The sequence below is a fragment of the Salmo trutta genome, chromosome 1 (assembly GCF_901001165.1).
Source record: "Salmo trutta chromosome 1, fSalTru1.1, whole genome shotgun sequence".
Lineage (NCBI taxonomy): Eukaryota > Metazoa > Chordata > Actinopteri > Salmoniformes > Salmonidae > Salmo > Salmo trutta.
The window spans coordinates 72,966,167-73,027,523 of NC_042957.1; the positions used below are offsets into that span (position 1 = coordinate 72,966,167).

The 61,357-nt window shown below is 40.8% G+C and overlaps 3 protein-coding genes across 4 annotated transcripts; 1 reads left to right on the forward strand and 2 right to left on the reverse strand.

The window, feature by feature from the left end:
- Positions 1–1,296: 1,296 nt before the first annotated feature.
- LOC115207262 (metalloproteinase inhibitor 2) lies at positions 1,297–45,052 on the reverse strand. 2 transcript variants are annotated; one of them, XM_029774250.1, is made up of 5 exons: positions 44,768–45,052; positions 43,467–43,537; positions 42,756–42,858; positions 1,592–1,713; positions 1,297–1,428 (listed from the first exon to the last, which is right to left on the reverse strand). In XM_029774250.1, the coding sequence occupies exons 1-5, from the start codon at positions 44,895–44,897 to the stop codon at positions 1,312–1,314; spliced, it is 543 nt and encodes a 180-aa protein (XP_029630110.1). In that variant the 5' UTR covers positions 44,898–45,052; the 3' UTR covers positions 1,297–1,311. The 2 variants fall into 2 exon arrangements, with proteins under 2 accessions (XP_029630110.1, XP_029630102.1); XM_029774242.1 differs by lacking the exons at positions 1,297–1,428; positions 1,592–1,713 and adding exons at positions 40,110–40,401; positions 40,563–40,684 and having other exon boundaries at positions 44,768–45,051.
- On the reverse strand, positions 10,160–14,931 carry LOC115207243 (metalloproteinase inhibitor 2-like). The gene is made up of 5 exons (XM_029774219.1): positions 14,354–14,931; positions 12,746–12,816; positions 11,310–11,412; positions 10,600–10,724; positions 10,160–10,453 (listed from the first exon to the last, which is right to left on the reverse strand). The coding sequence occupies exons 1-5, from the start codon at positions 14,481–14,483 to the stop codon at positions 10,280–10,282; spliced, it is 603 nt and encodes a 200-aa protein (XP_029630079.1). The 5' UTR covers positions 14,484–14,931; the 3' UTR covers positions 10,160–10,279.
- On the forward strand, positions 31,223–35,008 carry LOC115207252 (metalloproteinase inhibitor 2-like). Its single transcript, XM_029774231.1, has 5 exons — positions 31,223–31,548; positions 33,039–33,109; positions 33,892–33,985; positions 34,387–34,505; positions 34,643–35,008. The coding sequence occupies exons 1-5, from the start codon at positions 31,419–31,421 to the stop codon at positions 34,796–34,798; spliced, it is 570 nt and encodes a 189-aa protein (XP_029630091.1). The 5' UTR covers positions 31,223–31,418; the 3' UTR covers positions 34,799–35,008.
- Positions 45,053–61,357: the final 16,305 nt, after the last annotated feature.

Sequence of the window (61,357 nt, forward strand, 5' to 3'; positions counted from 1 at the left end):
TGTCATTAATGTGATTGGTTAAGCCAGATGCTTTTCCTTAACCTAATTTAGACTCGCCTAAACAAAGGCAGTTAATACTTCACAACTATATTTTATTCATTTGTCTGCATTTTTGGATGGGGATTCCTATTTAAAATCTATTTCAATCCCGGTAACAAAACATGAAAAAAATCCAAGGGGTGGTGAATACACTGAACAGGTTGATGTTTGTCATGAGTCTTGTCCTGGAGGCAGACCTGGGCGATTTCCCCTTAGGACAGCTGCACAGTCACAATTATAATTCATGAAGGAAAAATTGCTTTTTTGTCTTAATTTAAGGTTAGCAGTGTGGTGAAAGTTTAAAATCAGATTTTAGGCCTGTGCCCATCTGCAATGTGGTACAAGATCGACAAAAAATGCTAACCTGCATTGTGAACTAAATCAAGCAGGTTTACCATCTACGCTGCAGAGAAATAGATTTTTTTTGTCCGTAGTAAGATTTGTAAGTCGCTCTGGATAAGAGCGTCTGCTAAATGACTTAAATGTAAATGTAAATAAGCAGATAAGCCATTCAATTGAATAAAGCAGTTATAGTGAATTCAACCCAGTGATGTCAGCCAGTGTGGCACTTTGACCACTCCTGTGCTAATAAAATAATAATCCAACTGGCTGAATATGGCAATTGTATAACAACCAGTTAGCAAGATAACATCAGTTTCCTAATTCCATTAGCACATGAACACAGCATTGTGCATAAGAATTAACAGAATATTCATCCACTGAATATACACCAAGAATAATGCTCTGACTTATAAAGCAAGGAAGAACCGAAGTGGTTTAAATTGGTCAATGTCATTACAGACCCAAACTACTAAAGGGCCATATTCAGTAGACAAATGTAGAATGTTCCAGATAGAAATGCCATTAGAGCCGACATGATTCCTTTCTTCCTGTCAGAGAAGACAATTTGTTCTTCATCTGAACTTTCTACATTGTGCGCTGTTGAACACACCCCAGGATTTAGGATGGCATTTTTCAGGAACTGTTCTATTTCTAAACAACCACATGGGCCAACACCACAGAACCATTTTGGGTTTCAATAACACCTTTTGTTCTTTTAAAATACTAGTAACAAATGAACAGCAGATGAAAATTAATACTTAGAGCGCTATAATTTCATTTGTAGTTTATTTTTATTGCGCTTTTAGAAGGGACCAGTAAGCACTTTTAATTCATTTAAATCATAATATATATATTTTGTAATTATTGCAGGCATCTTTAAATCACAATGCAAATAGCCTGTAAACTAAAAGGTTTGTCAATATCCAGGAACTACTTCCAGGCACAGGAACCATGTCTCTTGATACAGGCAAGGTTTTGGCCGTTGTCAGTCCACAGGCACACATCTGTGGTGCTGATCGGACAGGGGAGGGAAGTGCAGTGGATGATCTGTGGAGCAGAGAGAGAAAGACCAACATCACTGATCATTAACCCAATACTCCAGCGCATGTGTTTTGCCAATGTGACCAGAGTAATATAATCCCTTTTAGAAAATGTGATGTGTAAATATTGGTGTACAGTAATATGACTATAATTCCCATCACACACACACCTTGCAATCGCAGCCACTTTGGTAGCGGTGAGTCAAGCTGTTCTTTTGTGCAGCACTCAAGTCCTCCCAGGGTGGATTATAGCCACACAGTGTTACGTACATCCTTCCAGTCTCCAGCTTACCTACAGACAGAGGAGATAGTGAGTCAATGTGCTGTGGGGAAAACATGGTGGAGTGACATTCGACAATTCTGTGCTTCCATATGTGGCAATAATTTTTGGGGAAGGCCCTTTCCTGTTTCAGCATGACAATGCCCCAGTGCACAAAGTGAGGTCAGTACAGAAACGGTTTGTCTAGATCAGTGTGGTAGAACTTGACCGGCTTGCTCAGCGTCCTGACCACAAACACTTTTGGGATGAATTGGAAGAGCAATTGCAAGCCAGGCCTAGTCACCCAACAACAGATCAAGCCTCCCTAATACTCTTGTGGATGAATGGTAGTCCCCGCAGCAGTGTTCCAACATCTAGTGGAAAGCCTTCCCAGAAGAGTAGAGGCTGTTATAGCAGGGGGGGTGGGGACCAACTCCATATTATTGAGAATGATTTTGGAATGAGATGTTAGACGAGCAGGTGTCCACATAATTGGTCATGTAGTGTACATGCTTTGTAAATGACTGAGTGTTGGAATAATAAAACAGCTGCCGTCTGGTTTGCTTAATATAAAGGAATTTGAAATGGTTTATACGTGATACTTAATTATATTTACTTTTGATACATAAGTACATTTAAAACCAAATCGACTTTTCCTCAAGTAGTATTTTACTGGTGGCTGTCACTAGAGTAAAAGTACAGATAATGGAGTCATGTTCTATTCAGCTTTGACAGTTGGGTACTTTTTCCACCACTGCTAATTAGTAAGGAACGCTCCTCACCTGGTTGTCTAGGTCTTAATTGAAAGGAAAAACCTGCAGAAACTCAGACCTCCGTGGTATGAGTTTAACACCCCTGCTTTAAGGCAACACATGAACACTTTGAAAGAAGGTGTAGACTTTATAAGCATTATAAACCTGTGTAAATTGTTATAAAGTGTAACTCCATGTACAGAGAATGTATTGTTTCTATAACACTTGTACAAGGTGAAGAGAATGGTTTAGAGTGGGCCGTGATACTGGGAGCATTATGTGAAGCAGTTTAACCCAATGAGTCCCAGTTTATGGACTTCTAATCCCTTTTAAAAAGTGTGTTTGAGCTACACACTTCTAGCTTGTAACGTTGGATTAGTCCATGTCTACTGCATCCGTTGGTACCAGCCATTAGTTTGTAAATAACGGGGGCTGAGGTAGAGGGAGGTTTGAGAGAAGGGCAGATCTCGAAGGGGCCAAGTGCAGAGTCATTTACAAAAACGTCTGTAGAGTCTGAATGGGTTAAGGTACTATTAAATGACATTTATGAAAAGCTGACACGTACATCTAATATTTTGCTCTATGACGCTCACAAGCTACACAAGTGTCATTAGAAGGTAAGGGTTCTTCTACATTGAAGACCCTAGGAAATCCAAGGACAGTGTCTTTAGTACTGTAATATGCGCACATAGTAGCTGTCAAACACCAAACAGTTGTCACTGACTAGTTGCATATTCATTTCCCAGTGAGCAAACACTTTCTGTACTTACAGCATTCCTATAAATTCCTTTTTAAATCAGGTTTTTGCTCTGGCAGACCAATTTGTCAATAAGGGCAGGACATGCAGATCAACGAAAAGCAGATTTTTGCTTGGGTCTCAGGACTGATAAGGTTAACCAGTGCTGGCAATGGAACGTGGGTAACGTAGTGAGAACCGCACCTGTGAAGAGATACTCCTTGTTGAGTTCGAGTCACACCACACAAGCTTGAGGGTGCAGTGAAGATGGCGTGGATAACCTGGTCAGGACCTTTGAACATCTAGCCAATCAGAAGGAGAGAAAGAAGGATCTGTCATATACAGTTTGGAACCTCACGGCCTGCAGCTCAGGCACTGTCAGTCTTTCCTAATTCCCCCCCTATACCCCATCCCCTCAGCCCTGACCCTTTGATGTTTGCAAGCATTCAGGTTTTATTTAACTGGGGTCTCTTTTACAGATGAGCCCTGAATTACAAACACGTAGATCAAAACACAAGCAGGGGAAAAAAAGTGTATCAGAAAACCCATTAGGTATTTCAGTCAGCTTTCTGAATTAACCTATAGATGCACCAAACAAAATATTTGAATATTTTGAAGAGTTCCACAAATCTGGTGCAAAAAAATGAAAAAAGAAAACTAATACTGAAAGCTGGTTTACTTAACTCCATAAGGGATTGTTGTCATTACATTCTGGTAGAGAAGGTAATGATGGCTTTAGTGGCAGCTGAGCTCAGAGGATGTCACCATAGTCTAGGACAAAAAAGGAACGTCGACTGAATAAAATCAACTACTTAATGAGAGGCATGTCTATAGAAGTTGCTATCAGCTAGAGACGTCAAAAGCATGAAAATATCACTTAGAAGAATGAACAACCGTTACCCAACCTATCCGTGTGATAAACAGAGCCAACCCCTGAATGAGTGACTACATCTTACAGAACAGTGACATAATAGCTGAGACATGTAGCCTAAGTCCCATTTGCCATGTAGGCCGAGTCATTTTCATGGGTTCTGTAAAATATCAAGTATGTGAAGCATTGGATAATGTCATGTTGAATTGAACATTTGTTTTGAAACAGACAGTAAAACAGTGCTTTGGTTTTAAATGTAAGAAAATATTAGCTTTTATTTTTGTATATACACACAGTAATTTAGCTTTTGGACAAAAGTCTGTAGGAATAGAGCAGGGATGGAGAACTCCAGTCCCCAGGGACATGAGTGGTGTCACATCCTCCTCTCTAGCAAACACAGCTGATTGAACTAATTGCATTCTAAACTGAAGGTCATGATTAGTTGATTGGAGTCAGGTGTGTTAACAGGGAAACATGACAGCAATCAGGCATGAGGACCGGAGTTGTCCATACCTGGCCTAGAGCAAAATAACACTTAGGGTGTAATCATTACCCCAATTCCTTTTACTTCAAACACAAAATGATCAGGTCTTAAAAATGTTAACATTACAACAACCAAAGAGAATTCATAACATGTTTGCATGATGTGCATTGATAGTGTAGTACACAGCCCCATCAACATGTGAAGAAACTCTGGATGTAAGAAACGACGGCTGCTTTGCAAAAACCTTGTTGAGGATGTACAATCATGCAAGTGCAAGCTTCTGTGATGTCATCGACCCGCCAGAGGAACAGAACGACCAAACTAATGAAATAACTACTTACAGACCAAGTCATTATCGAAATGTATAATTTTACTGTCGACTTTACACAAGAAAAAAAACTATTGTGTGGAAGGAAAATGTTCACCCCACAACAATTCACTCCATAACTACGAGAAACCAATTAAGACGTCTAAATACTACAAGGAATCAGCTGCCTTTTATTGCAGGCTGTTAGCTCCTCCCCCAGTCAGAACCAAGCCACTGGTAGGTTGATCATTCTATTAATCCAGAACCACAGCCACTCCCCTGCCTAACGGGACATAAATTGTCCGTCTTTCAATTAAACAATGGGGATGAACCAGAAAGATACATTTTAGGCTACGCCTACTGGAATTCCTTACAGTGTTGTTGCTTTCAGTAAAAAAAATAACCTGGGGTAACTTTACAGCAGAAGAAAAAAAATCTTCACCGTTCTGGGACCTGTGGTGCCACCTGTTTGACCAATCAGATTCACAGAAATTACAGATCGTGCAGGTGGAGCAGAGCGCGCTCTGATTTATATAGACGTGTGCCATCATCTTCCCACCGGTATTATTTTAACAAACAGAAAAATAACTCACTCCCAATAGACAAGCAAAAACTCTTTAGAGAAATGTTGTAGCAGCCTACACCTAAACATTAGTGATCTGACCTGCAGTATCAGTCTGACTAACTGTAGGCCTCTATGGACCCTGTCTCATCTGGCCAGGGGAAACAAAGTGGTAACATTATGTATTTATAGCCTAAGACAATTTATTTGTGTTTGGAGAAAATGTGAACTTGTTCAACTTTGGTTTATATTATATAACTTTGGTTGGCTAGGCTACCAAGGCCCAGAGGTGGAAAAACAAGGCTACCCAATTGTCATTGAGTAAAAGTAAAGATACCTTCAAAGAAAGTGAAAGTAACCAAAGTAAAATACTACTTGAGTAATAGTATAAATACTGTACACTGAAGTAGTACTTCAAAATATTTTACGTAGTAACTTTACACCATTGTCTTAATTAATCCAAAACTCATCAAATCAACAAGTAGTGATGACATAGGCTAGACTGTTTATGGACCTTTAACAGTATAATGGTCATTCTACAGAAGTGGTGCAAATTGGGGGTTGAAAAGAAAGGCTAGTTTGTATCTTATTTTTACCAAACTTTCAGCACACATGTCTTCCAATAGGAAAGAGTATATTATTCACACACCTACTGCAGATTTGAAATATTTACCTGAATTCCCTACAACCTCACTTAATTTGTCACTACTGAAACATAGTGAAAAAGTTGCAATAAAGGAAGAACCATGAACAGTAGAGTTAATGTTGATTAACCTTCTATTACAGATGAATGTAAAAAAATATATATTTACATACCAAATTAACAAAATAGTAAAAACATGATTTTTAACCAGATTTTCAAAACCTTTAAATTTAATTTAGAGAAATATAATCTTTATTGCGTGATTATTGTATGAATCTAAAACTTGTTTATTGATTGAATTACTTATACATCTAGTTATTTATGTTGTTATAAGTTTCAATTATCACTACCTATCTTTATGTTGGCAGAATAACAGGCATTTCGGTGTCAAGTGTCAATCATAGAGATAAATGGAGGATCTAGATGGATATAACTTGTTTTAGGAAAGACATTGCCATTGAGGGCTTCCACCATTTAAAAGTAGTCAACTGGGTGGGGATGCCTATGGGTTGGGAGTAATCAGCCAATGATCAGAAAGAATTGTCTTCTTCAAATTGGGTTGCTTATGGTTTGTAAACCAAAAACTAAGAAAATATCCAGGAGCTAAGACCAAGACTTATACCAGTACATTTGTCCCAAGACCCAGACCCAATAAGTTGAGACCATGACAAGTTAAAGACTGAATTGATGTGGTCTCAAGACCAAGACCACTAGATCAAGAGTCCATGGGCCCTTTCTTCAATTGTAAGAAACTCAAGCACAGTACAGTATAGTAGGGTGTGGTACAGTACAGTACAGTAGGGTACAGTACAGTAGGGTGCAGTAGAGTACATTAATGTAGAGTATAGTACAGTAGGATACAGTACAGTAGGGTACAGTAGGGTACAGTAGAGTACATTAATGTAGAGTACAGTAGAGTACAGTACAGCAGAGTACAGTACAGCAGAGTAGGGTACAGTAGAATATGGTTCAGTACAGTAGAGTAGAGTACAGTACAGTAGGGTACAGTACAGTAGAATAGGGTTCAGTACAGTAGAGTAGTGTACAGTACAGTAGAGTACAGTAGAATAGGGTTCAGAACAGTAGAGTAGGGTACAGTACAGTAGGGTACAGTACAGTACAGTACAGTAGAGTAGGGTACAGTACAGTACAGCAGAGTAGGGTACAGTAGAATAGGGTTCAGTACAACAGAGTAGAGTACAGTACAGTAGGGTTCATTACAGTAGAGTAGTGTTCAATACAGTAGAGTACAGTACAGTAGGGTACAGAACAGTACAGTAGGGTACATTCATGTAGAGTGAAGTACAGTAGGGTACAGTAGAGTACAGTACAGCAGAGTAGAGTACAGTAGAATAGGGTTCAGTACAGCAGTGTAGAGTAAAGTACAGCAGAGTAGAGTACAGTACAGTAGGGTACAGTACAATAGGGTACAGTAGAGTAGGGTACAGTACAGTAGAGTAGGGTACAGTAGGGTACAGTACAGTAGTGTAGGGTACAGTACAGTACAGTAGAGTAGGGTACAGTACAGTACAGTACAGTAGAGTAGGGTACAGTACAGTAGAGTACAGTACTGTAGGGTACAGTACTATAGAGCATGGGTTTATTCCCCAGGGTCTGCCTTTTCACATATTGAGATAGCCTATATTAAAAGCAACACCAGAATGATTTTGTTGAATTTGAGGAACCTAGGAAAATGTTGTTTTGAAGCTCATTTCCAGCAAATCTACATAGTTTAACAAGACTCCTAACATATTTTAGATAGGCTATTTAAGAATAATAATAATGATGGATAAGGGAAAATAAATTCCTGACCCGATTTCCCCAAATATGTTTTATTATGATCATTTATTTGAATCGTACATACTCTATTTTTTTAGACAGAAAGTGAACAGATCAATTGATAGCAGCATAGTAACACATTGTATAAGATTGATGCCGTGTTCACATGCTAGTCAGAACTAGGAAACTCTGAAATTTTTTACTTGCTAACTGGTTGTATTTAATCACGTGCCGCGTTCAACGAATTAGCAAGTTGAATATTTCAGATTGTGCTACTTCCGACTAGAATGTTAATGTGGCATACTTCCCAAGCAAAGTCCAATTTCTTTGATTCTTCGACTTCAGGTCATAGCTCAGCTTCTGAATGTCAGAGACAAACCAAAGATATTCCCATGTGCATCAGAGTTGCAGTACGCAAAAGTACAGTACACTAAAGTAGAGCACAGTACAGTACAGTATATTCCAGTACTGTATGGCACGTTGTAGATTTCTATGTTTTGGCCAAATACATTTCAATGTTTGGGCTCTTGGAGGGTTGGAATCCCCCCTGCTGCCTATGCATCTCAATACTCTACACGGGGTATGGTAGTAGGTGCCAGGCGCACCGGTTTGTGTCAAGAACTGCACACTCCTGGGTTTTTAATGCTCAACAGTTTCCCGTGTGCATCAAGAATGGTCCACCACCCAAAAGACATCAGCCAACTTGACACAACTGTGGGAAGCATTGGAGTCAACATGGGCCAGCATCCCTGTGGAACACTTTGGACACCCTGTAGATTCCATGCCCACATGAATTTAGGCTGTTCTGAGGGCAAAAAAAGGGGGTGCAAATCAATTTTAATTTTGATTTGCACCCCCTTTTGTATAGTGAAAGATAGCCAGCAATATGTTAAGTCAAAATTGTCCAAACCGAATTGGTCACAACTGCAACAACAATTGTTGCAGTTGTGACCGTTTCGGTTTGGACAATTTTGACTTAACATAAAGCTGGCTATCTTTCATTTGGACAGATGTACAGTACCAGTCAAAAGATTGGACACACCTACTAATTCCAGGATTTTTCTTTATTTTTACTATTTTCTACATTGTAGAATAATAGTGAAGACAAAACTATGAAATAGCACATATGGAATCATATAGTAACCAAAAAAAGCATTTAACAAATATATTTTATATTTGAGATTCTTCAATGTAGCCACCCTTTGCCTTGATGACAGCGTTGCACACTTGACATTCTCTCAACCAGCTTCTTGAGGTAGTCACCTGGAATGCATTTCAATTAACAGGTGTGCCTTAAAACAATGTTGAATTTATTTCCATCTTAATGCGTTTGAGCCAATCAGGTGTGTTGTGACAAGGTAGGGGTGGTATACAGAAAACAGCTCTATTCGGTAAAAGACCAAGTCCTTATTATTGCAAGAACAGCTCAAAGAAAAGTGAAACGATAGTCCATTACTTTTAGACACCGTCAGTCAATCCAGAACAGTATTTTTAATTCAATAGTCTAAACCAGTTTACTATTAAATACATTCCAAACCTTATATATACACACACACAATTGAATATTTGCATATTACCAACTGGTGCTGAAAAGGAGACAAATATGCATGTAGTCGGGCACCCGAGTGGCGCAGCGGTCTAAAGGCACTGCATCTGTGCTAAAGGCTTCACTACAGACCATGGTTTGATTCCAGGCTGAATCACAACTGGCCGTGATTGGGTGGCGCACAATTGGCCCAGCATTGTCCGGGTTAGGCCATCATTGTAATTAAGAATTTGTTCTTAACTTGCTCACCTAGTTAAATACATTACATAATATTCTGAACGGTTCTCCATATAGTCCACCACTCAGCACATATCAGTTCAACGTCTAGATTTCATTGACATTTGGTTGAGTTGTCAATAAACAATGAGTCAGGTAACAGGTGACTTCTCAAATCCAAAATCAGTTTCACTTTGATGCAACAAAGTGTTTAATTACATGGAAAACATTGCCCAGTGGGTAGTGAGTGAGGGGAAAAAAATAATTGTGCCTTAAATGTTCTGAAACCGCCGACAATCTTGGTCAGCAAGCGTGAGGGTTCTCAGAAATGTAATTAAAATGCATTCAATGTGTGGAAGGGAACCACACCTGCATTTGCTAATGCCTTCATGTATATAACATTCAAACATATTGTGCCCAGCTGAACATGCCCCAGGTTTTAGGATGGTATTTTTCAGGAATACTGTTCTAGTAAGAAACACCCGTGTCAGCCAACACTGAGATCACCCTTTTGGGTTTCAATAACACCTTTGGTTCCAGATTAAAAACAGACAAGCACAAGAAATGAACACTTGGAGCGCTACATTTGAGGAGTACATTTTTATTGCACAAGAAGTGACCAGCTTTTAAATTGCAGGCATCTTTAGTCAGGGAGCAGTGAGAGGAAGGCCTAAAGAGTTTAGGAGTCTTCAATATCCAGGAACTACTTCTTGGATGGAGCCATCCCCCTGTACCAGGCACAGGACCCATCACTCCTCTTGAGACAGGCAGAGTACTTGGCCTGGGGTCCGCTTTGGCCATCGGCCAACAACCAGTCCGTCCAAAGACACTCATCTGGGGCGCTGACGGGACACGGGAGGGAAGAGCAGCGGATGATCTGTAGATCAGAGCAGAGAGAAAAAGATCCAGATCACTGACTGATCATTACCCCAATACCCCAGCTCATGTGTTTAGCCAATGTGACAGTGAAAATTGAACAAAAGTGGTGTAATGTAATTTCACTATAATTCCTGTCACACACACCGTGCAATCGCAGCCGCTTCGGTAGCGTTGAGTCAAGCTCTTCTTTTGTGTGCCATTCAAGTCCTCCCAGTACTGAATAAAGTCACACATGACTATGCGCATCCTGCCATCAGTATTCATCCTGCCTGAAGACAGAGAGAAGACAGTGAATCAACCTGTGTGGTAAAAGTCAACCCCAGATGCTGATCAACCCAGATGCTGATCTTAGAACCGTTTCCCCTTTTTCCCCCACAAATGGTTAAGATTGGAATTGGGGAGGGGGAACAGATCCTAAATCTGTCCCTTAGGGAAACTGTACCCTGGAGCAGGAAGACATACCGCTGCAGCCTGAACACTAGAATGTATGGTAATAAATAAGTGATGCATTAGTTGTAAACATTTAAATTCATAACATTTGGTATTGTAAAGCGTAACTTGAAGATCCAGGCTGTATCACAGCCGGCCGTGGTTGGGAGTCCCATAGGGCGGAGCACAATTGGCCAGCGTCGTCAGCGTTTGGCCATCAATGCAAACAAGAATGTTTAACCGACTTGCCTAGTTAAATAAAGATTCAATTAAAAAGGTTAAAGATTAAGTATTTTCTCTAAAGCAATTGATTTCTTGTACAAGATGAAGTCAATAGTTTAGAATAGGCCATGATGCTACAAGCTTAGGTTGAGCAGTTTAACCAGTGATAGCAATGAACTTGGGTAATGTAGTGAGATCCACACCTGTGAAGAGATACTCCTTGGTGAGTTCCAGAGTCACGCCGCACGAGGCTGAAGAGGATGAAGTGAAGATGGTGTGGATAACCCGGTCAGGACCTTTGAACATCTAGCCAATCACAAGGAGAGAAAGGAAGATCTGTCAAACATTTACAATTTGGAACCTAACTGACTGCAGCTCAGGCACTGTCAGTCTTTCCTAATTCCCTCCCTATACCCCATCCCCTCAGCCTTTGATGTTTGCAGAGCAACAAATATTTATTAATCTAACCTTTATTTTATCAGGGTGTCATAAAGAGACCAAGGTATTATTAACAGATCCCCGAATTACAAACATCAAGTTACAAAATGTAAGCAGAACAGTCAAACAATTCTGACTCAACATCACATTTTGAAGATCGTACCACAAATAATGCTAAAACATTTCAGGCAGATTCATCCAACTCAGTAGAGACCAATGGAATATCCAGAGTCAACCATCCTTATCTGAGACAGACTAACTAAAATGTCTAAAGGTCAGTAGTAATTTTAGGCACAGTGAGTTTTAGTAAAATGGCTTTATAAATGAAAATCTGTGTCACGGTTGTCGTCGGTTAATTAAGGAGGACAAAACGCAGCAGGTATGTGCAGGCTCATCTTGATGTTTATTTAACTTTCCAAAATGAACGTACAAAAATAACAAAGAATGCGAAAACTAACGAACAACAAACAGTCTGGCAAAGCCTAAGGCTAAACACAGAACAATCTCCCACAAGAGACAAACAAACCCACCCACATATATGGGACTCTCAAAGGCAAATAGACAACACCTGCCTTCAATTGAGAGTCCCAACCCCAATGAATCCAAACAGAAACAGACACACTAGACTCAACATAGAATTCATGAAACTCATCCAGTGCCCAAAACCCCTGAATACTAAATCAAATGCCCTCCTAACTCATACAACACCCAGAACCACATAAAACAAATACCCTCTGCCCCGTCCTGACCAAACTACAATACTAATTAACCCTTCTACTGGCCAGGACGTGACAATCAGGCAATTTATCAACCAAATTGACAGAGCCAGCCAACTTCCTGGTTGGGAATGCAGTGATGATTACCAAACCCCCATCATCAGTAATAAAGTGCAGTGCATTATGATAAACTGCATTTAAAAGCTTTAATGAAATGGCAGCTGCATTCATATAGATGTCACCATAGTCTAGGACTGGTAGGAACGGCGACTGAATAATGTGCTTTCCAGCAAGAGGCATGAGCCATTTCTACAGAAGCTCCTTTTCATACGATGGAAGCTCCACAACTACACTGCTTATGTCAGCCCAGATCTGCAAACATTGAAGGGTTGGAGCCCAGGGGAAAGGAGTGAAGCTGTCAGACTGGGGTTCAGTGGGCTTCAATGTAGGTAGGAACAACCACTTAATAAAAAGGCTGATCATACCTTGATCTGTTGGACGTCATAGTTGGTGTTACCAGACACAGCTGTCACTCCAACCACCTTTGCCCTGATCACTGGAAGAAAGAAACTTGGTTTACTGACATCACCCATTTTCCTTTTAATGGTCAGTCAGACACTGATTGTTTGAGGGTGTAATGAGATCTAAGAACAGTAGAAACCTTCACAGACAAGATTTTACAGTCATAAAAACGTTTGTGGATAAGTTCACATAGTTTGGGCTAAACAAAACGAGTCCGTTTCCCTCCAGGTCCTAGATTCCTAACTCTGGTCACCTGCCATTAATTCAACACCTTGGTTAACCATGCTGCCCCACTTGGTCTGCAGATGTTGTCTATCATCATCATCATCATTAGGACCAGTACACCACAGTAGTACTTGTTGCTTTTATCACTGGAATTACAGTTTGTTTTGCAGACATCCTGATCTAATGAAACTACAGTAGAATGGGTTTTTACTAACAGCTTTACCAGCTACAGGACATCACACTCAAACCATTTGGCAGATGTTTGACCTCAAGATGGCGCCACAGCCCTGCAGAGCATATGCGTTTCCTTCATGCAAGTACAATTCAGGTAGAGATCATTCATTTTAATAAGGAGCACATGAAATTAACTCTCCAACAATAGTGACAGTTGCCAAATCTTAATTTAATCATCCTGTTGCAGGGATTTTCCTGCACATCAGGAACTGCAAACTTGTAGTGTATTCAAGGTTTAAAAAGCCAACTAAAGTTAATCATTACCACTTTTAAAAAAATGCCAGACATGACTTGCCCCAATGAAAATTATATCAACCCTAACAACAAAAAAATCCATTCACTATAATCGCATAACAATTCACGTTGCTGCAGGATTATGTTCCTGATGCGTGAAACTGGCTCAAATTAAGATACGGGATCTGTAGCCTACCACTATTTATTTAAATAAATAGTCTACACCACAACTGAATGCCTTGGGTTAAATGTAGAAAGAAAATGTATTTACTTAATTGTAGCAATTCACCTGTAGGCATAATGTGTAGGCCTAGAAGCAAATATAACACTTGGTGTAGCGGGGTCTCATCCAGGGCTACAGCCAGGGCTCTCAAACCCTGTTCCTGGAGAGGTACCCTCCTGCAGGTTCTCAATCCAAAACCAGTTGTAACAAACCTGATTCAGTTTATCAACCAGCTCATTATTAGAATCAGGTGAGCAGATCAGGGTTGGATCAAAAACCTACAGGATGGCAGCTCTCCAGGAACAGGGTTGGAGAGCCCTGGCTGTAGCCCATCTTACTGTTGCCTACTTAATTATGTAAATATAATGATCATGTCATGGTTATTATTATAACAAACATTAAGAACTCTGTGGTCATGTTGCGCATTGATACAGTGTAGTAGCCCAGTGGTTGCCAACTCCAGCCTTCGAGTACACCCAACAGCACACTTGTTGTATCCCCGGACAAAAATACCTGATTCAACTCATTGAGGGCCTGATGATTAGTTGAATCAGGTGTTCTTGTCCAGGGCTACAATAAAAATGTGTACCGTTGGAGTAACTCGAGGACCGGAGTTGAGAACCTGAGAAGTCAGAAATATTGGCAGTTTCCTTACCGACGTCTGCGCTGCAAAAAGCCTGTTGAAGATGGACAGGAGCGCATCTGCAAGCTTCTGCACTGTCTTCGATCCGCCAAAGGAACAAAACGACCAGAGTGATGAAACAACTGCTTATAGACCAAGTCATTTTGGAAAATATCTATCAACTATCTATCGCGTAAGATAAAATGTTTACTCCAGGAGCTAAAGAACAGTTGTATTGTAAACCACACTAGAACATTCAAAGATGTTCCCAGACAGACTAACACCTAGAAATCTGTTTTCCCTTCGATGTAATCAGCCCGTTTTATTGCAGGCTGTGATCTCCTCCCCAGTCAGAACCAAGCCAGTGGTAGGCTGAGCGTTCTATTAATCCAGAACCATAGCAACTCCATTGGGGAAAATGCCCTGCTTAAAGGGACAACGACAGAACAGGCTCAACTTGCCCGGTTGACATAAATTCCATAAATTGTTTGTCTTTCGCCTAAACAATGGCGATGAAACAGAAATATCCGTTTTAGGATATGCCTATTTGAAATACTTTTTTAAACACCTGGGGCAACTTTAAAGCAGGCTCAACTTGCCCAACTGCTCAGTTCACTTGCCCTAGGCCCCTCAAACTCAACTCTGGACCTCGACGTGAAGCCAGTGCCACTGCATTTTTTTATTGTTCCCATTTAATCAGGGACTGATTTTGACCAGGGACACCAGGTGGGTGCAATTCGTTATCAGGTAGAACAGAAAACTAGCATGCTCCTGAGCACCATGCACAACAAGAAGATGCCCCATCCCCCGCTAATTGGGCTACTTTTGCACATTTGTTATTGTATGAGTGAGGTTTGATGATGAATACTACCTCCAAACGAATGGAACATCGATGGGCTCTACATTCGCTCCAAGCTATGCTAACCTCTATGTGGGTCTTTTTGAGGAACGGAAAAAGAGCTGTCAGATTTTATGGCACGACTCAATGACATTGACCCCAATCTCAAATTCACTATTGAATGTGACACTCGATGTGTTCGTTACCTCGATATGTGGATTGAGAAATGAAATGGAACCCTGTTCACAACTCTGTATAGAAAAGAAACGGACAGAAATACTCTATTACAGGGGGACAGCTTCCATCCTGAGCCATTAAAAAGAGGACTTCCTAGAAGCCAGTTTTCCAGACTGCACCCTGTAGTCACTCCACAGAGGACTATCTACAAAAAGCAGCGGAGATGCACACTAGGTTTCTAAGAAGAGTCTATTCGCCACAATGTGTGGATGAAGCTCTTAATTTGGCATTGGGAAAAACACGAGATGAACTGCTACAAAAAAAGACCCGCTAAAGCTAAAGAACATTCCGTAATGTTCACAACCACATATACTTTGAACTCGCGAAAAGTTGGAGATGTGGTCAAGAAACACTGGCATATTTTATCATCAGACCCGGCTTTTCCGGCTCAATTTAAAAATCCACCACTTATTGTGTATAGGATAGGTCGCAATTTACGCAATAAATTGGTTCATGCCAACTGTCAGCCACAAAAGAAAATCAGCCAGGCTCTTTTACGCCCTCTTCCAAATGGTAGCTATAAATGCAGAGGATGCGCATAGTGCAACAATATGATGATGTGTGAATATTTCTGCCACCCACACACAGGAAAACGGGTCCAAATAAATGACATTATTACGTGTTCCACCAACCATGTTATTTACATGATTAAATGTCCATGTGGGCTCTGCTATGTCGGTAAAACCTCTCGTTCTCTCAAACAGAGAATTAGTGAACATAAAAGTTCAATCAGGAGAAACGACAGAGATTATCCAGTCGCAGTACATTTTAATGATCTAAAGCATGACATTTCTACCTTTAGATTCTGTGGAGTAGAGAAAGTTAAGATATCAGACAGGGGAGGTGAGTCGGGGAAATGCTTTAAATCGAGAGGAGTCGATGTGTTCTGAAAGATGAGACCTTGAGGATCATAAGAAATACCGCTTTGATGTCATACAAGCAAACCACACACCTTGAATCCGAATGTGCACTTAACATTTCCATATTTGAAAAGTCATGTCATTTACAGTGTCAACGTTCATGAGCTCTATGTTTAATCCACACTTACTAGGGTGACATGGATTATGCCCTGGGTTGTCCTGAACAGAAGATTTGCCATGGAACACGCACTTGAATGTACTCAAAACTCCATTCTATGTGACCCAAAATTGCAATCTGTTTGTCTGAAGTGCCCTTTGAAAGCCTCCCAGCTAGCACATTTGGTTCCTTGGAAGTTGTGGGAATGCAAGTTGTTTGGTTTCCCATTGGTTCTGGAAACGAAACCATACGTTTCCTGACCGTTAACTTTTTAAATGTTTTTTTTTTTTACGTCTGAGAACAGTAGTGAACATTTCACCTGTTCTGGGAATTAGATTTTAGGTTATTTGAAGGTAATTAATGAACATTCTGAGAAAATGTTTCCATACGATTTTTAAAATCACTGCTAGCTTATTTTGGGTTAAATGTTGAACCAAGCACAGAAAGGACACATGGAAATTAATTTGCTTAGGCATTAATCATACAAAAACATTTATTTTTCAATGTGGCATCTTCTGTTCTCTATCAGAGCATGTGAGTGGAATTAAGTGCTAAAAACCACTCCTCATAGGAAAAAAAACTGCAGTTCCAAATTCACTCCATTCATTAAAATCACAAACACCCATCTATTTTTAGTGACTACCTGGACCTACCATTTGGTTTGGAAGTATCGAAACCAAACCATATGATTTGAATGAAAAGTATTTTAGTAAACAACATGAAAGGGAAGCGCTCATCATTTCAAATAGGCCACATGTAGTATTAAACAGCACATAAACACTCTAAACAGGTGTAATCAGCCTGTGTGTAGCTGGTGTAGAGAGTCAGGCGCAGGACAGCAGATAAGAGTAATCAACGGATTTACTCAAGTAATTACAAAATATAATACAATATACCAAGCCCACAATAATGGGCTGGCAGGGTAGCCTAGTGGTTAGAGTTTTGGACGAGTAACCAAAAGGTTACAAGTTCAAGTCCCTGAGCTGACAAGGTACAAATCTGTTGTTCTACCCCTGAACAGACAGTTATTAACCCACTGTTCCTAGGCCATCATTGAAAAGTGGATTGGTGATGGCTAGAAAGCCAGTGATGTCAAATGCTGCCTGAACAAGGAGAGGGACTGACTTCAGTGGAAGTTGGGACAATAGGTCAGGAGCCAGACAGGAATTACTAGACTTAAATACAAAGTCTACAGTGCCTTTGAATTCACTTTTAGAAACACAAGTTTGGCTTCAGGCTCGTGTGATGGTGCCTGTAGAGCAGGCCAACAGCGGAGAATCCCCTCTCAGACCTTGCAGAGCCACTGAGGATGCAAAACACCTTCTGGGCCACTCCTGCCAGGCTGGGCAGGGATGCAGATGTTTTGAACTTTTATTTTATAGGTAGGCCTAAAGATTTCATGGTAAAATAACCCTATCAAAATGGAAAGCTCTTTGAAAGAGATAACATGCCAGGCCTATTGGGCCAAAATCAGCAATAGCCTATTGTAAAGATAATAGAACAAACTTATTTTTTGTTTATAAATACTTTGCTATAATGACACACTTAGCTAGCTACCCACCGCATTCCTTTCTGTTAGAATGTGCACGTAGTACACCATCATGCTTTCAGGATGTCTTTTCAGATTTCACAATGATTATTTAGTTGTGGACACTACATCACCACACTCCCTCTCTTCTTTAGTTGTGGACACTACATCACCACACTCCCTCTCTTCTATAGTTGTGGACACTACAACACCACACTCCCTCTCTTCTTTAGTTGTGGACACTACATCGCCACACTCCCTCTCTTCTTTAGTTGTGGACACTACATCCCCACACTCCCTCTCTTCTTTAGTTTTGGACACTACATCACTGCACTCCCTCGCTTCTTTAGTTGTGGACACTACATCGCCACACTCCCTCTCTTCTTTAGTTGTGGACACTACATCACCACACTCCCTCTCTTCTATAGTTGTGGACACTACATCGCCACACTCCCTCTCTTCTATAGTTGTGGACACTACATCGCCACACTCCCTCTCTTCTTTAGTTGTGGACACTACATCCCCACACTCCCTCTCTTCTTTAGTTTTGGACACTACATCCCCACACTCCCTCTCTTCTTTAGTTGTGGACACTACATCCCCACACTCCCTCTCTTCTATAGTTGTGGACACTACATCACCACACTCCCTCTCTTCTATAGTTGTGGACACTACATCACCACACTCCCTCTCTTCTTTAGTTGTGGACACTACATCACCACACTCCCTCTCTTCTATAGTTGTGGACACTACATCACCACACTCCCTCTCTTCTATAGTTGTGGACACTACATCACCACACTCCCTCTCTTCTATAGTTGTGGACACTACATCACCACACTCCCTCTCTTCTTTAGTTGTGGACACTACATCACCACACTCCCTCTCTTCTATAGTTGTGGACACTACATCACCACACTCCCTCTCTTCTTTAGTTGTGGACACTACATCACCACACTCCCTCTCTTCTATAGTTGTGGACACTACATCACCACACTCCCTCTCTTCTATAGTTGTGGACACTACATCACCACACTCCCTCTCTTCTATAGTTGTGGACACTACATCACCACACTCCCTCTCTTCTTTAGTTGTGGACACTACATCACCACACTCCCTCTCTTCTATAGTTGTGGACACTACATCACCACACTCCCTCTCTTCTATAGTTGTGGACACTACACCACCACACTCCCTCTCTTCTTTAGTTGTGGACACTACATCACCACACTCCCTCTCTTCTATAGTTGTGGACACTACATCACCACACTCCCTCTCTTCTTTAGTTGTGGACACTACATCACCACACTCCCTCTCTTCTATAGTTGTGGACACTACATCACCACACTCCCTCTCTTCTATAGTTGTGGACACTACATCACCACACTCCCTCTCTTCTATAGTTGTGGACACTACATCACCACACTCCCTCTCTTCTTTAGTTGTGGACACTACATCACCACACTCCCTCTCTTCTATAGTTGTGGACATTACATCACCACACTCCCTCTCTTCTTTAGTTGTGGACACTACATTACCACACTCCCTCTCTTCTATAGTTGTGGACACTACATCACCACACTCCCTCTCTTCTATAGTTGTGGACACTACATCACCACACTCCCTCTCTTCTTTAGTTGTGGACACTACATCACCACACTCCCTCTCTTGCTCTTGGTCCTCCTCATCTTTGCAAGTCACCTTGATTTCACACCTTTGTGTTTTATCAGTTTCTTTATGAAAATATTTAGCGAACTCCATGACAGTAGCTAAAGCAAGGGGCTAAAGCAGCACACAAGTAGACTACAAATGCATTCTGGGCCGGGCATGCACTGAGCTCGTAAAGTGAGCGTTACTGGAGCGGTACTGGAGCAAAATTGGAGGCGGCGAGAAGGCCGATGCTCCAGCCTTTGGGCAACTTGCTCCGCGCTTCAGTCAGATTTGAGAACGCTCCAGCTCCGCTCACATGCTCTGTTCTCTATCCATGGAATTAGTCCACTGCACCACCAGGATGGAGCTAGCATGCCATGTATTTTTAACTCATACAATGCTGTTCATTTTAGTCTATTCAAACGGACCCTTTTCAAAGGAAAAAAGCACTCATTAAGATAAGGTATGGACAATTAGTGGGTACGGGCAACACACCTGGACACACACACAGGATAGATAGTTTTGTTGACGCTGAGAACAGAATGTATATGTTTTTAAATTACATTCTTAGAACGTTCTTTGAGCGTTACCAATGTTTTCTTGTAGTTTTTATAGAAAGTTTTCTTAATGTGCTGAGAACATTACTTTATATAGAACCATGAGGAAACCTGCAGAAAATGTTATGCTGTAGTACTGAAATTCCACAGAAGAACATTGTTTCTTAATGTTCCCTGAACAATTTGAGAACATTACTTTTAATAGAACCATGAGCAAACCTGTAGGAAACGTTATGCTGAAGTACTGAAATTCCCATCTAAGAAACATATGGTTCTCAGAACGTTATGTGCTAGCTGGGAATGCACGTTATGGTGCGTTTTTCACGCAACTCAAGCGCGTGCACACATTTTTTTAATGGGTGTAAGAGTTAAAGACCACAGGCCGCTCGTGAGTTTCAAGTTTGGGGAAGTTTACAACTTATCCTACTACTTCTACCGATCTGTCTACCAGTTGATTATTTTTATAACAGCATTTCGTGGAAAAGTTTCATTTCAATAATAACCTTTTTGTCTTTCTAAATGTTTTTTACTTGGTTAATCATAAACATCAGAATTAAAATTCAACAAATAGAAACAGAAGAAAATATCCTGCTGAAAATGCAGGTTCTTTCAATCACATGAATCTCTCTTTTCTGCCTGTCTGCCCCACTTTCTATCTGTCTTTACTTGAGCCATAGCTGGTGAAGTGCAACATTGTAGGCTACCAAATAAATCAACTGGGTCTGGGCCGAAGCTGTTGCTAGTGAACTTGCAACATTGTATCAAATAGAGAAGGCCTATTCTGGGCCCTCAGAGTATCCCGAACCAGTGAGCTCCGGACAGACAGCTTTGTTTTGAAATTTCGTTTCCACTGGATATATGGGATCATCAGATCATGATATGTTGCTTTTTCACATCGAGGCTTGGTGAATATCGAGTGTTGGAAAGGTTTTTCAAATACTGTGAGGAACTATTATTTTTTGTAATGGATGTTTAAAAAAACGGACTTCGTTGACTCAGGACTACTGTGTGAGGTGAAGAAGCTCGGTTTATTAGTGGGGGACGTGGTGAGTTAATTAAGACAATCAGAAATCCGATATCCCCTAATGGGAACTTTCCTACATTTGCCCACAGCAGGTCAGTTAGGCTTACTTTTATGCACGCTCAGGTGCGCGCTCACTCAACATTATCAGGAGAGAGAAACCAGACACATGCTCATTGCGCACATGGGGCACTCCAAACAAAGGTAAATGAAAAAAATGACAAAACTCGTAAATGACGGTTATGAAAAAAAGTGTAGCAGGTTGAACTCTGCAAATAATGTTTCAAGTTGGAGAGTGAGAACGGTAAATTAATGTAATTACTACCTGCATTAACAGAAATATATGTAACCAAACGATGGGCATTAACAGTACAATTACTAGGCCTACTGGTACATATGTAATGGAGAATTTATCAAAATTAACCAAGGGCAAACAATTCACACAATGAAACAATGAATGTGCAAGAATTGTTGGGAGAGCTGAGCACATTCTGGAGAGCTGAGTGCATGCATTCTGGAATGAAACGCGCCATATCTTCGCCACACACCCCTCCCCTTCTTCATATCAAGATTTTAAATTATACTCAAAACACGTTATCTTCACACATTTTAGTCGCTTTTCACTGACAGCCATAATTCAATAATCAAGTATTTATATTGCCACGTGTGGTAACAAATTTTCGGGCTTCCCAACAAAATAGGCATGGCCTACGCACCTGTAATTTGAAACAATGCAGAGATATATTTTTTTAAAGAAGCTAATGATTATTTTGAATTATTTTATTTAGACAGGAGTAAATATAGAATTTTGGCAAAACATACATTTACTTTAGGGGAATCCAGCATCCCAACAGTGCAATGTGCACCCACCAACTTTCCTTTTTTAAAATGTTTTTTAAAAAGAAGTTTGGAACCATCAAGACTCTTCCTAAAGCTGGCCGCCTGGCCAAACTGAGCAATCAGGGGAGGAGGGCCTTGGTCAGGGAGGTGAACAAGAACCGGATGGTCACTCTGACAGAGCTCTAGAGTACCTCTAGATGGGAGAACATTCCAGAAAGACAACCATCTCTGCAGCATTCCACAATCAGGCCTTTATGGTAGAGTGGCCAGACGGAAGCCACTCCTCAGTAAAAGGCACATGATAGCCTGCTTGGAGTTTGCCAAAAGGCATCAAAAGACTGTCAAACCATGATAAATAATATTCTCTGGTCTGATGAAACCAAGATTGAAACCTTTGGCCTGAACTCCAAGCGTCACGGCTGGAGGACACCTGGCACCATCCCTACGGTGAAGCATGGCAGCATCATGTTGTGGGGAGGTTTTTCAGCAGGAAGGGACTGGGAGACTAGTCAGGATCGAGGGAAAGATGAACGAAGCAAAGTACAGAGAGATGCTTGATGAAAACCTGCTCCAGAGCACTCAGGACCTCAGACTGGGATGAAGGTACACCTTCCAACAGTACAACGAACCTAAGCACACAGCAAAGACAATGCAGGAGTGGCTTCGAGACAAGTCTCTGAATGTCCTTTAGCGGCCCAGCCAGAGCCCGGACTTGAACCCGATTGAACATCTCTGGAGGGACCTGAAAATAGCTGTGCAGCGATGCTCCCCACCCTGACAGAGTTTGAGAGGATCTGCAGAGAAGAATGGAAGAAACTCCCCAAATACCAGTATGCCAAGCTTGTAGTATCATACCCAAGAAGACTTGAGGCTGTAATTGCTGCCAAAGGTGCTTCAACAAAGTACTGAGTAAAGGGTCTGAATACTTGTGATATTTCTGTTTTATATTTTTTATAAATTAGCTAACATTTCTAAAAACCTGTTTTTGCTTTGTCATTATGGGGTATTGTGTGTAGATTGATTAAAAAAACATGTTTTTTTAAGTCAATTTTAGAGTAAGGCTATAACCTAACAAAAAGTGGAAAAAGTCAAGGGGTCTGAATACTTTCTGAAGGCACTATAGACCTACATGATACAACCCTGCATAAAGCAAGCTCAGCCCTGTTAGTTCTATTGGTTCTGAAAGCATGGTTTATTGAGTCATTATTAGTTTTACACTTAGGACATGACCCCCTGCTGTTGTGCTGTAGAATTTGTCTCTTGCATAATAAATTCTATACATTAGTTTATACTGGATTAAGTGTACATTTTAGTTAACTGTAACTGTGTTAGTTATGCTGCAACTTTCCATCCATCTTGTGCCAACATCAGTTCTTTTTAAGTCATGGTTACAATATTTGTTTCTAAGAGATTGTCAGTTGGATATTCTCTCTGCAACGTTTTGTATATCTTCAGTATCACATGAAACTGACAAGACTTTATATACACACTTTATACACGGTGAACTGACGCAAAACCCACACACATTCACATGCACTACATACGCACACACACGCACACACGCACACACGCACACACACACAATATGCTGCTCATTCTCTGTTCTTTATTTTACTCGTATCATGTACATATCTACATCAAATACCTTATTATTATCTATCCTGATGTCTAGTCACTTTACCCTGTCTTCATGTACATATCTACATCAAATACCTTATTATTATCTATCCTGATGCTTAGTCACTTTACCCTGCCTTTATGTACATATCTACATCAAATACCTTATTATTATCTATCCTGATGCTTAGTCACTTTACCCTGTCTTCATGTACATATCTACCTCAAATACCTTATTATTATCTATCCTGATGCCTAGTCACTTTACCCTGCCTTCATGTACATATCTACCTCAAATACCTTATTATTATCTATCCTGATGCCTAGTCACTTTACCCTGCCTTTATGTATATATCTACCTCAAATACCTTATTATTATCTATCCTGATGCCTAGTCACTTTACCCTGTCTTCATGTACATATCTACCTCAAATACCTTATTATTATCTATCCTGATGCTTAGTCACTTTACCCTGTCTTTATGTACATATCTACCTCAAATACCTTATTATTATCTATCCTGATGCCTAGTCACTTTACCCTGTCTTCATGTACACATCTACCTCAAATACCTTATTATTATCTATCCTGATGCCTAGTCACTTTACCCTGTCTTCATGTACATATCTACCTCAAATACCTTATTATTATCTATCCTGATGCCTAGTCACTTTACCCTGCCTTTATGTATATATCTACCTCAAATACCTTATTATTATCTATCCTGATGCCTAGTCACTTTACCCTGCCTTCATGTACATATCTACCTCAAATACCTTATTATTATCTATCCTGATGCCTAGTCACTTTACCCTGCCTTTATGTACATATCTACCTCAAATACCTTATTATTATCTATCCTGATGTCTAGTCACTTTACCCTGTCTTCATGTACATATCTACCTCAAATACCTTATTGTTATCTATCCTGATGCCTAGTCACTTTACCCTGTCTTCATGTACATATCTACCTCAAATACCTTATTATTATCTGTCCTGATGCCTAGTCACTTTACCCTGCCTTTATGTACATATCTACCTCAAATACCTTATTATTATCTATCCTGATGCCTAGTAACTTTACCCTGTCTTCATGTATATATCTACCTCAAATACCTTATTATTATCTATCCTGATGCCTAGTCACTTTACCCTGCCTTCATGTACACATCTACCTCAAATACCTTATTATTATCTATCCTGATGCCTAGTCACTTTACCCTGTCTTCATATACATATCTACCTCAAATACCTTATTATTATCTATCCTGATGCCTAGTCACTTTACCCTGCCTTCATGTACATATCTACCTCAAATACCTTATTATTATCTATCCTGATGCCTAGTCACTTTACCCTGCCTTTATGTACATATCTAACTCAAATACCTCGTACCTCTGCACATTGATCTGGTACTAGTACCCCTGCATATTGCTTCATGTTTGTGTATTTTATTCATTTTGTGTTACTATTTTAATAAAAACAATTTTTTACTCTGCATTGTTGGGAAGGGTTCATGAGCAAGCATTTCATGGTAAAGTCAACACCGTTGTGTTCAGCACATGTGACGAATAACATTTGATTTGATTTTAAATTAATAGGAGTGTATCACTTTGGCAAAAGTATTTTGTATTTGTAGTTTTTAGCAGCTCCTCTTACTGGGTTCCAAACAAGAATAAAACATTCACATCACAACAAACAACAGCCTACATCCTAAATAAAACAATTACATCACAACAAACAGCCTACATCATAAATAAAACAATTACATCACAACAAAACAACAGCCTACATCATAAATAAAACAATTACATCACAACAAAACAACAACCTTCATCATAAATAAAACAATTACATCACAACAAACAGCCTACATCATAAATAAAACAAGTACATCACAAGAAAACAACAGCCTACATCATAAATAAAACAATTACATCACAACAAAACAACAGCCTACATCATAAATAAAACAATTACATCAAACAAAACAACAGCCTACATCATAAATAAAACAATATATCATACAAGACATTACTACATTATTACTCTAATATTACACATTTACAATATAAAATGTAAAATACTACATTACTACATTTTACAATATGTGCGTGTGTCCTCACAGTCCGGGTTGTGCCGTGAGGTGTTGTTTTATCTGCTTTTTAAATCTGATTTTACTGCTCGCTTGAGTTACTTGATGTGGAATAGTGTTCCTTGTAGCCATGGCTCTATGTAGTACTGTGCATTTCCCATAGTCTGTTCTAGCTATGGGGACTGTGAAGAGACCTCTAGTGGCATGTTTTGTGGGGTATGCATGGATGTCTGAGCTGTGTGCTAGTAATTTAAACAGACAGCTTAGTATATTTAACACATCAACACCTCTCACAAATACAGGCAGTGATGAAGTCAATCTCTCCGCCACTTTAGCCAGGAGAGATTGACAAGCATATTATTAATGCTAGCTCTCCATGTACTTTTAAGGGCCAGCTGTGCTGCTCTGTTCTGGGCCAATTGTAAGTTGCCAATGTCCCTCTATGTGCACTTGACTATATGACTGGGCAGTAGTCCAGGTGTGACAAAACTAGGGCCTGTAGGACTTGTTTTGTTGATGGTGATGTCAAGAAAGCAGAGCAGCGCTTTATTACAGACAGACCTCTGGTGTATAACACAGTCTAGCCTATGTCATCACTATTTATTGATTTAATATATTTTGGATGAAAGAAGGCTCTTCAGTAAGGTCATTCCACTATCAATGTTTGTCTATGGAGATTGCATGTTTGTGTGCTCGATTTTATACACCTGTTAGCAACGAGTGTGGCTGAAATAGCCCAATCCACAAATTTGAAGGGGTGTCCCCATACGTTTGTATATATAGTGTAGTTGTACTAGGGACTTTAAGGGTTACCCCCATGCCGCAGGTGATTGGAGAAAAAATCTGTGAGGAATTCCAGTAGGCGTAGCCTAAAGCTGATCTTTCTGGTTCATCCCTATTGTTTAAGTGAACGATGGACAATTTATGGCATTTATGGCAGCCGGGCAAGTGGAGCCTGTTCTGTGGTTGTCCCAATAGGCAGGGGAATTTTTAAAACTATAAAAAATTCTAGTAGGGGTGCTGCAAAATACGTACATTTGTTTACCTGCTACACTGGAGGTATAACTTTTGGTCAGGGCGAGCAGAGCTTGAGCAACTTTATTCTACTGCTCTGACTGGCTGAGATACTATTATAGTGGTAACTCACCTAACCACGCTAGCCTCGCCCTGATGTTGGTGCTAACAAGCTAGCAAGCATGCTATGTTGTGTTACACATCAACAGCCATTGTCAGCCAATCATATCAAATGTTATTGGTCACATACACATGGTTAGCAGATGTTATTGCGAGTGTAGTGAAATGCTTGTGCTTCTAGTTCCGACAGTGCAGTAATATCTAACAAGTAATCTAACAATTCCAGAACAACTACCTAATACACACAAATCTAAGTAAATAACAATATATACATATAAATATATGGATGAGTGATGTCCGAGCGGCATAGGCAAGAAGCAATAGATGGTATAAAAATACAGTATACACATTTGGGATGAGTAATGCAAGATATGTAAACATTATTAAAGTGACTAGTGATCTATTTATTAAAGTGGCCAATGATTTCAAGTCTATGTAGGCAGCTGCCTCTTTGTGTTAGTGACAGCTGTTTAACAGTCTGATGGCCTTGAGATAGAAGATATTTTTCAGTCTCTCGGTGCCAGCTTTGATGCACCTGTACTGACCTCACCAATCCAGTAGGGGTTGGATGCTATGGTGCGCTTCAATTGGTTACTCGCACTGTGATATTACCTACGACTTGCACAAAGTTCAGCTTTGCCCCCCACCCAAAAAAAGCATTATTTTCATATCCACCGGTGCAGTTTTAAAGGGTCAGCCATAGTAGTACAGCGCCCCTGGAGCAAATTAGAGTTAAGTGCCTTGCACAAAGGCACACAGAAAATGTTTTCACCTTGTCTTCGAACCAGCAACCTTTCAGTTACTGGCCAAACTCTCTAACCTCTAGGCTACCTGCCGTCTCACTGCATTCAGCTCCATAGCCCCATGCTCGCATTACCCACCAGTCCCCGCCCACTTCACTTCTCACCGTTTTCCTCTCATGGAGCACAATCTCACACTCTGTAACAGTTAGGCCTACGTGTCCGATGTAGCAGGCCATTTAAACTGATTTTCCTGCTTCCTCCCTATTGTTTAATTAAGAGACTGACAAGTTATGACATTTCTTTGTGTTAACAACTGTCTTCACATTTTCGGGTAAGTGACCATAATCTTCCGACAACCAAAACATCCTGCTGTTTTGGCCAATAGGAAAGAGACTTTCAGACCTTAAAAGGTCCAATGCAGCCGTTTTTATCTCAATATAAAATCATTTTTGGGCTACAGTTAAGTACCTTACTATGATTGTTTTCAATTAAAACGGTCAAACAAGTTGTTATTGGCAGAGGTTTGGTTGTATTGGTCTGTTCACTCATTTATCACCTGAGGATGTTACCAGGCGCCCAAATCTCAATCCCACCAAAACAGGCTGACATTTATTTTCAAACAGCTCTTACACTAAATGTGAATTATCATAATTCTCACAATTTCACAGTATTCTTCCAACCTCATAGTGTAGAAATATATATAAAACATAGAACAATCACGTTTTTCACTGCACTGTGACTTTAAAGTCAATCTCTGTGTAGAGTATGACATAGCATTTAATCAGTTGTCATGTGTTGCTGCCTTGCTATGTTGTTGTCTTAGGTCTCTCTTTATGTAGTGTTGTGTTGTCTCTCTTGTCGTGATGTGTGTTTTGTCCTATATTTATATATGTTTTTTTTAATTCCAGCCCCCGTCCCAGCAGGAGGCCTTTCCTTTTGGTAGGTCGTCATTGTAAAAAATAATTTGTTCTTAACTGCCTTGCCTAGTTAAATAAAGGTTAAATAAATAAAATTAAAAATCTCAGATTTGGGACCACACTGAATAGCAGGCTGGTGATTGCTTTGTAATGCCTGCAGTTAACATTAGCCAGTCACTGATTCCTTCCAAACCACTCATTGTTGAATTTGCGATGTCCATTTTGTTGTGTAATGTTTATGTCCAACGGCCGATGAGCACCAATACGTTTTATCTCTAATTTGTCTTCATTATTTCTCTTCAAATGACAAGGATTCAAAAGGATTTGCCAGTAGATGTTTGACTTGATTCATGATGATGACTGCTAGCTAAGATTATGAAAGTATGAGGTTGAAATGATCAGTCCAATCGAAGCTACCGTACATATAACGTGATTTGACATCATTTTATCTGTGACCAATGACTTTGAGCCTTCTTGGATGGGCACTTCTAAGGTAGCTCTACGGCATCATCCAAGGGGCTAGAAATGTCTAGCTCTCCCCTTACACTTGGCGGTGACGTAGTATCCCCATTAGTGACAGAACACTGAGCCAATCACGGCGCAACGCTCTGTATTTTCTGCTGGCTTGCCCCACCACCACTGAAAGCACTGAGCTAGGCTGAAACACCTGCATTTTGGAGCTGCCTTATCAAGAAAATGGAAAAGAGACTGACTGTTTGTATGCGGTTTTATTAACTCAATGATATATCTTTTTTTACACTGTTTGCATACTGATATGTGACACGTATTAATGCCAAAATAACATGCAAAACAGGCCCACTGTGTGTCACATCCACAACACATTTGGGCCGTCCACAAAGACAGTAACTATAACGATAACTATAATAATAAACTATAAACTACAGAACTATAAAATGTTGGTGAGCATCCACACTAGAGGAAAGTATCGTTCTACAGTCCTGCACCTGTCAATCAACTGATCAATGCATCCTACTGCATGCTGCCTATTAATAAGGTGGTAACACAAGACCGTTAAGGTCTCTAACCCCCAGATACTGGTTCAGATCATTCATGAGGTCTCTAACCCACAGATACTGGTTCAGACCATTCATGAGGTCTCTAACCCACAGATACTGGTTCAGACCATTCATGAGGTCTCTAACCCACAGATACTGGTTCAGACCATTCATGAGGTCTCTAACACACAGATACAGGTTCAGATTATTCATGAGGTCTCTAACACACAGATACAGGTTCAGATCATTCATGAGGTCTCTAACTGTTTCTGACCATTCAGTGTTTTCAGGGTGTGTCCTGTGTCATAGTGACAACTGCAAATAATACTTCAATGTACGTGTAGTCACTGTCCCCAGGAGAAGTGTGAAGACTGATGAGATGTGAAGCAACTAAATAAATGTTGGGGTGGTAAGGAATTGAAGTTTGGGGTAAAAATAGGATACAAATTATTATTTTTTTTCATCCCCCAATTTGCACCACTTCTGTAGAATGACCCATATACTGTTCATCTGTAATTACAAGTACAGGTGCATTAACACAGTCTAGCCTATGTCATCACTATTTGTTGATTTGATTGTTGGGTTAAAGAAGGCATATGTCATAGGCTAGACTGTTACCACCACTTTGTTTCCCCTGGCCAGACCGGACAAGGCATATAGAGGCCTACAGTTGATCAGTCTGATACAGCATGTCAGATCACTAACGTTTAGGTGTAGGCTGCTACAACATTGCTGTAAAGAGTTCTTGCATGTGTCTGATGGGAGTAAGTTCTTTTCCTGTCCCATGCCCGACCTGCACGACCTGTGATTTCTGTGAATCTGATTGGTGGTGTGGCATTTTTTTCTCTCCTGATGCTAACCAGGTGAAATTCCGTAAACAAGCTGTAGCAGAGATACAAGGGTTACCCCATTGCCTGGGTCAAGTGGACTGGCTAGTTGGGTAGAGATATAAGGGTTACCCCATTGCCTGGGTCAAGTGGACTGGCTAGTTGGGTAGAGATATAAGGGTTACCCCATTGCCTGGGTCAAGTGGACTGACCAGTTGGGCAGAGGTATAAGGGTTACCCCATTGCCTGGGTCAAGTGGACTGACCAGTTGGGCAGAGGTATAAGGGTTACCTCATTGCCTGGGTCAAGTGGACTGACCAGTTGGGTAGAGATATAAGGGTTACCTCATTGCCTGGGTCAAGTGGACTGACCAGTTGGGCAGAGATATAAGGGTTACCTCATTGCCTGGGTCAAGTGGACTGGCCAGTTGGACAGAGATATAAGGGTTACCTCATTGCCTGGGTCAAGTGGACTGGCCAGTTGGACAGAGATATAAGGGTTACCTCATTGCCTGTGTCAAGTGGACTGGCCAGTTGGACAGAGATATAAGGGTTACCTCATTGCCTGGGTCAAGTGGACTGGCCAGTTGGACAGAGATATAAGGGTTACCTCATTGCCTGGGTCAAGTGAACTGACCAGTTGGACAAGTTGAGCCTGCTTTAAACTTGCCCAGGGGGATACAAATAAATAAATGAAAACAACAAAGCTATAAAGAATTCCAGTAGGTGGAGCTTAAAACTGATATTGCTGGTTGATCCCGATCGTTTAAGTGAAATGAGGACAATATATGACATTTATGGCCGCAAATTGAGCCTGTTCTGTGGTTGTCCAATAAACAGGGGATTGTGGTTCAGGTTTAATAGAGTGATCAGCCTACCATTGGCTTGGTTCTAACTGCGGGGAGGAGCTCACAGCCTGCAATAAAAGCCGGCTGATTCCATGTAATACGTAGAAGCCTTTGGTTTTCGCGCAGTAATAAACTGTCGTAGGGTAAACGTTGTTCTTTAACGCAATATTTGATTTGTCCTATAGAGTCGACAGTAAGATAATTTGTTTCTAAAATGACTTGGTCCGTAAGTAGTTGTTTCATTACTCTGGTCGTTCTGTTCCTCTGGCGGGTCGATGAAGTCGCAGAAGCTTGCACTTGCATGATTGTACATCCTCAACAGGCTTTTTGCAAAGCAGACGTCGGTAAGTCATTTTAGACATTTCTGACTTCTGTAGTTTTTCTTCACATGTTGGTAGGCTGCCTACTACACCGTGTCATGCAAAAATGTTAGGAATTCTCTGTCGTTGTAATTATTTTCAGGACATGCTCATTAGGTCTATTTACATGTTCTAGCAAGTATTTACATTAAGTCGGTAACAATATGGGCTATACCTGGGGTGTATTCATTACGGAAACGTTTGCCACTTAAGAACCAAGTGAAACGGTGAGGGATCTACCTGAATTTTTACAATATCAAATGTATTTATATAGCCCTTCTTACATCAGCTGATATATCAAAGTGCTGTACAGAAACCCAGCCTAAAACCCCAAACAGCAAGCAATGCAGGTGTAGAAGCACGGTGGCTAGGAAAAACTCACTAGAAAGGTCAAAAACCTAGAGGAACGAGGCTATGAGGGGTGGCCAGTCCTCTTCTGGCTGTGCCGGGTGGAGATTATAACAGCACATGGCCAAGATGTTCATAAATGACCAGCATGGTCAAATAATAATCAGTTGTCGAGGGTGCAACAAGTCAGAAACTCAAGAGTAAGTGTCAGTTGGCTTTTTCATAGCTGATCATTCAGAGTATCTCTACCGCTCCTGCTGTCTCTAGAGAGTTGAGAACAGCAGGTCTGGGACAGGTAGCACATCCGGTGAACAGGTCAATAGAAACTCTATGATCCCTGAGGACTGGAGTTTCCCATCCTTGCTCTAGGCCTAAAGATGACTGACTTGTCAAATGAAATGTTCAACATGACATTATTCAAAGCTTCACATACTTGACATTTTACTTAGAACTCATCAGAATAAATTAGGCGTACATGGCAGAATGGACTAGGCTACATGTCTCAGCTATTAGGTCACTGTTCTGTAAACTGTACTCACTCATTCAGGGTTTGGCTCTGTTAATCTCGCAGATAGGTTGGTGAATGGTTGTTCATTCTGTTAAATGAGTATAGACACCTCTATAGAATAGGTTAGTCATTGTGAATATAGTGTCTTGGCACCTTCTCATTCTACTTCAACCATGGAAGCTGTATGGTAAAACAGGATGGTTGAGGGTGTTGGACAGCACTACATCATGAGCAGCTACTTGACCTTTCAGAGAATCTTACCTTTACTCAATTACTGTTTGTTAGTGAAGAGGAGTGATGACATGCAACATGCTTCCCTGAGGACAGTTCCTGTTTAGTTTATGGAAAAGTGAAGAGACTTTATTTTGTGGTATATTCTCTAATGATTGAGGGACACAATGTGTAACACTTGGCATGAGAGTAAATTGTTTGGGATGATGGCTTTGAGGGAGCAAGCTCTGTTGGTAGAGGATAGTGCTAAAGCCTGTGACATCTTGGGTCTGTAATGGATTCAATGTTCTCTCAGATCCCTTAACACCCTGAAACTGATGTTTGACTGGTGCAGCAGAAACTGATTATTTCAGTAGTTAAACCATGTCTCCCTCTGTTTATTTTGTAGTGATCAGGGCCAAGGTGGTTGGTGTGAAAGCTGTGTCTGGTAACACCCACTATGATGTCCAACAGATCAAGGTATGATCAGCCTTTATATTAAGTGGTTGTTCTTCCTGCACTGAAACATTGAAGCCCACCGAACCCAAGTCTGACAGCTGGTCCCAATTTGGACCCAACCCTGAAGATCTGGATGGGTACAAGCAGTGTAACTGGAGCTTCCACCATTTAAAAAGAAAAAGGGCTTATTTATAAGAATGGGTCATGCCTCTTGCTCAGTGGCAAAGGCATGTTTCAGTGAATGTTCCTACCAGTCCTAGACAATGTTGACATCTCTATGAATTCAGATGCCACTTCATTAAAGCAGTTAGATGCAGTTTATTATGGGCGACAGGTCTAGTACTCCACACTACATTCTCAACGAGGAAGTTGGTTGGCCCTGTTTGATGTCACGTAGGTTGACACATTGCAATATTTTAATTTATTAAACCCTTTTACAAAACTTTATTGTAACGAACAGCATTACTAACCTTCAGACATCAGTTACCACACCTGGTGTAAGGGATGAATAACTTTGGAAAAGTCCTTCAGTCTTTACTCTGTTAGGTAAATGCCTTTTTTTTTTTTTTTCATTGTTTTTGTGGAACAAAGTTCTAAAACTGTCTGCCTTTATGGCAATTCAAAAAGTGTTGCGGACCTTATTACTGATGAATGTTTGACTGTTTCTGTTCTGCTTGTATTTGGATATGTATTTCAGGGCTCCTCTGTAAAAGAGACCAGTGAGGTTAAGCTGTCTGTTCATGCCATTTACACATCAAACTGTAGATGTTTGATGTATCCTTTCTCTCCTTGTGATTGGCTAGATGTTCAAAGGTCCTAACCAGGATATCCATGTCATCTTCACTGGAGGCCCGTGTCGCGCGTTTCTGGAAACCAACAAGGAGTATCTCTTCACAGGTGCGGTCCTCACTAGGTTACCTAAGTTCCATTGCCAGCACTGGTTAGAAATGCTTACAGCCTCATAGCCTACTATTGACTTCATCTTGCATAAGAAAACGTAAGTGCTTTAGAAATAACATTCTCTATACACTTTATATTAGCTTACAAACTCTAAATCATTATACATGCTTATGAAATTAAGTTTTTAATGTTTATCTCATTTTTTTATGATTTCCGGGCTGCATCTGTATATTTCCCGTTGCAGTTTCCTCCAGGGACAGATCCAGGGCTCATCTCCCACAATCCTAACCATATGTGGGGCGAAAAAACAATCCAAGAACATTGTCTAAGGCCAGCTTTACCCTACACCACCTTTTCCCTACAGCATATTGATGACTCACAATCTCCTTTGTCTGCAGGCAGGCTGAATACTGATGGAACAGTGCATGTAATGATGTGTGACTTCATTCATTCCTGGGAGGCTTTGAGTGACACACAAATGAGGAGCTTGACTCTGCACTACCAAAGCGGCTGCAAGGTGTGTTAATATTACTATACATCTGTGTTGTGTATTTACACGGCACGCTTAGCACTCAGGTCACCATTAGCAAATTCAAGAGCTACAGTATTTGTGTAGTGATCTTGGTCTTTCTCTCTCCCTACGCCGATCTACAGATCATCCGCTGCAATGCCCTTCCCTGTCCGATCAGCGCCCCAGATGAGTGCCTGTGGATGGCGATTGGCCAAAGTGGACCCTGGGACAACATTGCCTGTATCAAGAGGGGTGATGGGTCCTGTGCCTGGTACAAGGGGATGGCACCGCCCAAGTAGTTTCTAAGAAAAAAAAAGCTACAAACCTAATGATTATGATTAAATTAATCTCGGAGGTAGTTTACAACAATTAATTAGAGGACCATATTGACTTGTGAAGTTGTGATGTCACTGAGGACAGGTTGCAGGAAATGGTCAATGTGATAGAGGGCAACAATCTTATGAAAATGTCACTTGTTGTAAAAGTACAATAAAAATGAACTACAAATACAGCGCTTCAAGTACTAATTTCTTGTGCCATTAATTTGCTTGTTTTTAAACTGGAACCAAAGGCATTATTGAACGTGGCCCTGGAATAGTTTGTCTAAACCAGGGCTTCAGCTTTGTCATTGACCAAATTAAACAACTCATTATTTCTTCCTTGAGATGAGCTGTTTTCATGTGCTAGTCAGAACTAGCAAAAGCGGAAATTTCCGACTTGCTAACTGGCAGTACAGTGCATTCGGGAAAGTATTCCGACCCATTTTGCCAAATTTTAAATTACAGCCTTATTCTGAAATGGATTAAATACAAGCTTTTGCTCATCAGTCTACACACGATATGGCAAAGTGAAAAAAGGTTTAGATTTCATTTGCCAATATAACTAAAATCCCTTAGGGTTTGACCTTACGCTATGAGTTAAAATTGCGCTCGGATCATTGTTTCTACAACTTCATTGGAGTCAACCTGTGGTAAATTCAATTGAATGGGCAGGCACACATGCCTTAGGTCCCACAGTTGACGGCGCTAAAAAACAAGCCATAAGGTCAGAATTGTCCGTAGGGCTCAAAGGATTATTGGGGCACAGCTGTGGGGACGGTTAACAAATGTCTACAGCATCGATTGACTCCAAGAACACAACCTCCCTACCTGGAAGAAGTCTGGAACCAAGATTCTTCATAGAACTGGCCGCCCAGCCAAACTGCACAATTGGGGGAGAAGGGCCTTGGTCAGGGAGGTGACCAAGAACCCGATGGTCACTAATAGCATTTTCTGGAATTTTCCAAGCTGTTTAAAGGCACAGTCAACTTACAAGTTTACATACACTGACTCATTTGAATTGTGATACAGTGAAATAATCTAAACAATTGTTGGAAAAATAACTTATGCAGAAAGATGTCCTAATCGACTTGCCAAAACTATAGTTAACAAGACATTTGTGGAGTGGTTGAAAAGTGACTTAATGACTCACACCTAAGTATGTAAACTTCTGATTTCAACTGTATATATTTATTTAGGGTTAGGAAACTGGCAGCTGGAATAAAGTGTTGAGGTCGTTTACGCACAAAATATTGGTGAATGGAAAATCCTGCAAATTGACATATTTTATCCATTAAATATTGGAAGGTGATGTGTACAAAAGGTAAATGAGAAAGTCCTTTGGAAAAGGGGATTGTAAATATAAATGACAATTAAGATCTATTTTGCCTTATGATTGCTGGAGACCAATGTGAAACCAGTATTAAGGCAGCAAACCGAAGCATATCACCTTCAAAGTGAAGTTTATGAAATGTTGGCCTTTTAAAACCTTTACGGGATCGTTGTCCCTCCCACGGGACGGTTGAGCTAATGTGGGCTAATGCGATTAGCATGAGGTTATAAGTAACAAAAATTTCCCAGGATGTAGACATATCTGATATTAGCAGAAAGTTTAAATTCTAGTTAATCTAACTGCACTGTCCAAAAAATAATACCATGGTATTGTTTGAAGAGAGTTAACCGTTATGAACTTAAAGTTATTAATAAACCAATTAGGTACATTTGGGCAGTCTTGACAACATTTTGAACCGAAATGCAATGGTTCATTGGATCAGTCTAAAACATTGCACATACACTGCTGCCATCTAGTGGCCAAAATCTAAATTGCGCCTGGGCTGGAATAATATATTATGGCCTTTGTCTTGCATTTCAAAGATGATGGTAAAAAAAATGTTTTTTTTCTGTGTATTATCTTTTACCAGATCTAATGTGTTATATTCTCCTACATGCATTTACTTTTCCACAAAGTTGAGTGTTTGCTTTCAAATGGTATCAAGAATATGCATTTCCTTGCTTAAGGTCCTGAGCTACAGGCAGTTAGATTTCGGTATGTCATTGTTGGCGAAAATTGAAAAAAAAGGGGCGGATCTTTAAGAGGTGTTAACAAATTACATTTGGAGACCGAAGCTATAAGCTTCTGTAGCCATGCGCAAATGACAGTATAAATCGGCAAACATACTTGCCGAGCCCATGCATGTGTTTTCATGGTTTTGCACATTCTTCACGTGATAGAAATCTGAACGCACTCCCAGCGCTTTGAAAAGTTAATATAATTATACCTGTACTTTCCTGTGGATATATTGTCTCCCATTCCTACCAGGGAAAGGACCAACCACATGGACAACCGGTAAAGTGCATTAAAATATAATTTTATTTAACATTCTGGCTTGTAGAGGTCGTGAGCGGAAACTTTCCTGATTCAAACTCAAATTTCTGCCCAACGTATAATTCAATGTAGTTCATAGTCTGCTTTCCAGACAATGTTCACCCATGACTGTATGGCCAAGCACGACTGCAACTTTGCTGACTACACACCTGATTACAAACAGCGAAGAGACAGCCTACAATGCAAGCATGGGGCGATGGCGCTGAAGGCAGCGGGTAGCCTAGTGCATTGTTTTCCAACCCTGGTTCCCGAGTACCCCAAACAGTACACATTTTTATTGTAATCCTGAACAAGCAAACCTGATTCAACTTGTCAACCTATCATCAAGCCCTCAATGAGCTGTTTGTCCAGAGCTACAACAATGTGTTCTGTTGGGGGAACTGGAGGACCAGGGTTGGGAACACTGGCCTAGTGGTTAGTGTGGCCAGTAACCGAAAGGTCACTGGTTGGAATAACTGAGCAGTCTGTGTGCCCTTGCACAGGGCACTTAACTCTAATTTGCTACAGGGGCACCATACTAATATAACTGACCTTTTAAAACAACACATTTCACTGCACCTATCTGGTGAAAATTACAATCAAACATTTTTGTGGAGGAAAAGCTGAACTTTGTTACAATCAGGAGAAAACAAATTGCCCCACCACTCTTGGACTTGTGACACCTCTGTGACCAATCAGATTCATAGAAATCACAGGTCGTGCGGGTCGGGCATGGGGCAGGGAACGTCTATAGAAAGCAGAGCGATGCTATTATTTTAAATGGAAAATAACTCACTCCAGATAGACAAGCATAAACTCTTTACAGAAATGTAACAGCCTAGAATGGGGGTTTAAAACCTACAGCTGCATATGCCAACACGGCATATCCTACACGTATAGCACACCGTGCAATACAATCTTAACACAAGAAGCTGCCCAAAATGTATACAATGTTCTCTGCAATTAGATCACCAGGGTTTGATTTCTAAATGAGATGAGTTCTCAAATGTCAGCAGCTGCCCAATACATTGGTGAGTATGCATAGTGGATGCACAATGTCTGGGTGGTTTCATACCTAATTATTAACTTTACCATGTTTAAAGAGATAATCACTGTCTGATTTGTTCCCCATCTACCAATTACTGCCCTTTTAGATGGCTTTCAAAAAGCTTCCTGGTCTTTGAGGGTCTGCTAAATGACTGAAATGTATAGACTACTCATCCCACTAAAGAATATTACTTAAGAATGAGTCCGAGTTGTTTAATGGTCACCGTCATTACATAGCTAAAGCCCTGGTTTAGACCAAAACTACTAAAGGGCCACATTCAGTAGACAAATGTTGAGTGTTCCAGATAGAAATGCCATTAGAGCCAACATGATTCCATTCTTAATGTCAGAGAAAACAATTTGTTCTTCATGTATAGAACATAACATCTGAACTTTCTACATTACGCTCTGCTGAATGCACCCCAGACTTGATGCTTCAGGATGGTATTTTTCAGGAATACTGTTACATTTTAAAATAAGAGGTCGACCGATTAATTATGGCCGGTTTCAATTTCATACAATCGGTAATTGGCATTTGGACACCAATTACATTGCACTCCACGAGGAGACTGCATGGCAGGCTGACTACCTGTTACGCAAGTGCAGCAAGGAGCCAAGGTAAGTTGCTAGCTAGTTAACTACACATGGTTGATGATATTACGAGTACATCTAGCTTGTCCTGTGTAGCATATAATCGATGCGGTGCCTTTTAATTTGTCATCGTTTCACCGCCTACTTCGCCAAACGGGTGGTGATATAAAAAGCACATTTGTGAAAAAAAAGCACTTGTTGCACCAATGTGTACCTAACCATCAATGCCTTCAAAATCAATACACAAGTATACATGATTTTAAACCTGCATATTTAGTTAATATTGCCTGCTAAGATGAATTTCTTTTAACTAGGTAAATTGTCACTTCTCTTGATTTCTGTGCAAGCAGAGTCAGGGTATACGCAGCAGTTTGGGCCGCCTGGCTCTGTGTGAAGACCATTGCTACCAAACAAAGACAGTAATTACTTTCCCAGAATTGTTCATAACATTGAAGGTCGTGCAATGTAACAGCAATATTTAGACTTAGGGAGGCCACCCGTTAAATATAATACCGAACGGTTCCGTATTTCACTGAAAGAATCCCTGTTTTTGAAATGATAGTTTCCGGATTTTACCATATTGAGCTCAGGCTCGTATCTGTGTTATATTAGAATAAAGTCTGATTTGATAGAGCAGTCTGACAGCGGTGGTAGGCAGCAGCAGGCTCGTAAGCATTCAAACAGCACTTTACTGCATTTGCCAGGAGTTCGTCACGGTGCTTCAAGCACAGCGCTGTTTATTACTTCAAGCCTATCAACTCCCGCAATTATGCTGGCAATACTAGTGCCTTTAAAAACATCCAATAGTCGAAGGTATATGAAATACAAATGGTATAGAGACAAATAGTCCTATAATAACTACCTAAAACTTCTTACCTGGGAATATTGAGGACTCATTTAAGGAACCACCAGCTTTCATATGTTCTCATGCTCTGAGCAAGGAACTTAAACGTTAGCTTTTTGACATGGCACATATTGCACTTCTTTCTCCAACACTGTTTGTGCATTATTTAAACCAAATCGAAGACATTATTTGAGACTAAATGGATTATACTAAAATAAGTGTTCATTCAGTATTGTTGTAATGGTCATCATTACAAATATATATATAAAAACCGGCATCAGCTTTTATTGGTCCTTCAATAATCTGTATCGGCGTTGAAAAAGCATAATCGGTCGCCCTCTAAAAATAACCATATCAGCCAACACTGAGCACAATTTGTGGTTTTGATAACAGCTTTGGTTCCAGTTAAAAAAAAACAAATTAATGGCATAAGAAATGAACAGTGCTATATTTGATTTGTTTATTTTTATTGTGTAAGAAGTGGCCAGTAAGACATTTGGGTTAATTTAATCATAATACATTTGCAGCTTTGTTTTTTATTTTAGAATTTAGTCATCTAGTCACTGAGCGGATGGCCTGTAGAGTATAGGAGTCCTCAATATCTAGGAACTACTTCCAAGCACAAGACCCATCGCTCTTGATACAGGCAAGGTTTTGGCCATTGTTAGTCCCCCAGTCCATCCACAGGCACGCATCTGTGGTGCTGATCGGACAGGGGAGGGAAGTGCAGTGGATGATCTGTGGAGCAGAGAGAGAAAGACCAACATCACTGATCATTAATCCAATACTCCATCGCATGTGTTTTGCCAATGTGACCAGAGTAGTATAATCCCTTTTAGAAAATGTGATGTGTAAATATTGGTGTACAGTAATATGACTATAATTCCCATCACACACACCTTGCAATCGCAGCCGCTTTGGTAGCGGTGAGTCAAGCTGTTCTTTTGTGCAGCACTCAAGTCCTCCCAGGGTGGATTATAGCCACACAGTGTTACGTACATCCTTCCAGTCTCCAGCTTGCCTACAGACAGAGGAGATAGTGAGTCAATGTACTGTGGGGACAACATGGTGTAGGGTACTGTTGCCCCTAGATGCTGATCTTGGCTCGGTTTAGCATTTGTTCCACTACTGGTTAGGATACATGCCTGGGGGTAACTTCACCTTGGAGCGTGAAGACATACTGATGCAGCCCAGAACAGAGATTAATCATCATAAGTGTACATACTAGTAATAAGGCATTAGTTCTATACATTTCCAGTGTCTATAGAAAGTCTGAGCCCCTTGAACGTATCACATTGTGTCCAAGTTATGCAATACCACTGAACAAAAACAAATGCAAACTCAGCAAAAAAAACATCCTCACTGTCAACTGCATTTATTTTCAGCAAACTTCACGTGTGTAAATACTTGTATGAGCATAAGATTCAACTGCGACAAACTGAACAAGTTCCACAGAAATGTGATTAACAGAAACGGAAGTGTCCCCCTGAACAAGGGGGGGAGCAAAATAAAAATTAACAGTCAGTACCTGGTGTGGCCACCAGCTGCATTAAATACTGCAGGTCATCTCTTCATGGACTGCACCAGATGTGCTGTGAGATGTTACCCCACTCTTCTACCAAGGCCACAGACATATCAGAGGGGGGGGGGGGGGGGGGGGGGGGGGGGGGGAGTCAGTCAGTAGAAAGGCCTTTTAGTGTCCTATGTTCTCATAACTATGACCATAATTGCCTACCATCTGTAAGCTGTTAGTGTCTTAATGACCATTCCACAGGTGCATGTTCATTGAACAAGCATGGGAAACTGTTTAAACCCTTCACAATGAAGATCTGTGAAGGTCTTTGGATTTTTACAAATTATCTTTGAAAGACAGGGTCCTGAAAAAGGGACATCTATTTTGCTGAGTTTAAAGTGTTGGTCCCATGTTTCATGAGCTGAAATATTCCAAACATACAAAAAGCCCATTTCCCTCAAAGTGTGCAACCATGTTAGTGAAAATTTCCCCTTTGCCAAGATAATCCATCCACTTGACAGGCGTGGCATATCAAGAAGCTGATTAAAAATAGAATCATTACAGGTGCACCTTGTGCTGGGGACAAAAGGCCTCTAAAATCTGTAGTTGTCACAATGTCTCAAGTTGAGGGAGCATGCTGACTGCAGGAATGTCCAGAGCCGTTGCCAGAATTTAAATGTTATTTTCTCTACCATAAGCCACCTCTGTTTTAGAGAATTTGCCCTTCATCTGCCACCATCACCTCATGTTTCAGCATTATAGTGCATGGCCCCATGTTGCAAGGATCTTCCCATAATTCCTGGAAGCTGATAATTTCCCACTTCCTCCATACTCAGACATGTCACCCATTGAGCATATTTGGGATGCACTGGGTCGAATTGTTCCAGTCAATATCCAGCAACAACGAGTGGGGACAACATTCCACAAGCAACAGCCTAAACAACTATGCGTAGGTGATTTGTTGCGCTGCATGAGGCAAATGGTGGTCACACCAGATACTGACCAGTTCTGATCCACAGACCAAGATTATTTTTTAAGGTACAGCATCTGCGACCAACAGATTCAAATCTGTATTCCCAGTCATGTGAAATCCATAGTTTAGGGCCTAATGAATGCATTTCAATTTACTGATTTCCTTACATGAGCTGTAACAAGGTACATTTCTGGAAATTGTTGCATTGATATTTTTGTTCAGGAGATTTATGAAAAGCTTAGACTAATGAACATGTAACATGTGGTATATGATGCTCACAAGCTAATCAAGAGTCATTAGAAGGTAATTGGTTCTAAAGAGATAAAAATGAATTTATATGAACGCTGTAAGTATTATCAAGTTCTTGCTTTGGAAGACCTCATGTTAACATCTGTCAATAAAACTCATTAATGCCACTGTTTACATCAAATTGTTGTGTTTTACTTGTAGCCCTGGTTGTCCTGAAAATAAACAGTAAAACACGGAGGCTAAATGTCAGGGCTGGACATGCAGATAAATGGAAAGCTGATTTTTGCTGGAGTCACGGGACTGTTAAGGTTAACCTGTGCTGGCAATATAACGTCGGTAACATAGTGAGAAACGCACCTGTGAAGAGATACTCCTTGTTGATTTCCAGAGTCACCCCGCATGCGGCTGGGGATGATGCAGTGAAGATGGCGTGGATAACCTGGTTAGGGCATTTGAACATCTAGCCAATCACAAGGAGAGAAAGGAAGATCTGTCAAACATCTACAGTTTGGAACCTCACCAACTACAGCTCTCAGGCACTGTCAGCCTTCACCCTTTGATATTCACAGATCTGTAAGGTGCAAGCAATCATTTACTCCAGTTACCACACCCAGCCTCAAGGACAGCTAAATCATGTCTAAAGATTAATAATGATGTAAGGCACAGTGGGAGTTTTAGTAAAAGAGCTTTATAAATTAAAACATAGAAATGTAGCAACCTGTGACAGAGGGACAACTAACTATCTGTTAGAGAATGTAGTGACAGCTTTAATGAATTGTCTGCTGAGTTCATATAGAGGACGTCACCATAGACTTGGACCAACAAGAACATCAACTGATAACTACAGTAATACTTCAGGGAGAGGCATTTTATAGAAGCAGATATTTTTTTCTCCATATGGTGGAAGCTTCACAACTACAGATCTGGAAGGTATAAGCTGTGTCAACATTGAAGGGTTGGAACCAAGGGGAAGAGGGAGAACTGGGACCAGCTGTCAGACTGGGGTTCAGGGGGCTTCAATGTTCAGTGCAGGATGGAACAACCACTTAATAAAAAGGAGAATCATACCTTGATCTGTTGGATGTCATACTTGATGGCGTTAGACACCACTTTCTTTCCAACCACCTTCGCCCTGATCACTAGAAGAGGGAGACATGGTTTAACTAACGTTATTGAAGTCTATTCCGGTATACTGGTCAGTCACACTGATGGTTTAAGGCTGATATGGATCAGAGAGAACAGTGTAGAATGCTTTACAGACCCAATATTTTACAGTCTGTTCAGAATGTTTGTGCATAAGTTAAGACTGGGTGTAACATCTGCTAGATTTACACCATAACAGATGACAGAGTCCATTTTCCTCCTGGTCCTACATTCCTAGTTCTGGTCTTCTTTTAATTTGACACCTGGTTTAAGCATGCCCTCTATAGATGATTGGTTCAGGTAGGAAGATGCGGCAGAGTGTCTGGTACAGTAGCTGCTGCTATAAGACTATTCCATAGAACAGAATCTCAAGTCGTTGGCACATGGACGCTACAAGGTGTCAAAAGCATTCCATAGTGATGCTGGCCCATGTTGACTCCAATGCTTCCCACAGTTGTGTCAAATCATCTGAATGTCCTTTGGGTGGTGGACCATCCTTGATAAACACAGGAAACTGTTGAGCGTGAAAAACCCAGCAGCTTTGCAGTTCTTGACAAACCGGTGCACCTGGCACATACTACCATTGCCCCATTTAACAGCACTTCAATCTTTGGTCTTGCCCATTCACCCTCTGAATGGCACACATACACAAGCCATGTCTCACTTGTCTCCAGGCTTAAACAGCCTTCTTTAACCTGTCTCCTCCCCTTCATCTACACTGATTGAAGTGGATTTAACAGGTGACATCAATGAGGGATCATAGTTTACACCTGGCCAGTCCATGTCAAGGAAAGAGCAGGTGTCTTTAATGTTTGGTAAACACATCTCAAATAAAATGTGTAGGCACACCGTTTATGCCCAAAGCAACGCAGGGCTCAACCCTGTTCCTGGAGAGCTGCCGCCCTGTAGGGTTTTGCTCCAACCCTAATCTAGCGCACCTCTAATAATTAGCTGGTTGATAAACTGACTCAGGTTCGTTATAAATGGGTTTAGATTCAACATGTACAGGGGCATAGTTCTCCAGGAACAGGGTTGAGAGCCCATATTACTGTCGCCTACTTAATTCTGGATATAAAATTGTGTGAGAAGTAAATAGGCTTAATGATCATGTTCTAATTATTTCTACTACGACCACAGACAAAACAAAATGTTTGCATGCTGCGTATTGATAGTTCTCAACATGTGAAGAAAAGCTGAAAAGTAAAATGTTGCCAAAATTGCCTTACCGATTTCTGCATCGCAAAAAGCCTGTTGGGGATGCGGAGGGGAGCATTTGCAAGCATCTGCAATGTCTCCGACCCGCCACAGGAACAGAACGAACACAGTAAAGAAACAACTGCCTACATACCGCGTCATTTGGAAACGAATTACAGTTTCCCAAATATCACAAAAGGATCCGAGTAATGAAAGTGTTTCCCTTCGAGACTGTTCTCAGACCGACGGATAACTCTTAGAACTATTTTCCTTTCAACGTAAACATCCGCTTTTTATTGCAGGCTGTGAGCTCCTCCCCCAGTCAGAACCCAGCCTATGATAGGCTGAGCATACTATTAATCCAGAACCGCAACCATTAAATTAAAAAGAATCCTCTGACTAATGGCTCAACCACAGGCTCAACATGCCCGCCTGCCATAAGTGCCATAAAATGGGGATGAAACTGAAAGATCAGTTTTAGTTTTGGGGGGGCTTCCCGAGTGGTGCAGCGATCCAAGGTCCTGCATCTCAGTGCTAAAGGCGTCACTACAGACCCTGGTTTGATTCCAGGCTGTATCCCAATCTGGCCGTGATTGGGAGTCCCATAGGGCAGCACACAATTGGACGGGGTATGCCGTCATTGTAAATAATCATTTGTTCTTAACTGATTTGTCTAGTTAAATAAAGGTTCAATTAAAAAAGTAGGCTAAGCCTACTGGAATTCCTTAAAGTTTTGTTGTTTTCAGTAAAAAAAAGAAAGAAAAAAAACACCTGGGGAAATTTTAAAGCAGGCTCAACTTGCCCAACTGCTCAGTTCACTTGCCGCAGTCATCCCATATAGGAGATGAAAATGGCAGCTGGTTATGACTGACAGCCGGTATAAACTTGAGCACCACAAGAGACAAGATAACAATATCCCTCCCGCTAATTGGGCCACTTTTGCATATATGTTGTTGTTTGAGTGAGGGAAATGCGTTAAATTGAGAAGAATCGATATGTTATGAATGTGACATTAAGGATTATAATAAATACCACTTTGATGTCATACAAGCAAACCACACACATTTCTGTATTTGAAAACTCATGTAATTTACCAATGTTAATGATCACTTTTTTTTTATCCACAGTTACAAGGATGACATCCGGTGTAGCCAGGGTTGTCCTGAACAGAATGAGCCTATCTGTATCATATTGTGAAGACAACTTGCTGTGGAACATACATTTGAATGCACTCATGACACCATTCTATGAGCAAAAAAATACAATCTGTTTGAGTGAGGTGCCTTTTGAAAGCCTCCCAGCTAGCACATTTGGTTCCTTGGAAGTTGTGGGAATGCAGGTTTTTGTTTTCCCATTGGTTCTGGGAACAAAGCCATCAGTTTCCTGACTGGTAAAAGATATTGTTTTTTTAAATGTTCTGAGAGCTGAAGTGTGAACTTCACCTGTCCCGGGAAAGTTTATTTTTAGGTTGCAGGGAGGTTCTGAGAACGTTTTACTATGGTTCCCTGAAGGTTTTCCTGGGAAGTTTTATTAATGTTCTGTTAACAGAAATTATAGGTTATTTGAAGATAATTCAATAACATTCTGAGAACATGTTTCAATCAAGACTTTGAATAGACTCACATTAACAGCTTCGTATGACTTAGCATGCTAGCTCCAACCTTGTGGAGCAGTGGACTCATTCCATGGATAGAGAACAGAAGATTCCACAACAAAAATGAATTTCCATGTGTCCTGTCTGTGCTTAGAGTTGAAAACAGTCTACCCAAACTTAGCTAGCAGTATTATTAAAACACACCCATTTCAAAGGAAACAAGTACTCATTAACATCAGGTGTGGACAATTACTGGGCACAGCTAACAATCCTGAGTAATATAGTAAAAATGTGCTTAACAAGTCAGATAATCACTTTGTGTGCAAAAATAGTGTTTAATAACATGATTTTTGAATGAGTACCTCATCTCTGTACCCCTCACACACAATTATCTGTAACACAAAGACCAGGGAGGTATTCCAATGAATTGCAATGAATCGCTATTGGTCGATGTGGAAAAAAGCAGACATTGAATATCCCTTTTAGCATGGTGAAGTTATTAAGTATACATTGGGTGGTGTATGAATACACCCAGTCACTACAAAGATACAGGCGTCCTTCCTAACTCGGAGAGGAAGAAAACCGCTCAGGGATATGAGGCCAGTGGTGACTTTTAAACAGTGACAAAGTTTAATGGCTGTGATAGGAGAAAACTGCAGATGGATCAACAACATTGTAGTTACTCCACAATACTAACCTAATTGACAGAGTGAAAGAAGGAAGCCTGTACAGAATAAACATTTTACAAAACATGCATCCTGTTTGCAATAAGGAACTAAAATAACACTGCTAAAAATGTTGCAAAGCAATTCACTTTTGGTTCAGAATACAAAGTGTTATGTTTGGGGCAAATCCAATACAACACATTACTGAGTACCACTCTACATATTTTCAAGCATAGTGGTGACTGCATCATGTTATGGGCATGCTTGTAATCATTAAGGACTGAGGAGTTTTTGGGATAAAAAAGAAACCAAATTTAGCTAAGAGCAGGGAAAATGTGACAGAGCTTTAAGAATTTTGAAGAGAATAATAGGTAAATGATGTACAATCCAGGTGTGGAAAGCTCTTAGAGACTTAACCAAAGATACTCACAGCTTTAATCGCTGCCAAAGTTGCTTCTACAAAGTATTGACCCAGGGGTGTGAAAACTTATGTAAATGAGATATTTCGGTATTTCATTTTCAATAAATGATTTCTAAAAACATGTTTTCACTATGGGGTACTCTGTGTAGATGGGTGAAGAAAAAACATAAATGTAATCAATTTTGAATTTAGTCTTAACACAACAAAAGGTGGAATAAGTCAAGTGGTATGAATACACAGGGATGGAATTGAAGGATTTTGGACACAGACCATTTCTATCCATGGGCCTACATGATGCAACACTGCATAAAGCAAGCTCGGTCCTGTTAGTTGTATTGTCTAATCACAGTTGTCTCTGTCTGTGTAAGGGAAACTCCCCTGATATTCCAGTTTTAAAATATAATTCATACAGTATGAGAAAGGTTGCTGCAGTTTGACAGGGTTTTCATCCTCCCTATTTATTTATTTTATTTATTTCACCTTTATTTAACCAAGTAGGCAAGTTGAGAACAAGTTCTCATTTACAATTGCGACCTGGCCAAGATAAAGCAAAGCAGTTCGACAACATACAACAACACAGAGTTACACATGGAGTAAAACAAACACACAGTCAATAATACAGTAGAAAATATGTCTATATACAATGTGAGCAAATGAGGTGAGATAAGGGAGGTAAAGGCAAAAAAGGCCATGGTGGCAAAGTAAATACAATATAGCAAGTAAAACACTGGAATGGTAGATTTGTAGTAGAAGAAAGTGCAAAGTACAAATAAGTAATGGGGTGCAAAGGAGCAAAATAAATAAAATAAATAAATACAGTAGGGGAAGAGGTAGTTGTTTGGGCTAAATTATAGATGGGCTATGTACAGGTGCAGTGATCTGTGAGCTGCTCTGACAGCTGGTGCTTAAAGCTAGTGAGGGAGATAAGTGTTTCCAGTTTCAGAGATTTTTGTAGTTCGTTCCAGTCATTGGCAGCAGAGAACTGGAAGGAGAGACGGCCAAAGGAGGAATTGGCTTTAGGGGGTGACCAGAGAGATATACCTGCTGGAGCGCGTGCTACAGGTGGGTGCTGCTATGGTGACCAGTGAGCGGAGATAAGGGGGGACTTTACCTAGCAGGGTCTTGTAGATGACCTGGAGCCAGTGGGTTTGGCGACGATTATGAAGCGAAGGCCAGCCAACGAGAGCGTACAGGTCGCAGTGGTGGGTAGTATATGGGGCTTTGGTGACAAAACGGATGGCACTGTGATAGACTGCATCCAGTTTGTTGAGTAGGGTATTGGAGGCTATTTTGTAAATGACATCGCCGAAGTCGAGGATCGGTAGGATGGTCAGTTTTACGAGGGTATGTTTGGCAGCATGAGTGAAGGATGCTTTGTTGCGAAATAGGAAGCTAATTCTAGATTTAACTTTGGATTGGAGATGTTTGATGTGAGTCTGGAAGGAGAGTTTACAGTCTAACCAGACACCTAGGTATTTGTAGTTGACCACATATTCTAAGTCAGGACCGTCCAGAGTAGTGATGCTGGACAGGCGGGCAGGTGCAGGCAGTGATCAGTTGAAGAGCATGCCTTTAGTTTTACTTGTATTTAGGAGCAGTTGGAGGCCACGGAAGGAGAGTTGTATGGCATTGAAGCTCGTCTGGACGGTTGTTAACACAGTGTCCAAAGAAGGGCCAGAAGTATACAGAATGGTGTCGTCTGCGTAGAGGTGGATCAGAGACTCACCAGCAGCAAGAGCGACATCATTGATGTATACAGAGAAAAGAGTTGGCCCAAGAATTTAACCCTGTGGCACCCCCATAGAGACTGCCAGAGGTCCGGACAACAGGCCCTCCGATTTGACACACTGAACTCTGTCAGAGAAGTAGTTGGTGAACCAGGCGATGCAATCATTTGAGAAACCAAGGCTATTGAGTCTGCCGATGAGGATGTGGTGATTGACAGAGTCGAAAGCTTTGGCCAGGTCAATGAATACGGCAGCACAGTATTGTTTTTTATCGATGGCGGTTACGATATCGTTTAGGACCTTGAGCGTGGCTGAGGTGCAGCCATGACCAGCTCTGAAACCAGATTGCATAGCGGAGAAGGTGCGGTGGGATTCGAAATGACGGTAATCTGTTGACTTGGCTTTCGAAGACCTTAGAAAGGCAGGGTAGGATGGATATAGGTCTGTAGCAATTTGGGTCGAGTGTCCCCTCCTTTGAAGAGGGGGATGACAGCAGCTGCTTTCCAATCTATGGGAATCTCAGACGACACGAAAGAGAGGTTGAACAGGCTAATAATAGGGGTTGCAACAATTTCGGCAGATAATTTTAGAAAGAAACGGTCCATATTGTCTAGCCCGGCTGATTTGTAGAGGCCCAGATTTTGCAGCTCTTTCAGAACATCAGCTGAATGGATTTGGGAGAAGGAGAAATGGGGAAGGCTTGGGCGAGTAGCTGTGGGGGGTGCAGTGCTGTTGATTGCAGTAGGGGTAGCCAGGTGGAAAGCATGGCCAGCCGTAGAAAAATGCTTATTGAAATTCTCAATTATAGTGGGTTTATCGGTGGTGACAGAGTTTCCTATCCTCAGTGCAGTGGGCAGTTGGGAGGAGGTGTTCTTATTCTCCATGGACTTTACAATGTCCCAGACATTTTTTGAATTTGTGTTGCAGGAAGCAAATTTCTCCTTGAAAACGCTAGCCTTGGCTTTTCTAACTGCCTGTGTATATTGGTTTCTAACTTCCCTGAAAAGTTGCCTGTCACGGGGGCTGTTCGATGCTAATGCAGAACGCCACAGGATGTTTTTGTGTTGGTTAAGGGCAGTCAGGTGTGGGGAGAACCAAGGGCTATATCTGTTCCTGGTCCCCTATAGGGCCAGGAGTTTTTCCAGGAGTTTAAAATCTATGTGACCTGATTAGAAAAACTCATCATAGCCCATATAAAACCATTCTGCAACTGATTAATCACCATGTCATACCCTACATGTAACAGTGTAGGTTCCGTCCCTCTCTTCGCCCCAACCCGGGCTCAAACCAGGGACCCTTGCACACATCAACAACTGACACCCCACGAAGCATCGTTACCCATCGCGCCACAAAAGCCGCGGCCCTTGCAACGCAAGGGGGAACCCTACTTCAGGTCTCAGAGCGAGTGACGTCACCGATTTAAACACTATTAGCGCGAATCACCGCTAACTAACTAGCCATTTCACATCGGTTACATACACACAGAGATTGACTTTAAGGTCTGAAAAGCACTTTCCCATTGGCCTAATCAGCAGTATTTTATGGTTGCTGAAGATTATGGTCACTTACCCGATAGTTGTTTACACGCAGAAATGCCATAACTTGTCACGTCGCCCCCACCTACATGTACAGATTACCTCAACTAGCCTGTACCCCTGGACACTGACTTGATACCGGTTCCCCCTGTATATAGCCTCGTTATTGTTTTTCTTATTGTGTTACCTTTTATTATTACTTTTTATTTTAGCCTACTTGGTAATTATACTTTTTTTTTTCGAACTGCACTGTTGGTTAAAAAGGCTTGCAAGTAAGCATTTCACGGCCAAGTCTACACTTGTTTTATTCGGCACATGTGGCAAATAAAGTTTGATTTGATTTTGTCGGTCTCTTAATTAAACAACAGGGAGGAAGCAGAAAAATCTGTTTTTCTGGCCTGCTACATCGGACATATAATCCAAACTTTTGCAGAGCGTGATTTCAAGATTTCAACATGCAGCTCACGTCTGACAGAACGTATACACTAGAGACAGTATCACATGGTGAAACAACAGCTTCCCATTCATTTTCAATGAAAGCAAAGCGGTAAAAAACAGACTGGCCAGGGACCATTGGGAGATGCAAGCATGGGAGAGGGAGCTGGACAGGGCGGGACTAAAGTTGGGCAAAGCTGATCATCAAGCAAATCTTTGGTGATATCGCTTGCGAGTAACCAATCGAACCTCACCAGAGCTTCCAACCCCTATTTGATTGGTTGACAATGGCTGTTGATACCTAACCCTATTTAGCATGCTTGTTAGCACCCACATGAGGGCGAAGCTAGCATGGCTAGGTGAGTTACCGCTATATAGTGTATCTCGGCTGAGTAACAGGATAAAGTGGCTCGCGCTCTGCTCTCCCTGACTAAACGTTACACATATTTTGTGCAGCTCCTACTGGAATTATTTACAGTTTGGTTGTTTTCAGTATCCTCTGCCTAATGGGACAACCACAGAGCAGGCTCAACTTGCCCAGCTGCCATAAAATGTCATAAACTGTCCGTCTTTCACTTAAACAATGGGGATGAACCAGAAATGTCAGTTTTAGGCTCCGCCTACTGGAATTCCTTATAGTGTTGTTGCTTTCTGTACAAAAAAAACTTTGGGGTAACTTTAGAGCAGGAGAAAAAAAATGTCACCACCAATCAGGGACCTGTGATGCCACCTCTTTGACCAATCAGATTCACAGAAATCACAGGTCATGTGGGTCGGGTGTGGAACACATCTTGTAGCAGCCTACACCTTAAAAAAAGTTAGAGTCGATGACCACGCCCTACGGAAATCTAATTGGCATAATACACAAATCTCCATCAAAATCTGTCTGTTCAAGCTAGAGATGTTAGTTTATTAGCATGGTGTGGTGGAAATTCAACACCAGGGACACCTGATGTTAATATTAAATGAATCACTCTTTATTATGATGTCTGGAGAGGTTCACAAACTCAATCCAAGCTTGATGAAAACTCTGCCAAGGGTATTCCCTTTCTGTCCTTATATAATGCTACACAAACAAGTCATATAAGCATGATTTACATTATTCATTATTAACATTGGTTCCTGCATGTGACTGAGTGATACCTCACAAGGCTTCTTCTCTCAAAGCTGAGACCTTGAAACTACGATACTCCTTTTTTGTTCCCAGAGCAATGTTCTGGGCGTACTGCTAATTGGTCTGAGGAGGAGGTCACAGTCAACTGCACGAACCAAGATAGAGTGAGAGGAGATGCTGTGTACAATTCAAGGCTATCTCTGCAGACAATAAAATGTTCCCTCACACTCCCTCCTTTTATCACTTCTATGGTAACGATTGTAACATTTTAATTAAGGTAATCATTAAATTATGGCTGAAACTATCCAATTAGGTTCTATCAAAATACTTCTATTAAAGTAAGCTAAATCAACACATAAAACCAGATAATTAATCATTTCAAACCCTTCAATCTAGTAAGTTATACAGTTACACACATGCTTCATTACACAATTTAATTTATGGAAATACTATCATCATAATAAAGCTAAAATCTACAGGCAAGGTTATACTTCAATCAACAGGAGTGAATCTATTAACAAGGGATCCGTAGACTCAGAGGTAAATAAATCTCTCAATGTTTAATCATTGTTTCCATAGCTCTTAACACAATCGGGTTGCATTGACATTTGTTCTGTATTAACTGTCCCTGGGACATCAAATAGTCAAAATATAAAACCTGTTGTTCTACTAATCCACTAGGGCCTTCAACTTCAAAAAGTTGGTGCTGACTTATCATCTCGATATTCGGTACTTGAACATTTACTTGGATCTACTTCAATTCTGGACTGGTGTTATTCAAACTATCGATTGAGTAAAAATAATTGGAAATTGCCAAATACATATCTTATTCATACCTCTGTCCCAAATTCTCACACTGTGTCCCTTTACACCCTGAGTTCAGTGAGTACCACTCACTTTTATTGGCAGCTTATCTATTGGTCCACAGGAGGTGTATCTTTAACCCAAACACCAGATGTCAGCTTTCATTTAATATCAGTCCCAAGGCTCAATCCCTCTGTTCATCATGTGGCCTTGTATTGAAACCTTATATTCTTCAAATTACTAAGATATTGCATTATTAGAGTGCTCTCTGAAAGCCACTAAAAACACATACTGTCAACACTCATGAAATTGGACATCAACTGATAGACCACTGTCTTTGTTACTTTCAAATAGGACCCTTCTACTCTTTGTAGGAAAACCCTCAACCACTACTGCTAATACACACAGATCACTCTCAAACAATGTTCAGCTTTGACCCCTTATTGTAAGGTTTAAAAACCAAACAATAAGAAAGTTGCCATGTTTGGAGGGCATTGTTGATGGGTTAACTTACAAGTAGGTCTGTGATGGTCACGAAATTTCGTCAGCTGGTGATTGTCAAGCAAATAACTGTGGGTCTAACGTAATTGACTGTTAATTAACATGAACACAATCAGCATCTCCTGGCTTCCACATATAGCCTACAAGCCACTGATGCAGATCTTTGGAACAGTTACATTAGAAAAAGTATAATAATCCATGTAATATAGGCTACAGTTTCACATTAAATCCATAATTTATTTTAGACAAGTCTAAAGAAACATGAAATTAAGAAAATGTAGTCTAATTCAGAAGAACAGAATAGCATACTGGCTATGCCATATGGTTGTGGGCTGCACTAGTTAATTTAGCAGACAAGATTTGCTTGGAATTCCCGTGGTATTATTTTATATTATTTTATAGTATGAAGAATAAAATTGAACAAAGCTGAATAAAATAGAATGGATATTTTCCCCAAACGATTTGAGAGTGCGCACGTGCGGCTATTCTGTGTTGAGCGGTTAACAAAGAAATAGGTACTCCAATATACTTCATTTAGAGGTATTCATGTAACTTTAGTTTGTTCTACAAACATTGGGCTATATGTTTTGATTTTTAATACATTGTAAGCTTGCATGATGCAACTCTAATGATGATTTGAAAAAAGTAGCTTGAAAGGCATGAGCTTTGCTTTGTTTTTTTTGCGCAGGCTGTACGCACTTCATCATTCTCACTCACAATTTGAGAAGCTATTGATAATGCCTCAAATTTCCCGGTGGCATCCCCTTTGTGTGGCCATAAGGCACCCTAAAAGAATCCATGCCTTTTGCAGCCCTTCTCCCTAAATGCTGGCCGCTCTGAAGCACCTCTCATTGACACGGCTCTCCATCACGTGATCAGGTCTTTCTCACAGGCTATAAGTGAAGACAGACACATCTGGGACGCAACTGTGCACGTCCTTATCCAATTCCGAGGTGCATATTGAAGATATTGGATATGGGAGTACAGTACCGATCAATGTGGAGCTATATACAGGGAGTACCAGTATCAGATCAATGTGGAGCTATATACAGGGAGTACCAGTACCAGATCAATGTGGACCTATATACAGGGAGTACCAGTTCCAGATCAATGTGGAGCTATATACAGGGAGTACCAGTACCAGATCAATGTGGAGCTATATACAGGGACTACCAGTACCAGATCAATGTGGAACTATATACAGGGAGTACCAGTACCAGATCAATGTGGAACTATATACAGGGAGTACCAGTACCAGATCAATGTGGAGCTATATACAGGGAGTACCAGTACCAGATCAATGTGGATCTATATACAGGGACTACCAGTACCAGATCAATGTGCAGAGGTACAAGGTATTATGTACATACATGAAGACAGGGTAATGTGTCTTGGCATCAGGATAGATAATAATAAGAGTATAATAAAGAGTAGCAGCAGCATATGATTAGTGTGAAAGTTTGTGCGTGTAGTGTATGTCAGTATGTGTGGGTTTTGTGTGAGAGTCTACATTCAGTGTGTATATACTGTAGAGTCGTGTGGGTGTGCATATAGTCATTGCATGATAGGATCAATGTATGTAGTCCAGGTCACCAATTAATTTACTGTTTAGTAGTCTTATGTCTATTAATCAGTTTTATGACTTGGTGTAGAAGCTGTTGGTCCAAGAGCTGATTGAAGGGACTTTAAGGGTTACAGGGTTAGAATGACCCAAGTGTTGTTTTCTACAGAAAACCACAAAATTGTAAGGAATTCCAGTAGACAGAGCCTAAAACTGAACTTTCTGGTTCATACCCATTTTTAAGTGAAACATGGACAATTTATGGCATTTATGGCAGCTAGGCAAGTTGAGCCTGCCCTGTTGTTGTCCCATTAGGCAGGGAGGTTTTAACAGGAAATAACCAAACTACAAAGATTCCAGTAGGGGCATCACAAAATCCGTTAGTTTTTTTACCTGCTACACTGGAAGTGTAACTTTTAGTCAGGGGCGAGCAGAGCTGAGACACATGTATCCTATTACTCCAGCTGAGACACACTATTTAGTGGTAACTCACCTAACCACGCCAGCTTCACCCTCATGTGGGTGCTAACAAACTAGCAAGCATGCTATGTACATGCTACACATTGTCAGTCAATCCAGTAGGGGGTTGGAAGCTATGGTGGTTTGATTGGTACTTGCACCATGACCATGACTGAGGGCTTGTAGGCCTGTTGTAAAGCAGGTCCTCACCAGACATCACCAGCAACAACGTCGCCAATGGGCACAAACCAACCGTCGCTGGACCAGACAGGACTGGCAAAAAGTGCTCTTCAATGACAAGTCGCGGTTTTGTCTAATCAGGTGTGATGGTTGGATTCGCGTTTATCGACGAAGGAATGAGCGTTACACCGAGGCCTGTACTCTGGAGCGGGATCGATTTGGAGGTGGAGGGTCCATCATGGTCTGGGGCATCATCGGACTGAGCGTGTTGTCATTGAAGGCAATCTCAACGCTGTGCGTTACAGGGAAGATATCCTCCTCCCTCATGTGGTACCCTTCCTGCAGGCTCTTCCCGACAGGACCCTCCAGCATGACAATGCCACCAGCCATACTGCTCATTCTGTGTGTGATTTCCTGCAAGACAGGAATGTCAGTGTTCTGCCATGGCCAGCGAAGAGTTGGATCTCAATCCCATTGAGCACGTCTGGAACCTGTTGGATCGGAGGGTGAGGGCTATGGCCATTCCCCCCAGAAATGTCCGGGAACTTACAGGTGCCTTGGTGGAAGAGTGGGGCACAAACCAGCAAGAACTGGCAGATCTGGTGCAGTCCATGAAGAGGAGATGCACTGCAGTACTTAATGCAGCTGGTGGACACACCAGTTAGTTTTGATTTTGACCCCCCTTTTTGTTCAGGGACACGTTATTCCATTTTTGTTAGTCAAATGTCTGTGGAACTTGTTCAGTTTATGTCTCAGTTGTTGAATCTTATGTTCATACAAATATTTACACGTTAAGTTTGCTGAAAATAAACGCAGTTGACAGTGAGAGGACGTTTCTTTTTTTGCTGAGTTTAGTACCAGAGCGTAAGTTGAAGCTTGAGCAGCGCAAGCCTCCTGTGGAGCCAGCGTGATCACACCCGGGTTTCATTGGAATTAATAGGCTTCCTTCCTGTTGTATAATTAAGAGACCGACAAGTTATGGCATTTCTGTGTGTAAACAACAATTTTCCCTTTTTCAGGCAAGTTACCAAAATCATTGGTTAACCAAGAAAGACTGCTGGTTTGGCCGATGGGAAAGTCCCTTTCAGACCTTATCAATCTCTGTGTAGGGTATGACAGTGATTAATCAGTTGCAAAACGATTTTATATGGGCTATAATGAGAACAGAGTTTGTCTAATCAGGTCACTTATGAAATGCATTAAAAAAAACTAGAAAAGGACATTTACTGAAGTAAATGTGGTGTGCTTGCTAGTCTAGAACTATTTATTGTGAAGTAGTAGTAGTAGTAGTATTGGTAGCTGGATTTGCCCGAAACATAATGCTTTGTATTTAGATCAAAAAGTGTATTCATTCAAGATCTTTTTTGCAGTATTACTTTAGTGCCTTGTTGCATACAAGATGCTTGTTTTGGAATATTTTTATTTTCACTGTCATTTAGGTCATTATTGTAGAGTCACTTCGATGTTGATCCATCCTCAGTTTTCTACCATCACAGCCATTGAAGTCCATAACCATTTTAAAATCCCCAATGGCCTCATGGTGACACCCCTGAGCTGTTTCCTTCCTGTCCTGCAGCTCAGTTCAGAAAAACGACTATCATTTATGTCTGGGTGGTGTTATACATAATCCACAGTATAATTGTTAACTTTGTTACCCATCCACCAATCACTGCCCTTCTTTATAAGTCTTTCAAAAAGCTCCCTGGTCTTTGAGGAACCTTGCAGATGTATAAGGAACAGAGGAAGGGTAATCACTCAAAAATCATGTAAGCCACTCTTTCAGTCCATGTCATTAATGTGATTGGTTAAGCCAGATGCTTTTCCTTAACCTAATTTAGACTCGCCTAAACAAAGGCGGTTAATACTTCACAACTATATTTTATTCATTTGTCTGCATTTTTGGATGGGGATTCCTATTTGAAATCTATTTCAATCCCGGTAACAAAACATGAAAAAAATCCAAGGGGTGGTGAATACACTGAACAGGTTGATGTTTGTCATGAGTCTTGTCCTGGAGGCAGACCTGGGCGATTTCCCCTTAGGACAGCTGCACAGTCACAATTATAATTCATGAAGGAAAAATTGCTTTTGTCTTAATTTAAGGTTAGCAGTGTGGTGAAAGTTTTAAAATCAGATTTTAGGCTGTGCCCATCTGCAATGTGGTACAAGATCGACAAAAAATGCTAACCTGCATTGTGAACTAAATCAACCAGGTTTACCATCTACGCTGCAGAGAAATTGATTTTTTTTGTCCTAGTAAGATAAGCAGATAAGCCATTCAATTGAATAAAGCAGTTATAGTGAATTCAACCCAGTGATGTCAGCCAGTGTGGCACTTTGACCACTCCTGTGCTAATAAAATAATAATCCAACTGGCTGAATATGGCAATTGTATAACAACCAGTTAGCAAGATAACATCAGTTTCCTAATTCCATTAGCACATGAACACAGCATTGTGCATAAGAATTAACAGAATATTCATCCACTGAATATACACCAAGAATAATGTTCTGACTTCTAAAGCAAGGAAGAATCGAAGTGGTTTAAATTGGTCAATGTCATTACAGACCCCAAACTACTAAAGGGCCCATATTCAGTAGACAAATGTAGAATGTTCCAGATAGAAATGCCATTAGAGCCGACATGATTCCTTTCTTCCTGTCAGAGAAGACATTTGTTCTTTATCGAACTTTCTACATTGTGCGCTGTTGAACACACCCCAGATTTAGGATGGCATTTTTCAGGAACTTTTCTATTTCTAACAACCACATGGGCCAACACCACAGAACCATTTTGGGTTTCAATAACACCTTTTGTTCTTTTAAAATACTAGTAACAAATGAACAGCAGATGAAAAGTAATACTTAGAGCGCTATAATTTCATTTGTAGTTTATTTTTATTGCGCTTTTAGAAGGGACCAGTAAGCACTTTTAATTCATTTAAATCATAATATATATATTTGTAATTATTGCAGGCATCTTTAAATCACAATGCAAATAGCCTGTAAACTAAAAGGTTTGTCAATATCCAGGAACTACTTCCAGGCACAGGAACCATGTCTCTTGATACAGCAAGGTTAGTTGGCCGTTGTCAGTCCACAGGAGGCACACATCTGTGGTGCTGATCGGACAGGGGAGGGAAGTGCAGTGGATGATCTGTGGAGCAGAGAGAGAAAGACCAACATCACTGATCATTAACCCAATACTCCAGCGCATGTGTTTGCCAATGTGACCAGAGTAATATAATCCCTTTTAGATAATGTTCTTTGTAAATATTGGTGTACAGTAATATGACTATAATTCCCATCACACACACACCTTGCAATCACAGCCACTTGGTAGCGGTGAGTCAAGCTGTTCTTTTGTGCAGCACTCAAGTCCTCCCAGGGTAGATTATAGCCACACAGTGTTACGTACATCCTTCCAGTCTCCAGCTTACCTACAGACAGAGGAGAGTGAGTCAATGTGCTGTGGGAAAACATGGTGGAGTGACATTCGACAATTCTGTGCTTCCATATGTGGCAATAGTTTTTGGGGAAGGCCCTTTCCTGTTCAGCATGACAATGCCCCAGTGCACAAAGTGAGGTCAGTACAGAAACGGTTTGTCTAGATCAGTGTGGAGAACTTGACCGGCTTGCTCAGCGTCCTGACCACAACACTTTTGGGTGAATTGAAAGAGCAATTGCAAGCCGGCCTAGTCACCCAACAACAGATCAAGCCTCCCTAATACTCTTGTGGATGAATGGTAGTCCCCGCAGCAGCAGATGTTAGATGAGCAGGTGTCCACATAATTGGTCATGTAGTGTACATGCTTTGTAAATGTCTGATTGTTGGAATAATAAAACAGCTGCCGTCTGGTTTGCTTAATATAAAGGAATTTGAAATGGTTTATACGTGATACTTAATTATATTTACTTTTGATACATAAGTACATTTAAAACCAAATCGACTTTTCCTCAAGTAGTATTTTACTGGTGGCTGTCACTAGAGTAAAAGTACAGATAATGGAGTCATGTTCCATTCAGCTTTGACAATTGGGTACTTTTTCCACCACTGCTAATTAGTAAGATACTCTCCTCACCTGGTTGTCTAGGTCTTAATTGAAAGGAAAAACCTGCAGAAACTCAGACCTCCGTGGTATGAGTTTAACACCCCTGCTTTAAGGCAACACATGAACACTTTGAAAGAAGGTGTAGACTTTATAAGCATTATAAACCTGTGTAAATTGTTATAAAGTGTAACTCCATGTACAGAGAATGTATTGTTTCTATAACACTTGTACAAGGTGAAGAGAATGGTTTAGAGTGGGCCGTGATACTGGGAGCATTATGTGAAGCAGTTTAACCCAATGAGTCCCAGTTTATGGACTTCTAATCCCTTTTAAAAAGTGTGTTTGAGCTACACACTTCTAGCTTGTAACGTTGGATTAGTCCATGTCTACTGCATCCGTTGGTACCAGCCATTAGTTTGTAATTAACGGGGGCTGAGGTAGAGGGAGGTTTGAGAGAAGGGCAGATCTCGAAGGGGCCAAGTGCAGAGTCATTTACAAAAACGTCTGTAGAGTCTGAATGGGTTAAGGTACTATTAAATGACATTTATGAAAAGCTGACACGCACATCTAATATTTTGCTCTATGACGCTCACAAGCTACACAAGTGTCATTAGAAGGTCAGGGTTCTTCTACATTGAAGACCATAGGAAATCCAAGGACAGTGTCTTCTTCAAATTGGGTTGCCTATTGTTTGTAAACCAAAAACTAAGATAATATCCAGGAGCTAAGACCAAGATTTATACCAGGACATTTGTCCCGAGACCCAGACCCAATAAGTTGAGACATGACAAGTTAAAGACTGAATTGATGTGGTCTCAAGACCAAGACCACTAGATCAAGAGTCCATGGGCCCTTTCTTCAATTGTAAGAAACTCAAGCACAGTACAGTATAGTAGGGTATGGTACAGTACAGTACAGTAGGGTACAGTACAGTACAGTAGAGTACATTAATGTAGAGTATAGTACAGTAGGATACAGTACAGTAGGGTGCAGTAGGGTACAGTAGAGTACATTAATGGAGAGTACAGTACAGTAGGGTACAGTAGAGTACAGTACAGTAGGGTAGAGTACAGTAGAATAAGGTTCAGTGCAGTAGAGTAGGGTACAGTAGAGTAGGGTACAGTACAGTACAGTAGTGTAGGGTACAGTACAGCAGAGTAGAGTACAGTACAGCAGAGTAGAGTACCTTACAGTAGGGTACAGTACAGTTGAATAGGGTTCAGTACAGCAGAGTTGAGTACAGTACAGTAGGGTACAGTACAGTAGAGTAGGGTACAGTACAGTAGAGTACAGTACAGTAGGGTACAGTACAGTAGGGTACAGTACAGTAGGGTAGGGTACAGTACAGTAGGGAACAGTACAGTAGGGAACAGTACAGTAGGGTACAGTACAGTAGAGTAGGGTACAGTACAGTAGAGTACAGTACAGTAGGGAACAGTACAGTACAGTAGGGAACAGTACAGTAGGGAACAGTACAGTAGGGAACAGTACAGTAGAGTAGGGAACAGTAGGGTGTACAGAGTACAGTACAGTACAGTACAGTCGAGTACAGTACAGTACAGTAGTAAGTAGGG

Excerpts from the sequence above, each read along its gene's own strand:
- LOC115207252 (XM_029774231.1), top strand. The coding sequence starts at position 31,419 with ATGACTTGGTCCGTAAGTAGTTGTTTCATTACTCTGGTCGTTCTGTTC. Across the intron at positions 33,110-33,891 it reads ATGATGTCCAACAGATCAAG|ATGTTCAAAGGTCCTAACCA; the intron begins GTATGATCAGCC and ends GTGATTGGCTAG. Across the intron at positions 34,506-34,642 it reads ACTACCAAAGCGGCTGCAAG|ATCATCCGCTGCAATGCCCT; the intron begins GTGTGTTAATAT and ends GCCGATCTACAG.
- LOC115207243 (XM_029774219.1), bottom strand. The coding sequence starts at position 14,483 with ATGACTTGGTCTATAAGCAGTTGTTTCATCACTCTGGTCGTTTTGTTC. Across the intron at positions 11,413-12,745 it reads ATGACGTCCAACAGATCAAG|ATGTTCAAAGGTCCTGACCG; the intron begins GTATGATCAGCC and ends GTGATTGGCTAG. Across the intron at positions 10,454-10,599 it reads GAAGCGGCTGCGATTGCACG|ATCATCCGCTGCTCTTCCCT; the intron begins GTGTGTGTGACA and ends TCTGATCTACAG.
- LOC115207262 (XM_029774242.1), bottom strand. The coding sequence starts at position 44,897 with ATGACGCGGTATGTAGGCAGTTGTTTCTTTACTGTGTTCGTTCTGTTC. Across the intron at positions 42,859-43,466 it reads ATGACATCCAACAGATCAAG|ATGTTCAAATGCCCTAACCA; the intron begins GTATGATTCTCC and ends GTGATTGGCTAG. Across the intron at positions 40,685-42,755 it reads CAAGGAGTATCTCTTCACAG|GCAAGCTGGAGACTGGAAGG; the intron begins GTGCGTTTCTCA and ends CTCTGTCTGTAG.